Source organism: Apus apus, chromosome 3 (assembly GCF_020740795.1).
Source record: "Apus apus isolate bApuApu2 chromosome 3, bApuApu2.pri.cur, whole genome shotgun sequence".
Lineage (NCBI taxonomy): Eukaryota > Metazoa > Chordata > Aves > Apodiformes > Apodidae > Apus > Apus apus.
Window position 1 is genome coordinate 100,577,510 of NC_067284.1, and position 68,072 is coordinate 100,645,581.

The following is a 68,072-nucleotide window of genomic DNA, read 5'->3' on the forward strand; positions in this document are numbered from 1 at the left end:
AGCACATTGTCACCTCCTGAGGAGAGGGGGCTGGAGCGCCGGCTTCCTCCGAAGCCCTTATGAAGCTCAAAGCGGCCTGGCAGGCTTTGGGGCACCTCTCTAACCCGGGGAAACCAGCTGAGGCCACCGCGGCACTCTGCCCACCCGGAGCCGCAGCCCAGGCCCCGGCAGGGCCGGAGGGCGGTGGCTCCTGCGGGGCGGGGAGAGCCCGCGCCCGCCCCGCGCCCGCCCCGCCGGTGCCCCTGACGGGCCCGCCACCCGCCCCCGGCCCGGAGAAGCCTGCCCCGGGCAGCCGCCGCCATGCCGGGCCCGCCCGGCCCCGCCGCGCTGCTGCTGCCGCTGCTGCTGCTGCTGCCGCTGCTGCTGCCGGCGCTGCCCGGGCTCCTGCCGGCGCGGCCTCCGGGCGGCGGCGGGCGGCCCCGCTACGAGCCCAGCTGGGACTCGCTGGACGCCCGGCCGCTGCCCGCCTGGTTCGACGAGGCGAAGTTCGGCGTCTTCATCCACTGGGGCGTGTTCTCGGTGCCCAGCTTCGGCAGCGAGTGGTTCTGGTGAGCTGCCCGGCCTAGGCCCGGCCCTGGCCCGGCCCGGCCCCCGGGCCTCCCCGGCGCCCCTGCCCCGCAGTCCCTCGGTCCCCGCGGCCCCGGGTGTGGCGGCACCGAGATCGCTGCTCCTCCGGGTGGGCCTGAGGGCTCGCTCGGGGGGCAGCTCTCCGGACAGTCGGGGTTTGGCGCGGGGTGTGTGTGTGTGTGTCCCGTGCAGTGATGGTGACAGCCCCTCTGATCGCTGTGCTGCCTGAGGCCGGTCAGTGAGACCACGGACCTTCTGGTGCCGTTTCCGAAGGAGGCGGAGTTCGATGTGATCCTGGTGTGTTTTCCCAGCTGTCTGCCCAGCCCTGAAACTCTGGGATGTGTTGGCTAATGTTAACCGAGTTAACCAAAGAGCTTGTCGAGCTGCGAGATGTACTTGCCTCAGCCCTGGTGAGAGAGGCAGGTGGCTGAGCGGCAGAGGAAGAGCTCTCCAGCAGATCTCATGAAGAGATGGGGAACAGCTCTCCTCAGGCCAGGCACGGGGGCTCAGCCAGCCTGCAGAGAAGCCCTGCACAGCTCTCCCTGGAGCTCTGTGCACTGTCCGTGGGGAGCACAGGAGTCCATCAGTCCCTCCATTGTTGCCCTTGCTTGGCAAACTGCCTGCAGGTTTCTTGTGCACATTTTATGCTGTTTATTGTTTTCTTTTTTCCTTATTACTTTTATTAAATAGTACTTTCCATCAAAAGGAACTTCAAGTTCCGATCCTTCAAATAATTCTAATTCAAAGGCTGAATAAAGCCTTTGGTTTATGAGTGTTCACTGGCTGTAAGCATTTTTTTGCTGTCTTCATTCCATGCTCTAACAAATGCTTCCTGTATGACTTCAAGTGAGTCACATTATCATTTATAATATGAAGATAACAGCAGCTTTGTGGCAGAGCTATGGTAAACTTTAAATGCAGTATTTGTAAACCAAACCAACATAGATACAAACAAACCACTGTGTTCTCACAATAGTTGGTCTGTTAATTTCAGATTAATGTTCAATGGTTTCAGCAGTTTTTTAATGTGTGCTCCGTTTACTAATAACTTTCCTGGGGAGGTAGAAACTAGCTTTGGCTTCAAGCCTTACTCAGAGTAAGTGCTCTGATAGTGGTACACACTCTGATTCAGGATCAAGCATTTGATTCTTGTTGTTGTTATAAGAAGACCTCTAAACACTCTAATGTAATTGATGACTTTTTTATATTTCTGTAACCCCCTGTCATTTGGCACATGTGGATTTGAAGCTGCTCTCCAGGACCTTCTGGCAGCATGTGCAGTCAGATGATTGAGGTCCTGTGTTAGCAGCTTCAAATGGAAGGTCATAAACTCTGACATCATCCAGCTTGTTGTCCTTCCCTTGGAGCTGCACAGCCTTGGTCAAGAGGTTTCTAGACTCTAGTCATGTCAGAGTAGAAGTGCTCATGTTACCAAACCATGTGACAAAGAGAAGTAAGGATGTTACCTGTTTCTTATGCAATTGCAAACTTTAAAATCAGAGTTGTTGAGGTTTTTCCAGGTTCTTTCATGGAGGAAGGCTGTCTCAGGGTCTTTCTTCTAGGGTTTTTTTTGTCCCTGTTGGCTGCCAGAAATTGTGGGGTTTTTTAATCTAAAGCGTGTTCAGGGAGGTTACAATATCCACTGGTTATTGTGATCTTAAATACATTTCAAATGTTCAGATTCTGGCCTATTTTATTTTTTCAATTTATTTTCATTTGTGTCTAGATCTGTCAGTAGGGTTTTTGCTGCTTGTCTTCATTCAAAGAAAGGTGAATGCTTTCAGATCCTTTTCTGTAACTGTTGGCAGTCACAATGTATGTTGTTGTTCGAAGGTCTCCAGCAATAAGGCTGTTTAGGCTGTAAAGGCTGTTTCTGGAGCTCCTCTTTCATTGCAAGTGTAGGAAGGATTGAAGCAGGTTGAAAATAACAGTGCTTTCTTGGTGATTTATGATCTCTGCCCATGATGAGGGTGAGAGACCACCCTTAGACCACAGAGTGGATCTCCAACCCTCGTTGTGGACTAGACCAGTTGGAATAGTGACAATACTGGTCCCTGTCATGGGGAAGCACAGGATAGAAACTGTCCCTAACTTCGCCAGGTGACATGCAAAAGGTGATCATCAGCTTAATTTTCCTTCTAGTACCTAAATTTCTGTGCACTGCTGCAGTGGCATGAGCTAGATGTGTGCCTGCGTGCTAGAGCCTGTGATGGAGGTGAATTTGAAAGTGTGTGGGGTTCTTGCAGAGACAGGTTGTTGTTGGAGGACATTCCTTCTAGTAGGGTGCCTTTCCTTCAGAGCCTCATGTGCTCTGGGGCCGTGAGCATCTGCTCACGCATCAGGTCACTCAGCTGCACTTGGCATAGAGGACTCTGGACCAGCAGAGAGGTAAAGCTGCTGGCCTGCATGCTTGTGGGTTGCAGGAGCTGCAGTGTAAGGGGCAGAGCAGAGGTGCCAGGTGGCTGATGTGTGAGAGTTGAGGGTGAGTCATGTTAGTCCAGAAAAAGTGCATTCCTTGTGCCATCTGAGCTGCTTACATGGACTGTGTACCTGTGCTCTCTAGCATGGTTTTGGGATTTGGGTACTGAACAAGACTGTCATTTTTCTATTCTAAAAGTGTAGCTGCTTTCATTTCTCCATATGAAATCCTAGGACCTTTCCAAAGTGGAGTTTGAAAAATGTAGAGCATGGGGAAAGAGGACAGAGAAAAGGAAACATTTGATAAACAATACTGTTCTGGAGCAATTTTGTCTTACTGTGAGTGTCAGGTATGCCCAGTGCATGTGCCTCTCAGTGAGAATGCAAATACAAGTTGATAATTTTAATTCTCTTTTCTTTGCCTAAATCATGTTTTCCTCTATGTTTTTAGGTGGTACTGGCAGAAGGAAAAGAGAGAGCCCTATGTGAAATTTATGGAGGCCAATTACCCACCTGGGTTCACTTATGAGGATTTTGGGTCACTGTTTACAGCAGAGTTCTTTGATCCCAACCAGTGGGCAGATATTCTGAAGGCTTCAGGTGCAAAATATGTTGTCTTAACTTCAAAACATCACGAAGGTAAGTGGAAGGTTTGTGAATGTTAGTAATTGTTGTTTTTCTGTCAACAGAAGAAAAATCCAGGTGACCTTCCAGCCTGCTAAGAGAGATAGAGAAAGCCAGGCAGCCTTACCTGCCCCAGCCCAGCCAAACAGGGAACAAACTACTCCAGGAATGTGTGCATTTTGCGGTCTTTTACACAAAAGCTGTGTCCATGGAGTGTGTGTAGGAGGAAAAATAGATTGTACCATTGTTGTTTTGCTGTAGGTAAGCCAGTCTGAAGGCGTGCAGGCAGCTGTGCTTCCTGAAGTAGCCATGGTTTATTTTTTAATTGTGCAATTTATTGCTTAAGAAACTACAAAGATGAATTCTGCCCTGTTGAACATATGGAGAGCTGCTGTGTACAAGCAGTTAATAAGCTCTGTAGATTTCTCTAAGGCATTTAGGAATATGTTCCAGGAGTCAACTTCAGAATTAGAAACGTACACAGGGTATACTACCTAACGCAGTGCGCAGGAGCCAAAACCTTGAACCAGGCCTATAGCTTTACAAGCACATTTGGTTTTGGGCACTGTAGTTGTAACATGCTTTGCAGAGAAAAGTAAAGAAAAATAAAGTGGTTGGAAGGAAATATGAAAGTATAAATACTAAGATGCATTATGACAGTATATCTAGTGAGTGTTGTTTGTGGAGATGAAGGTTCAAGATTAGTAACTTGTGAATTTTAATCTCAGCTCTGACACAGATAAAATCTTGAATTTGACAATGCCCATGCCGTCATTGCCAGTGACTTCAAAAGAACCATGATTCATTTAATCTGTCCTGCAGCCTTGGGCATGAATTTTTATCTTGTTTGTCTAGTTGATACAATTGCATGTATCCAGTTCACGAAAACATTTCAAGATTTATTAGGCAATGAGTATAAAGCAGTTCGAAGGTGAGAGTGGAGCTCCTCTGGCAGTGGTCTAAGTCTGCAGTGCAACAGGGCTTGGAAGCACTTGTGCTGGATTGCTAGGTGTCTGAAACATCATTTAACATTTAAACTGATATTTAACACTGATATTTTAAAAGCTGTTTCAGGAGTTTCTGTACTCTGCTTAAATACGTGCACTGAGCTGTTATAAATGTCAAGATAAATGAAAAGTGAACATTTGCATAAGATGTAAACAGAAAGGGGAAGAGTCTTTGAATGTAAACTATAACTCGTGCATTCTGCAACCAAGAAGACGTTTTATCTTCCAGTTGTTGAATGTGTCTTCAGAGTTCACATTTGATACATTCAGTGAAAATGTAGGTGCCTACAAAGCTGCTATATTTTTGGTTAATTTAAGTGGGACATCTGAGTGGAATGAACAATTAAGGAGGGAGGAGTAATTAGCCTGAGCAATGCAGAATTGGAAAATATTAATGCATATGTGTATGTATACATAAATGTACCTGGCATGTATCTGGTGTTGTGCCTGCTGTCATCATGCACAAACAGATTGCATGCATGCTTTATCCCATTACAACAATATTATTACATATATGATTTTTAGTATTTTATTTTTTTGCAACACACTTGCAAACTACTTTCCAGAAAGAGAGTAGTTCTGCTTCCCTTTCTTATCCTTCAGTTTTCTTCTTTTCAGGCTTTACTTTGTGGGGGTCCAAATATTCTTGGAACTGGAATGCTGTTGATGTGGGACCGAAACGAGATCTTGTGGCTGAACTGGCACTGTCTGTTAGAAACAGGACTGACTTGCGTTTTGGGTTATATCATTCCCTGTTTGAATGGTTTAATCCTCTCTTCCTTGAGGATGCCACCAATGTCTTCAAGACAAGAAAGTTCCCAACCAGTAAATCATTACCAGAGCTCTATGAAATTGTGATGAAATACCAACCAGAAATAATTTGGTCTGATGGGAATGGAAATGCGCCAGATACTTACTGGAACAGCACTGGTTTCTTGGCTTGGCTGTATAATGACAGGTACATAATGATGTTGGTTTCACTCCTTATCTGAAATTCTGCTGTGTCTATTTTGTCTCATTTTCTGTATATTTTTTGGAACCTGTAACCTCTGCTTACAAGGATGTAGCTAAATACTAATTTTCCTGAACTACAAAATCCAGGTCTTCCATAGGACTATCAAGGCTTGTGTTAGAAAAATACGGTTTCATATTTTTTAGCAACGTTTGCAAATTAATCAGTTAAGATGGTATTGGCTCATCTGTCTAATCATGTTCTTCCTTAAGTATCATCTACTGTGCAGACAAAGGGATAGCAGGATAATTTGAGAAGCTGGATACATTGTGGTCATCACAGACTGAACATCTGGCAGTGGATATGAAGTGCAGGGTGATTTCTGGCAGACCTCCTGTCAAAGTCTGGAGCAGATTTCCCTAAGAAATGCCAATCTGGACCTTTCAATAGCAAAGGATGAGAATAGGATTCCTGAAATTGCACTTCATCTGATCGTAATAAATTAGTAGTACAGAAGTTGTCTTAAACATTAGTTTCTGGGTGTGCAGGGGCAGGGTGACTGGCTGTAACAGTGTTTTATAGAATGCAAATCACAACATTTCTCTGTTTGCAGTCCAGTCCGGGACACAGTGGTGACCAATGACCGCTGGGGAGCTGGCAGCATCTGTACACATGGCGGCTTCTACACCTGTAGTGACCGGTATAACCCCGGACACCTCCTGCCTCACAAGTGGGAGAACTGTATGACTATTGACAGGGGCTCGTGGGGCTACAGGAGGGACGCACGGCTTGACGACTACCTGACTATCCAGGACTTGGTGAAGGTACAGTGGGACAAAGGAGTTGCCTGCAGCCTCTGATTCTCCCGCAGATTATTACAGTATATAACATTTCCAAACTATCTATTTGTAGAAAAATTATTATTTTAATAGAGAAAAAAGGAATCAGTGAAATTATAAATAATTTTGTTAATTTGGTGCCTCACACTCGCAGGATGGAATAGTTCTTGTCCATTTTATAGAAAATACTAAGAGAAAAATTATCTAGAAAAAATTCCATCAGTTTTGTAGGAGACTGATCTGGATAGACTCGTAATTACCTTTTCCACCAAATTTTTCTTATAACTTCACCTCTAAGTTGATGAGCAGCAAACGAGCAGTTTCACAGTTCCTGTCTAGGAACAGGCTACATCTTTTCCCCTTTCTATCTAGAAACAATTTATAACTCTTAATAGACTTTTTGCTTTGTAGCAAGAAACGTTCCTTTCATCCCATTTCTTTTAAGGAAAAGAACCAGCACAGGCATTACAGACATAAACACTTGCAGATGCAGCTGAACAATGTTAATAGAACATTGATTCCCTTTGCTAGTCTAAGGTATTAAAGATTTGAAGCCCAGGCAAACTGAATGAAAGGAAGATTTGCCTTTCAGATACAATGCATTTAATTGCAAAATTCAGGTAGTGAGGGGATGGTTGTTTATTCTTGTTGTTTAATCCACATCTTAGTACTATCCTTGCAAAAGAGTTTCAAATTGAAGTAACCTCTTCACAGAGGCAGAAAGTTTTAATTCAGTAGCTTGTCTCCAGCTGTCTGTTCTTCAGACTTGTGCATCTCAATCTGTGATCTCTGGAGAGCAGTGGGGATGTGAACACAAATATTTATGGACTCTGTACAGGGTTTCTTACTAGAAATTTACAGATGTCTCTTTAAAATAGGGAGAGCATAAAAGACAGTAAGAATTTGCTTTCCTCAGCTTCAGTAGAAGTGAATTGGCATCCATTAGCTTTATTCTCCAATGGTCTGTTATCCATTCTGTTGGTAAAAAACCTCATTAAATTCCTGCAGAAGTCAAAATACTAAAAACTTCTGGGGTTCAGTCAGGCATATTGGTGCACAAGTGTATTTTGGGCAGTTTTCATCCATAAAAATTGACAGCAAAACTTTTTTTAATGGAAGCTTAAATTTTGTATTTACTGTTGGGGATTATCCCCAAAGTCTAAAGATGCAATAGTAACAAAACTGGTTCAATTCCTCATTCTGAAGTAGCATGCCTGGCTTTAGATAGAACTTCAACTATATGATTTAATTAGTGTATATGTTTAAAAACATTTCAGCAACTTGTAGAAACGGTGTCTTGTGGAGGAAATCTCTTGATGAACATCGGGCCCACTCACGACGGTCGCGTCGCTGTGATATTTGAGGAACGCCTGAGGCAGATGGGTGCCTGGCTGAAGGTCAATGGAGAAGCCATCTATGGAACGAAGCCGTGGAGAGCACAGAATGACACGGTCACACCAGAAGTGTGGTAAGGCTACTGGATCAAAGCGTGGGCTGCATAAAGCAGCAGCAGTGGTGCACGTGAAATTTTGAAATTCTTGATGCTACAGAAATCGCCATCTAGCTTTGCATGCTGTGAAGAAATTAACCCTTTTGTCAGTTTAAGTAACTGCACATGGAAGGGTAGGTAGAGGATGGGTGTCAGAGAGCATAGTTTCAGGATGATGCCGAGGCTGAAGGGAAGGTTGCCTGTTTCCTTAGTTATCTTGTGCTTCTTAGTGTAGCTGGAAACGGAAACTACTAAAAAAAATTCCAGAAATATAAAACTGCTATGAAGTGTTTATCTGTACAAAGGAATGCTGGATGTTGCTGTTTAATGAGAAAGAAACTAAATCAGTCTAGCATATTCTGCATTTTTAAGGTAAAAATGCAATTGTTTGGTCATTAAATTCAGCCCATCTCTGGACTCTCCTCTGCACCTTATAGCTGCTGTAAGGCAGCTGTAGCTCCTCTGCTTATCCATCAGTGGTTTTGTTTTGACCCTCTTCACTGCCTCAGTGGGCCTTTTTACTCCTCTTCGCAGTAGGATTTGGCTGAACCGTTGACTGTTTAATAAAACCACTTGCAAGAGCAATAAAAAATTATAACTAAATGAAGGAAGGAAAGAGGAATTCTTCAGGTGTATGCCATAAAATTTCCAAGGACATACTGTAGATAACATCTGCTGAATTTAAGTTTTTAAAAAAGCAGCTATGTGAGGTGGAATCTTTATTGTCACACATGCTCTTACTAAGTGTTTTTAGTGGAATGTCTCTATGTTTGTGTATTGATGTGAATTACCATATTTTTCTGAATATAATCCACAAGTATCTGTTAATGATTCCCCTTGCCCTGCAAGTACCTCCTTCCTACATGGCTGAGCACTACAGTGAGCAGTATGCTTGCTAAAGTTACTACAGATGTTTACCTCTAAATTCAATTCTTTAATAGTCTCAATTACCTCTAGTTTGTTGGAACATATTTTCAAGGAACAGTATTTTATTAAAGAGCATAAATTGTCTGAAAAGATAGTTATGTGTGTGAAAAAGTAATTAATAGATTAATAGAATTACAGAGTGGTTTGGGTTGGAAAGGACCTTAAAGATCATTTAGTTCCAACTCCCCTGCATGGGTAGGGACACCTCCCACTAGACCAGGTTGCTCAAAGCCCCATCCAACCTGCCCTTGAACACTTCCAGGGAGGGGACATCCACAACTTCCCTGGGCAGCCTGTTCCAATGCTGACTTTCTAAATCTGCTTTTCCAGTCTTGAAAGCACTCTGTATCACTCCAGAAAATGTAAAAGGAAGAACTGACATGCACCTCTGTTCCCTGTTTGCAACCAGGTACACTTTCAGCCCTAAAGAAGGCAAAGTCAATGCTATCTTCCTGAACTGGCCAGTCTCTGGGACTCTGGAACTTGGTGAGCCACAGGCTAAGCTTGGAGAAACACAGGTAAAAGACACACACCCCACACCCTTCTGCTTTCCCCCCTCCCCCTTTAGAACAGTGAGGCTTTTAATGCACAGTGCAAGACATGAATGTACTCTGAAGCAAAACACCTCTAGGATTTTTCATGTTCCATCAGTGTTTATTTTAGTTTCTGACATCTTTGGGAATCCATAGCTTTTAGAACTGAGTACATTGGAAGAGATCCAGCAAAATGTTTGTTTTCATTCTGGGACCTCCTTGTCACAGTCTTCCCACTGGGATGTTTCTTCTCCAACAAAGTTAGACTGAATTATTGCTGGGATATGTTTTAGCTTGCAAGCTAATGATCAGAAAAAGAGGCCAAGGAGCATGAAAAAAACCTGTGCTCCTATTGTTTCCTGTGTAGACTATCAACTCAGCATGACCCTTCTTTGCAAATATCCATCCTCATGCCTTTGGCAATATTGTGATTTCTGGAAAAGTGCAGTAGTGTCAAGTCAGAGCCTTGGGGAAAGTGCACGGAGGTTTCCATTGCCCAGGGATGCTAAACAGTAAATCAGTGCAGCCCTAGATGTGTGTCTCAGAGCAAGCAGTGGTCAGATATTGAGGACACCAATGCCACACATACACTAGCAAGTACCATAACCCAATGGAAGCAGATTTGTAGAGGAGAACAGCTGGTGCTCAGGACTCAACACTGTGCATTTAAGGCAGGGATTCACTTTGGCTTAGCTCTGTCCTGGTCTCATCATGCATTGGATATCCATTAGCTGTATTAAATGTATTCTGGATTTTTGCTTCTGGTCTAGTTCCATATGAAAAGAATCTAATTAGTGCCACTACAGCTCTGTGAAAAGCAAGGATGAGTAATTTCAGAAATGACGTAGATGCATCTTGAATTTTGTAGAGGCATCTAGACTATACAAGCACTAGAGAGTGATGTTCCCCAGGGGCAGATCCTGCTCCTTTAGCTACTCCACTGTTTTCTGCATTTCACCACCTGGCATAAGTGTCTCACCATAAAGCCCATTTCTGTATTTTTAGTGGAGATGTTCTTAAGGGCAGCTTTGTTCTGAGATAGCTGGCTGCACTGTAAGAAACTGCTCGCTCAAGCCTACAGGTTCCATCGTGGGAAACAGGCATTTCAGAACAAGGTGCTACAAAGCTGCATACTGTGATACCTGGATCCCTGCTTAGACCTGAATCCCATCCCAAACACTTCTAGAAAGTGTTTACAGGCCTTTCACAGTATTTCTCAAGACCAAACATTAGAAGCTTCATTACTTACACATCTACTTCGCAAGTGTTTTTCTAGTTACTACCTTTAATCATTGTTTTATCATTGATTGGGTTGGTAAGTGGCATTTAAGGATAATTGGATAGTCAAGTGCCTAAGGAATACCATTATTTTTGTCACTTTTGCACTCATATGCACTTTGAAAAGGCACTGTTCTAATTATAGTCTATGTTTCTATCTCAGGTAAAACTGGCTGGCTACACAGAGCTGCTGAAATGGGTTGCACTGGGAGAAAAGGGAATTGCAATAGCTCTACCTCAATTGACTCCTAAGCAACTGCCATGTCAGTGGGGCTGGACTTTGCAGCTGACTGACATAAACTGAGCCATACACTGCTGGAGCCTTGGCTAGTAGGCAGTCCTGAAGTTTGTTTCTCATCACTGGTTTCTAACTCCTTGCTTGAGAAACATCAATTATTTCACTTTGTTATTAAAGGTAGGCTGGAATACAATGAACCTGACATCCAGCAGGAGACGTCTGGATCTCTGCATAGACTTTATTTCGAACTTGTATGAAAACTGAGCATCTACCTTGACCTCTCCACTTTTTTTTTTTAGTCAGTTTCTTGCCAAGTAATGTGAAGAAGGGGGAGAAAAACAGGTACTAGATTTGTAAAACTGAGGACAAAACTAGCTCAAGCCAGGATTCAACAGAGCGAGCAGCAAATGCACAGAAGCCAGTTGTAGGCCTTCTTTAATGCAAGAAGAAGCTAACTGCCACAAAACTATACAGTAAAAACTATCAGCTTTAAGACACTCTGTCCAGTTGTGTGTGTTTCAGCTGAGTAGGGTAACATGTGCAAGAACAGTCCTATAAACGGTTAGAAATTCATCACAAACGGATGGAGGCAATGCATTTGCACATCTTGATTTTTCATTAATTGTACAAGTTCTTGCTGTTGGTAATTGTATGTGTTATTGGGTCAAGTGGGAGGGATTTTTTTGCTGTTTTGTATAATTTTACATGGTTAAAACTGATTCTTGTTTACATTGTTTTTACAGTTACTAGGGTGCCTTCTGTGGACTATTAAACAAAACCTATCTTCAATGACTAGTTTTTTTAAAAAAGAGAAATAATCAAGAGTTGCCAGGGATCCCCAGCTCTGACAGAAACAGCATTTTAAACAGAGGGTTGACTATATCCAACTAGAAAAATTCCCAAGCTCAACCTATCCCACTTGCAGGGACAGAGCTGCAGTTTGAAGCTTGCAAAGAGGGGAAGGTGTGGGACAACAAAAAGTGTGAATTGTTTCAGTATGGACACCAAAGGTTTATTCTTCCTGAGTAATGTAAGTGCAAAACTCCTCCTGTATAAATTGAATTTACTGTTTCAACTATGTCAAGGTTTTAAGTGATGGGCCAAAATAGGTTACTGCCTTTCCTGCTAGTAATGTTAATACACGCACAAATTTTACATTAAAATATTTTATTAAAATACAATTGGGCTCAAAATTAATACAAATTAAGATAAAATATTTACAGGTTAATGTGTACAGTGCAGCTGTTTGAACAGCATCAACAAGAGAACTTGTAAAAATCCACGTTCCTTTAGTACTAAGTGCCAGAGAGCACATCCCTCCTCAGCTTGTTCAAGAGGAATGTGCAGCAGTTGGCAACAGATTTCTGAAGAGTGAGAGACTCTTTGGAGTATCATTGGTAAAGGTAAGGAAAAAAATAACTTTCCTTTATAAAAACAAGAAATTGACAGAAGAAAGAAGCCTTATTACTTCTGCTGCTCTGTGCTATTCTTGGATCACTATCATTAGTTTTTTCCCCAAAACTTAGGCACCCCAGGCAAACAAATGCATTTGTTAGTAACTTGTAATACTGCCACCAGATGCCTTTCAGATGCAAGAAATGAATCATAGAAGAGTTTAACCACTTTTTTAATAGAAAAGTCTTTACATACAACGATTCTTTCAACAATATTTTTAATGGGCGTTTGAAGCAGAATTCTATTAGAACAAATATGGGCTCACTCCCACTTTTTTCAGAATGTTCTTTCTGCTGGTCTACCACTCCTACACCATTATAAAATTAACCCAAGTCTCACCAGTAGTCACAAGGGGTTTGTTATAAATACACCACCTATTCCTATAAATGTGCTGTTCATTTCTCTAGTTGCTGAGGGGTACTAAAAGCTTCATAAACATTAGCAGCAAAATCTTTCACTTGTTCCATCATCAACAGGTCCTGAAAGAAATTTAAAGAATATATTTGCTTAATAAAACACATCTATTCTGGTTTTGCTGCAGTACATCATGATGAGAAAAGCACCTGGCACTCCCACACAGATGTAACTCAAATTTGTCACTTTAGAAAGCTTTATGGGCAGAAATGCAAGCAGAACCAAGTCCAGAGACCCTTTCATGGTTCTGCACAGTTTAGCAGAAGAAAGATGTTCAAGAAAAACAGCGTATTTGTCGAAGATACAAATTTACAAAAATGTTTAACCTATTCCAATTGTTTCGACTTTTTTAAACATAGAAATTAAACAGAATTAGCTGTGTTATAAAACAAAATACACAGCACTCTTCAAAATTTTACTTGGATATTTTAAATAAGCAAGATTCTTACCTGAACAAAGTGGCTGGGTGTTTCACTGCATACTGAATGGATTTGTCCATTTATTATTGGAATTATCTTGGCTAAAGGAAGACTGACACTGGAAAGACTAGAAAAGAATTAAAAATATTGACCTAGACCTGCTCTGACATTGAAGTCACTGAACTGTGATTATTACAATTCTAAGTAATTACTCCTTCAAAATTAGGAGTTGAAAGACTGCAAACTAAAATACACAGATTAAGTTTTTTTTTTCCCCCCATCATGGCCTTCTTTTAATATAGAGAAGCACCAAAGCAAATTCCATTTTGTGTTCCTGCAACACACAGTTTCACACTTGCTTCTCATGCAAGAGAAATACGGTTTAACCAGAGTCATGTGTGTACATAAACAGCTGCTGGAAGTGCCAGTCTGTAATCTCACGCTGTTTCAAACTCTAAAATAGGCTTAGGACAGAACCAAACCACAGCCTTTGGCATATTTTAAGTGATGTAAATAGTATCTATTGAAAAAAATATTAATACTTGAGGGCCATCAGTTTATTAAAATTAAAACCTTAAATAACAACTGGGTTTATGTATGTTTATTTTAATATTTTAGAAATAAAACTTCAAGGACCTGAACTCAGCTTTTGGATTTGTAACACTCCACTGTTAAAAACCAAGGTTAGCTTCAGAATAAAAGCTATATTTACACAACCTTCTAAGAAAGAAGCAGAAGGTCCTGAATGTTATTACCTTTCATTCAGCATGCCAGCGAAGAACCTAAAGCTGTGTAGGTGCTTCAGCTACGTGTATCTGGAGAATCATGGTAACACCATGAGAACTATGTGGGGGCTGTACAGAGCTTGGATGCTGACTGTAGGGGGCCACTATCCTCTTCACAGCCTCACAGGGGATGTACTGCTCAGTACATCTTTTACAAGTCGCCCCCAGTGGGTAAATCCCACTTGGCAAGAAAGGCTGGCTGCTTGCACAGCATTGGCAAGAAGGAAGCCATAGGTCTTCTGGCTTCTACTTCTAGATCTGCAAGTAATGGTGGGAAAGATCCCTCCCCTAAGTTCTAGTGATTTCACAGGTGGGAAGAAGCATGCAATACTCCTAGCTGTCTACTTGACTAAAGTAAGGAGAGTGGATTTATTCTTCAAAAGCAAGAAGCATGAGAACATCAAGTAGGCAGGAAAATCCATTAGCCTGTTTTTGGAATTCACTATGAACCCAAAGCATTCACATGAGAACCACAACAAAAGAAAACATGTACCTATTTACAGAGCCATTCTTCGAGATGTCCTGTTCACTAGGTCTAAAAAACTCTGCCATATTGTCCAGCAGTTGACTGAATCCTCTATTTAAACACGTGCTCAAAACTGTGCTGAAGTCTGGACTGAAAAAAAAAAAAAAGTTTGATTCCTCAGATTTATATTTTCAAACCAAAAAACTCAGCAACTATTCAGTGCTATAGCTGTCCCTCCCATAAGGGTCAATGTGTGACTCAGACAAGAGGCCATTAGCACAGCTACCTCAAGACAGATGAGCTCCCCAATCACTCCACAGCAAAGAAATCAATGACCTGCACTCTACCATAAGATTACTAAACCCCAGAAAAATCTAAAGCATTCTTACTAAGTAATACATAGAAGACACTTATCATTAAAATGCTCCAGATGAATGGTAGAAATAGTCTGACATTTGGCTCAAGTCCCTCATATTTAATATTTATTATAGAAGCTTCAATTTCTATCACTTTGCAGTAGAAAGATGCAGATAAAACCACTCTCAAAAGCATGCATTAAAAATAATTTCTGATAAGCCAAAACTGGTGTTCTTTTTATCAAAGCACGTAAATCCAATAAAATAACTCTCAATTAACCCTGCTTTAGCAGAAAAGGAGTACCTTCGGAGCTCTTAAATTTTGAAAATCCCAGCCTACAATTAAGGAATATAAAAACTCAGTGCAGCAGAGTGGTCACATTTCTCAAATGGAAGTTGACAGCTTTTTCTAGGAAAGTAATTCTTACATAAACAATAGTTGTAAGGAAAAGTGTAATATGAATACAGGATACTTCTCTATACCTTTCTAGCATATCTCTAGTTTCATTAAGTAATTTAATTGTAGCAATGTCTCTTTCTGTGAGTCCACAGGCCTAGAAAAAGCAAAAACAATTTAGTAAGAAATCCATTTGCAACCATAAGAATAAGAGTAGAAATATAAGAGCTTGGTACAATGGAATTAATTCAAGATGTGTAAGTCAAATCTGTTTAAAAGAAAAGTTTTATTGTTGTAAATCAGATTCCTTATAATTTCCCTTTTAAACTGTCCCTATAGGATTTTTTTTTTAAACTAAAACCAGTAATAGCAGGAAACACTGAGACTAATGTAGCAATGTGTTTTTTCCACTTCCAACCTCCAAAACTGAAATAAACACTGCATATCACCTTAAGTTAAAGGGGTAAGTGCACGTAGTCACACATTGAAGCGTAAGTTTCTTCTTTATGTTGCTATAAGTTAAGAATGAGCTTTCTCCAACTTGTGGTGTGGATGGAGACAAACACTTTAGAAAATGTAGGAGATTATTTTTACGTTACAACTGAGATTAGATACACCTTTCTCTTGACTACTGTTCATTCTCCATCCCAAAGCAACAAAGGACTCCAGCACACCATCGGCTTCTTGTGCATCAGCCAAGATGCTCCATCTATCCATGATCTTTGCTAGTACACAAGCACAAGGTCATACAGTTCAGCTTAGGGCTGAGTTAAGCTGTAGTGCTACAGCACACATCACAGGCTGAAAAGAGTGGTCAGGCTGTTTCTGAGCTCAGAGCTGACATTCTGAAGATAACACTTATTTTCAATCAAATCTGAAGAAAGTATAACTTTGCCTAGATGAAAGAGATAAGGACACTTGATTTATGATGGAAGAACCATTGCCATTTAATAAAGGCACAGATACCATGGTACAACTATAGGACTTATGCTCCCCAAAAGAAAACACCTAGAATGAAAAAAGGTAGATGAAAGAAACTAACACACGTACCTGGGTAGCCAAGGGGTTTTCTTCATCTGGCATCAGATAATGGCATAAGGGAGAGTAAGATGCAATCTGATCTGAATCTTTCTGTTCCACTATTTTCCTGATATCTTTAAGTTTCTGTTCCAGCTCCAGAAGAGATAAGGTGTGCTTAAGGGAAATACTGGAAAGGAAAAAAAGGCTACAGTGTTGATTGCAAAATGAATAATAATGCTTTGTTCTCCTACAAATAACATTTTCACAAGCAACAGGATCTCAATCTGCTGTATTGGTTTGCACTGGCAGATGTAGGCTGCTATAATAAAAGCATTATTTTGGAAAAAGTCATAGAATTATAGAATATAGAATATAGAATATGCTGAGCTGGAAGGGACCCATCAGGATCAAGTCCAACTCCATCCAAGAATCACACTATGTGCCTAAGAGCATCATCCAAACACTTCCTGAACTCAGGCAGGCTTGGTGCTGTCTTGGCAACAGTTATCACAATAAAGATTCAAAGCTAACCACAAAGAAATACAGACTCTTACCTTCCAAAAACTTTATGCACAGCTTGTTTGACAATAGTTATTAACTCAGTCAGTCCTAAAACAAGAAAAATGTCAAAATTATTTTAATGATTTGCTCAAGAAAAAAGTAGCTTTTTGTAGGTGCAGTTAACTTCTAAGGTATCATACCATCTCCTAAAAGGTGCTGAATACTTGATAAATATTGCTGCTGAACTTCAGGGGGAGCTAGTGGTGTCTGTGGAGAAAAACAATATACAGTTCTGTGACATGTCAACAGTAGAGAACAATGCACAAATAATTTCAAACCTGTTGCAAACAATTTCCTTAACCCTTATAATACCCTGCAGTGGATGGATTCCCCCATTCTCACACAACTGTAGCTTCTGACTCTCTTCTTGTCATCAACCCATGGATCTTCCACAACTCCTTTGAATTCTTCTCTTCAATGCTATACAGAGCAATTTGATCATCAGTGGCACAGAACAATCTCTTCCTCCATAAATAGGGAAGTCTCTTAAAAAAACTGCACTGCAGGTAAAACTAGACCCTCCACCCCCGCAAAAATTTAACTTAGTGGGATAGGATATTTATGCTCAACCCTAACAAAAGCTTATCTGATAGAAAAACAGCTTTCAGGAACCAAGACATGATTCCAATTTGCCCCAGCAGAATGCCTCAGAGTTGGCCCTGACAACCCACTTCTCTACTGGAAAAATAACAGAGGAAACACATTTCTAGTGCAAACTCATCTTGCCCTTTTAGAAAAAGCTTGTTCAAGTTATACAAAACAAAGCATGACCTTCATCAACCCCGGCTTCCCTAATGAAAGCTTTTCTCAAATGTGCCTTGACATGTTGTTCCTTGACTCTCAGCAGGAGCCATCACAGGACACATGAGAACTAATCAAAGTTTGTATCCATTATTTTTAAATGAGCCATCCAATAATCTGCAGATCTTACTCTCTCCAGTGGCTACTTGCTTTCTGTGGCACTGATCTATTTTTATTGTGCAGTGATAGATACGCTATATAAACAAAACTCAAGTCTTCTACCTTGCTTGGTCCTCACCTACAGACATTTAGGTAGATGGCCTTCTGGAGTTAAACAAAACAGTAAAATTTCAATTTCTTCTGTAATCCTAGGGAAATTTAACTTGGGGAAATTAATGTATGTGCTAGGAAGACCTAAGCATTTATATAAATTTGCATACATATCTTGGATCATTCACACAGTATTACTATTTCACAAACTACAATGAAAGCAAATAAATTATGTTGGTGTTTTGATATGAAGTAACCTTTAAGCAATAAAAATGTGGACAAAAATGTACTCTTCAACCTTGCTAGTATTTTGTTAAGCAAGAGTATCACCAAATCATCCAAACTCAGAGGCTGTTAAAACACAGCGATATATCTTGCTTCCACTAATGCTTCCACATCTCCCACTCTTATAAAAATTCTTATTTTCATTCTAATGCTGCTAAGCCATCTCCTTCTTACTTTGCAGTAGATAATCCTTTCACTTCCAAGAAAGAGGAAGTTCTACCTTTGAAAGAGAACAGGAAACTTACTGTGCCATTTTTGCAGAGTGCAGCATTATCTAGGTAGATGTAACCGCCAATAATATTCAACTGGACTCGCAAAAGAACTACTAGCATACAGGTGCTATATACAGCTACAATGCTTCTTGTGAAACCTGGAAAAGAGACAACAAAATAAGGTCAAAGTCAAAGACATAAGGATGAGTCAAGGAGGGAGAGTGCCATCCCAGACTCAAAAAGGGTTGATTTTTAAATACACAGTCACATTTCTCTCATGGGTTGTCGTAACACACATTTTCACAACACATACCCAAGATGGTCATGGGTCTAATGTGCTGGAGCTGCATCTAAAGTGTCCCATTTAATATAATTTTAAATGTTACACAAGTTATTTTGGAAGACAAGAATTATACAGGTTGCTCCACAGGGAACATGGATGTACTGTCAAATCATCTTCCTTCACTAGGCCAGGAAATACACACAGTATGTTAGCCCTCCTCATGCAGTTAAGACACAGAACGCATAACAGCAGCTCGGGGAAAAAGTTACCTAAGGCAGGAGCAGCTAATATCTAAAGAAAAAAAAATTCAAATGAGCATCAGCTACCAGCCACTAAGCAACTGAGATGTGGAAGAAGTGATGTGAATAAATATGGACGAATGCTGAGTAGCAAGGACACACGAAGAAAGGAGCTGATCAGAAGTAGGATCTTATACAGGTATGAAAAGGAGAAACAAAAACAAAAGGAAGGCAAGACAAAACTAGGGAGGTTGTAGGGATAACAAATGGTATCAAGGAATCAAAGGTAGTAAAAAAAGCTCAGTACTATTCACTACATAATTCTCTGACTTCACTCTTCTTCCTTCCCTTCCACTGCTCCCATCAGCCAATAAATAACAAGATGAATCAAGGGGTTCGTAACTTCTGCTATGGTGGTGCTCTCAAACGGGCTTGAGAAGAGGAAATTTCTGGCCATGTAAGGGCTGGCCTACCACTCTGACTGATGTTTTCTGTTAGGTTCAGCATAGAATTTTCTAAAAAAATAGTCTGATTTTTCTGTGATGGCACACAAAGTTCTCACGACAGTGAGATGGAACAGAAAGTTCTCACAAAGTTTTGAGCAGAGTAACATCAGGACCAACACAAATCTTTGTCTCTGAGCTTCTAACTTCCCTCAGGGTTATGAAAAATTCCTTCATGAGGAGCTCTAGCCAGGAGGGGCAGGCAGGAGGTTTGCCACATGCTGTATTACACTGTCTTCAAGTCTACTGAAACAACAACCCTGTGTAAAGTGTGCATTTTAAAGGCTGTGAAAGACACTTTAAATTTTATGCTAAATATTATGCAGACACAATCTTTCATTTCCACTTACTTATTATCTTTAAATCCTCCCATATTTCTAATTTGTTTGCTGGCCTGTAGGAAACATAAATGGAAATATTAAACATTAAAAAGTATATTTTCCTTGGAAATGAATAAATATGTTAAATTAAATATTAGTGCTCTAAGGTGAGCTCATTTAGCTACTCTAATTATTCAGATCAAATTCAAGTCCATATTGATTTGCTTCATTCAAGAAAGCAGTATAGAAACAATACACTATGAAGTCAGAAAATATACTAAAACTTTAATGCATAAAAGTAGTATTTAGTGATGTCAGTTATACACTTCTTACCAATTTTGAATTACTACACTAAGCAGTCACAAAGAGCCCACTGATGATACAAAGTGATCTTTTCTGGGGTCTTAATCCTCTACATATTTAATGTAGACCTCAGTTCAGTACGGCCTCCTGTCTCCACCTGTGCATAGTAAGTGCAGGATTGGAATTTCTTTATCTTACTTTTTTGTAAGATTTACCATTGCCTGGTTTTAAAGTTTGGATTTAATCACCAAAACCTGAAGAGATCAGGACCATCTGTGGAAAAGAAATCTTATGCCATCCACACAACCACAAATTGGTCTTTCTTCTTTTCTTGAGTTATGTTTAGTTTTTTTTGATGTGGCCAATTCCTAAAACATTATGTATTCTGCAGCCAAGAGAGCAGGACTGTAAATTGCATAGATAAACCTGAACTGCCTAAGGTACATTGCAAATTTATAACTACTATCCAGAGGTACTGTTAGTAATATAGAAGCATGAGTAGAGGTAAGAGCAAGCAAACAGTCCAAAAATGTTTCTTCAGCCATTCTTGCCTGTTAAGTGCTGCCAGTAAAGCATGACTACTGTGAGTCTATTGTGGAACACATGGTTTGTTATAGTCACTTAGAGAAACATTTGGTCATTTCTTAGGATCAGAATCAACACAAATATTTAGCACAGATAGTTCAGGTTAATACAGACTTTACAATAACCTAGTTTATAAAACAAACAAACAAAACACTTTTCAACAGAAATAATTTCTCTTTATAGGCACAACATATGCACTTTGGCATTAGTTTGACCATTGTATCACAGACACAATTTCTAAGCTCACTGCTATCAAATAATGCAAATGAACTGATACAATAAACTAAGCCTACAACTCCAAAAAGTAAAGAGACAGATTAAAGAAAGTATAGCTGGAAAAGATACAAGAATCCATGGCAAATGCAAAAACAGTTTACATACTTCCCTTTTTGCAAGCTAAATAAACAGCTTTAAAAGCTATTCTAAAGCAAAACAAAGGAAAGACTCTTAAAAAATACAGTAATATTTATATAGATAAAACACGTCACAGGACTTAAAATGTCATTTGTTACTTATGAGGGGTAAGCTTCCCATGCCAACTGAAGAGTGAAAGATACGCCATCGTCAGCCAATTAGATTTGGACATACTCTGTAAAAATATATTCTAGAGCTCATCCTTACGAAGCTTCATGCAGAAGCCAGGTAACAGTGTAAGTCTGCAAGTATTAAGCCTAACAGTGGAAATGGATTTTTCAGTCTTTGCTGCAACTTACTATGACTCAGCTGCTCAAAACTCAACATTCATTTCAAATTGATTTATTTGGAAAACCATTACCTGCTATGTAAGCAAAAAGCAATGCAAACAAAAAAAACCCAGAGATTTGGAATGAAGCTAAGTGCTGAATAGGGGAGAGATATGCAACATCTGCAAGGCTACAGCAGCAGGTACTTCACCGCATCTCACTCAATCACATTGCTTTGAGAAGAGAACAACAGACATCTGCAGTCTTGCTGCTCCCTCTTTAAACGAAGAGGGAAGACTGAAGACTTCAGTCCACTTATATCCCCAAGCTACCACTTGCTGTCCCAAATTACTAAAACAATGTAAAAAGGTTTTGAATTTAAGGACTTGAACAGATTTTAAGTTAAAGGACTTTAACTAAGGGATAACATGATCAGTAACACCGAAAAAGAACACATCTTCAGGGGCATGAAGAAAGGTAAATCTCCACATGTCCTCTTTTCTATATACTACAACAATGGCACTCAAAGGTCCAGAGCCATTTGACTTATATTCTCAAGTCAAAGTAGAAAGAAAATTAATCTATACCTCTCTGTGTAGCACAAGAATGCAGAGCTTCTTCATGGACTCAGTTCAAAGTGGAATGAGGCCTGATGGCTCAATCCATGACCTGTGCCCTCCCAACCCCTATTCTACCTTTTCAGTTCAAAAAGTTTCAAGCATCTAGTTAAAACGTCTTCAGCGTAAGCAAAAAAGGGAAACATTAAGACACAAACTCCACTGTAAGATACACTCCAAATGGACAGCTGAGCTTCCAGGATATTGCATGTAACCAGCACTTTAAATTTTTTTTTCAGCTATGCATAACAATAACATCAAAAAGTCTCATCTCTATTTTCATGGGTATTACTGGAATTCAGAAGTGTGTCACCACACCCGCAAACTGTTTCAACTAGTCAAAACAAGTTAGAGATACCAGATGTATTTTGATAAAAGAACACATACTACAGAGAACAATCTAAGGCATTATATGTCTTCACCATCAAACACAGGATTGCAGATGTCTGCAGACTATTTTGCTGTACAGTCCAGAAGACAAATCTGGTGATCCACAATATCTCCTGTTCATTCAGGCTAATTTTTTTATTGAGTAAAACTCTTATCATTACAAATACATTAAATATTCGCTAAAATTAACTTTTCCTAATCTGTTATTGTTTGGGGCAAACAACATTCAAATAGATTTGCAAATTCTCAGATAATCTGTTATAAAAACATCATTTGGGCTGTAATTCCCACTTTAACTATCATGTTCTGTTGCCTTGCTGTGGGAGTTTTTGACTGAAAAAAGACAATGACTGGATAAGTAATCCATTAAATGCTGGGCAGCTGAAGTTACAGCTATATAAATAAGCTAGTGGGAGGTAAACGAGAAAGGCAGTCTAGAGTGAGTCAGAAACCATGTGTTAACTGCCTACCTAGCACTTATACTCTGTGCCAAGTATCAAGCAGTTTACTGTACTTCTAAGTTATGCTCTTATGCAACTTACAGATGCTATTTGTTCCTGCAGTTGTAAAGAAACCAAGAGTGTTTTCTGACAGGGAAGCATTCCTCCTAATGTATGACATGTCCCTATTTTTTTTATTCTACTTCAAGAAGAAAAAGAAATTACTTCTCATAGCTTATATCCATTTGCAGTCTCATCTTGGATACTTTCCACTAGTATTCAAGTCTGACCTTGATAAGATGACATAAATATTTTTACAAACACAACATCAACAATTCAGTCAAGCTACTAAGTCCTGTTTAAGAGAGGACTAGCCCCTGTAAGTGCTTTATCAGCCTATCTTATAAGCAGTTCAACAAAAACCTTGGCTCTCATTGCAGCACCTTGAAGGATCTATTATTCCTTGTAATTTTGGAAAACGCCAGCCATACCTATTCAAATGCATCTAACAGGACAAAATATTTATGTGGTGATTTCAAAATACTTTACAACTGTGACTCAATAGAACCCAGAACCAAAATCCTATATATGAATATATAATTTGAAAAAAATTATCTTGTGATCAAAACAAGCTATCTTTAACAAAATCAACAAAACAGTCTTACCTATTTTTAAGAAGAGATGTGAGACTCTCAGAATTTAATTGATGCATTAAGGCATCCCTCAATGTTGGAAGCATTGACAGCACTGTTATTAGAAGAAGAAAAAACATGAAGTATTTGTCAACATAAAAAAAAAAAAAATCATAAACCTATCCCCAGCTCTTACTCAATAGCTGCTATACAATGTAAATCCCACTGCTGAACAGGCAAAGCTGGGAGGACAAACAAAATAAGGAAACCCTGGGGGTATTGTGAAGTGCAATTACCTGGGTGCCTATTATGAGCTTGTGCACAATGCTGCCCTTACCTGGCAGCACGTCTTGGCTGCAGATGTGCACCCACAGCCCACATATCTGCACATACATGTCTGCAACTCCTCCCCAGAAGAACATCTGGTGAGAATCTACACTGTTGCTTTGTTGGGGGTATTTTTCTCCCCCAACAAGAGAACCAGGGAAAGGCATGTTTTAAACAAAAGAGAGCTGGTGGGGAAAAATCCTTTCCTTTGGGAATATTGAATGTCCAATCTAATGTTATATGATGGGGACAGGAAGAGCACAGCAAGCATGCACAGAATGTAATAAGTAATACAAACAAAATATGAAAAATCTCAATAAGAATGCAGACAGAGGTACTTTGTAAAACAAAGGGCAGAGAAAAATTTCGTGCTTGTAGCAAAATCAATCCTAGTACTACAAAATGGAAAAGATGAAAATGAAATACCAGGGTTGCTTCATGTCAGGGTAAGCAGTGCAAATAAAGCATTTGCAGCCACCCACGAAGCCCCTACAAATTTCAACAGGAGAAGAACATGCTGCCCAATTTGTTGAATAGAAATAGTTTTGAAAGATCTGTATTTACAAGAATGACAAGGATTTTCTTAAACTTGACCCTACCATGTCTTCTCCAAAAATCCAAAGACCAGTGCTGTAATATAAACATTTTCATCTATTGCTCCCCAGCTAGTCAGTTACCTTTTAACTGTTAAAAGTGCAGGGAACTAATAGGCTGATGTGCTTCTTATTTGTAAATACAAATTTCTTACCAAACCTTCTGTGTAGCTTACTAACAATGGACTATAATGCATAAAACAATCCTGCTGTAAATTCAGTATTGTTTGAATTCGAGTGCTGTTTCACACCTTGATACCACATGCAGTTTAAGACCCACAAAGGGTCTTGCAGTGGCAAAAATCTGTAACCTGCATGTATATTTGTTTGCATGACAGATGGATCAATTCAGACCAAGGGTTAAGATGACCCCTAGAAATCTCTTCAATCCTCTGTTCTTCAGATTTTGTTTTTATTATGCAAAATTATGTTATTTATGCACTAGTATTTAATTAAGATTTTGAATTCACCTACACTTCATATTCTTTTTCTATCCTGTTAATATGTAGTATAAATCCCCAAATAATTTCACCTGCCAAGAATGGCAGCTATTTCCTTATCTTACCTGTCATATTGCATGTCCTCTGATTACTTTCAAAATGATACTGCCTTCGTGCTTGGGCGATGTATTCAGCTGCCTCTCGTTCTTGGATTTCTCTGATTTTCTTCTGTCCATATTTTCCCAGTAAATAGACTCCTACGGAGAGATTTTCGTATTACAAGCTGCTTTAAAAATATGAGGAAGGCCTCTTCAGCCCCTTGCTTTGATTTTATACCATAAGCATGCATAGTGTATTGTCAGATATATGTGGGTTGTGAGTATTTTAATACTGACTGACAAAGTAATACTCAGAAATAACAGTTTCAAAATTTATGCCAAGGGTAATGACTTGAATCAATGTAAGAAACCTTCCTGAGAAGAGCTATCTGGCCTTTCAAAGAAGGTATTTTTGGTACTACTGTGAACAAATAGTACTGAAGAGATTGAAGCAAACACTGAGAAGAGAAAAAAAGTATGGCAACAAGAACAAAGAAAAGAAACTGAGATGCACAGGTCTGGAGATGGACAAAAATTACATTTTTAAAAAGGATATATTTCTAAATTTAGCAGAAGTTAGAGATAAAACTCAAGTCTTAAAAAAATCACATAAAAGAAAAAAGTTACAGGCTAACACTTCCTTTGTTTGGTCCTGAAACTTGTCTGTGGCCCTCATTTCTTACCCATGTCTGGCTCCAGCCATATTCATCTCCCTTGAGGATCTGCTCATCCCTCACCACCCTTACTATGAATCTCCATTTCACAGAGACCCACCAAACATTTTTGTTCTACATTTCCTCCAGTCCCAACAAATATCCTTCTGAAGTTTGTCCCAATTGCTCTTCCCACACCATCAGGGATTCAGAGATCTCTCCAGGCTGCCCACAGACCTCTTCTCATCTTTCCTCATCTCCATCCCCCTTTCTAGGCCATCCCTTAAGATACCACTACATCTTCTATACTTATCCTCAGCACCTTTGCCCACTGCAATCTGCTGTGCCCGAATTTCTCCCCCTCCACCCAGGACTTCTCATAACACCTCCTGTATGCACTGGTAGCAGCAGTTACCTATTTAGGTGCATTAACAAGCTCTTCCCGTGGTCTCTCATGAAAGAATTGTCAGGGATGGGTGCTGGGCAGCAAAGAGACAAAGGAGGAACAAATCCAAGCAGAAAATACAATTGGACAAAAGTTGATAAGTCTGTCCACTGGGGAGCAATCCCCTAAGTACTGAAACTCGTGTCAGCTCCAACTATCAAGTCAACAGTGGCACACAGAAGAAATATGAGTCTCAAATCTTCTTTTATTTTTTCCCCTAAACACTTTCAAGTCATAAACACAGAGCTACGAAGATTTCTTGAAGTTTAACTGTCATATTTCAAAGTTAATATCTAAATGAATTAGGCATTTAACAGCTGACAAATGCTGAGTTTTAAAGCTATTTTTATAAACCAAATTCCCAAAACCTTAAAAACCAAACTCCTTGATATTTTTAATTCTACTAAATTTTTTTGGCCATTAAAATGTTTCAATACATCCTCCAAACTATCATCAGTATTTCAAGTTTTGTCAACTTTGTGCCCCAATATTTACGATTGCAAAAAAAATCCGGCAATTCATATTGACATTATATTTCCTAATAGACAACTACAGGCCAGACCAGTTTGGAACAACCACAGTCACTTCCATTTATCTCCCAAAAGCCACATAAAATAAAAATGGAGAAGTCATTCACTCTTGCTTCAGCCTTTAGGCAGACTGACCATTTGCCATGTGGAAGATTCACCCCATTAGATCCAAACCTTAATATTTGCATAACATGCAATTCTACCATTAAAAATTGTTAATAAAAAAGGAAACTTCATAAGTTACATATTATTTTTCTCTAAAAATAATAAATTATTGCCAAGAGTATGTATTCAGAAACACAACTGTCAGCGTACTGATTTTTTTTTTCTTTGCAGTTAAGATACTGAAACTGCAACAATATTTTTAGTATTAGAAAATAATTTTGAACACAAAGTTTTTCTAATAATTTTATCCCACCGCATTTTTCACAATACATTCACACAGTTATCTGGCCAAATCACTTTTGTTTATTCCCCTCTCCCTCAAATAAATCCTAACTCCAGGTTTTGTTGCGGAAAAGTATAAAAAATACTCTTAATGAATGTACACAAGACACAGGTAGACATGCAAACAAGTAAAGAAGAATCATGTGCATGTCCTTGAGTGATATGCTGGGGCAGCACTTTCATAATTAAGATTGAGACAGCTAATTGCTTAATTCTCGATGGTTAAAGCTATGTGATTACTCTGTACTAAGAATGGCTGTGCCTCCTGAGGGTCCCAAGTTGCACTAGCAGTCATCCAGGTCTTACAAGGAGTTCCCAAAAAAAACATTTGTCTAAAATAATGCAACACCAGCTACTCCTACTCTTATTGCTTCCCCTCCCCCCTAGACTAAGCCATAACTTTGACCCATCACTAGTGAGTGTTATTTACTCCAGTATCATATTAATCTTTGGGAAAGCAAACATTAGAAGTTACACCAACCACACAGGGTGAGTAAAACCAACAAACACCAAAAAAAGTTTGAATGCCAGCAACACACTGCCTCTGTTACCAACTGCATGGCTTCTTGTTGCTGTCATCGACTTTGTGACAATTACTTTCTGTGTCAATTCATTTCAGTCATGTGTGCCTGAACGCAGCATGGGAGCCTCTGCAAGTCTCCAGCTAATAGGGCATTTCAAGGATCCACCAGCCTGGGAGTTACTCGGCAGGTGTGGTCACATTTCACTTTAGAACTCCCTTGAATATCTGTATTGATACATGCAAAATTAATTCAGAAGACTTGAAAATAACACAGACTTCTAAGCAGTCCAGGCTGAATGCATCATATGAAAACTGTGTCACTTGGAGTTGGAAGCAGGACCAGAGAAAGCCACATCCCAAGAAATGCTGTCAAGTCAGCTTACTTATCCGTAAGAAACTTAACTGACATTTTGAAAATCCCTGCTGTTATAAAACAGGAAAGTGAACACCAACTTTTTACCATAGCTAATATAACTTGATTTTATCTCAGTGTGGGATAGGAGGTCTGCAAAAGGTGACAGCAGCAACATTTTACTTGTGTCTAATTAGCTAACCTGTTGTGTAGGCAGAACTTCATACTGAATCTTTCCCATATGTTCCATACAAAACCAGGAATCAGGAAAATTCAGCAATAATGAGACTGCCCAAAAGATAATTGCTACGTAAACCTTTTTCTGCCTTCATTAAAATGTGAACTGTACAAACAGCTATAGTCCCAACACTCTTGATTCACTGATGGTTCAGAAACAGCTGAGTGGTACAAACTAGGGCTGTATCACCTGATGCCAGAACCTTCAAGTACAGGAATTTCAGTAAGGATCTCAAACTACAATGCATAGTGTTTTAAAATTGATCGACAAACTGAAATGTATTTACATTTGTATTGGCTGCCTGTGCTGGTTTTGGCTGGGATAGAGTTCATTTTCTTCACAGTAGCTAGCATGGGCCTAAGCTTTTGATTTGTGCTAGCAACAGTGTTGATAACACAGGTATGTTTCAGTTACTGATGAGCAGTGCTTACACAGTGCCAAGGTCTTCTCTGCTTCTCACACCACCCCACCACCAGCAAGTAGGCGGGAGGTGCAGATAACACTGGGAGGGGACACAGCTAGGACAGCTGACCCCAACTGACCAAAGGGATATTCCACACCGTATGATGTCATGCTCAGTAACAAAACTAGGAGGGAAGTTATGGGGGTATGCTCAAGGACTGGCTGGGCATTGATCAGTTGGTTGTAAGCAACTGTTTTCATCACTTGTCTTTCCTGGGTTTTATTTCGCTTTCTCTTTGTTTTTTTTTCCACCACCACCACCCCCCCCAACATAACATAAGTTATGGCACACCTCTCCCTCAGCCTCTTCCTTTCTTCACAGGGAAAATGAAGAGGAGAAAAAGGGTGGGATTGGTAACTAGGAGGCATCAAGTTTTCAGGAAAGCTCTTTACAGCCCTATGTAACCTTTAACCTCACTGCCACACTTCCTTCAGAAAAAAAAAAAGGCAAAAAAAAAAAAGCACCACCACCAAAAAAAGACTACAGGAAAACTTTCAGTTTTAAGAATTTCATATTGTAGAAATTGCACCCACACACACACACACCTGCAGCCGTCCAGAACATCAATACCTTAATAAGTTGTGGTTTGTCCTAATGTACAAGCAAGCTGTGCTTCAACTGACATACAATTATCCAATTATAGATGAAAATCATATTTAAAATCAGGTGGCACTAAAGCCTTATTCTCTTGGCACCACTGAGTCCCACCAAAACCTATTTAATGTGCCTGCATTCACTCACAAATCAAGAAAAGCTTCTTTGCTAAGCAGACAGACTACTGAATGGAAATGTTCTTTCTGCAAGCTGAAGGTTGCAACAGATGAAACTGAGCAATAATTCATTCACTACTGAAATCAGAACCATACATTGCAGACACACCCTGAACTTGCTCTTCTACCGCAACAAGGGAATTTCGACAGTGAATAATTTTGTAATACCCATTGAAATCTGCCTTGAATGCTGAGAATTGAGAAAGAAAGTTAAATCTACCTATCCAATAAGAACAAGAGAACATAACACATCCTTGCAGATCCACCATATTAGCTTTCTTTCTATTTTAAGTATTTCTAGTAGGTTTGACCCCAGAGCACTAGATTTTGCTTGAAGAGATTGAAGTCTTTTTAGTATGCAATTTACTTTTATTGCTAAAGGAACAAACTTCTGAAGAAAGGGTTTGTGTAAGGTCTTTGTCAAGTTCTTGATCCTGCTCTATGGTTAAGGGAAAATTACACCCATTTCAGTTGCTTTTCCCTTGAGCTCTTACAAGTTTTGTATCTTCGTAAGCAGGAAGATCTGTTGCAGTGTTGAGATCCACAGAAATCACACCAAGAATGGCAGCCACTGATACCATACAAGGAATACAACTCAGTAAACAGGAGAAAAGGCTACCAACCAACTAAGATTTTGGTGCATTAATGCTTTGGTAACACAACACACTACAACATTGTATCACTAACAATATAGAGACTCTTCTGTACTGTTTAACGAATCATTAAGTATTAATCTCTGACCATGTGCCAGTTAAAGACTTAAAATCACTAAACCCTGTGAAGTTCCATTTTCCTTGTACCATCCTCCTTCCCAGAAAATGCACCTAACAGCTCAAAAAAAACCCCCCAACAAACCCAAACAAACACCTGAGAGATGTAGATTCCAGTCTCTGATATTCAATCAGCAGATTTGGATGCTCTTTTTAAATCATTCTACCAGTTCCAAGTATTCTGTCTTCAAATCAAAGCAGTGATGTAAAGTTGCATTCTACCCTCCAATGTTACACAGTATTTTTTGGAGAATCCGTTGTGGATCTCAGAGTTCTGATTCATTGGTGTTGGCATTCCCATGGCTCTTGGAGTTATTTTAAGGTCTGATCCGTAACTAATAGGTAGATGGCCAAAGCACTCACGATTCACCTGCTGAACAACCGTAGTGCAGCACTCTGCAGCAAATCCTGCCATCTCCCCAGCTGCCCTAAATACCACAGTGCAAGATGCAGCTGGTGGCAGCTAATGAGGTTCTCTGGCTTGCAGGTACCCTGATTAACTACGGGGTCTCAAATACAAAAAAGCAATTTACTACCAAGTCCTCAAATACAACATGGCCCCAGGAAACAAGTACTTTATCCATGCTGCAGGCAATGGCAGCACAGGTCAGTATTTTTTCAGTCACAAGCTGAAATGCTTGTTGAAAGAGGAGCATCTTGGGGGGGTTTTTTGATTGATCACTCTTTAAATTACTTGATTTTAGTCCCTGATTATTTTTTTAAGTGTACTTCGGGCAGTCAGTAGCTTTTTAGTGAAAGTGACACTGAACTGTAAATAAACAGCACTAATCATAAGAAAAACCTGCAAATTCAGTGATACCAGAATGGTTTGCAGGCTGACAGAGGGCTGTTAAAACATGATGGATTTTGGATTTCAGGCTATGAGGACTACCAAGAGCCACATGCTCCCCAGTATGTGCTTTCCATGTTTATTAACTGAAACTGGGATAACTGATGTTTTTACTACTCCCATTTGTCTGTCCACCACTCTCACAAGCACAGCTGAAGGGGAGGAAGAACACCTTGCAGGTCACAGCCTGGTAAATTAAAGTACACCTGTTTACTTAATATGGTGGGTTGCGTGGTGGCTCAGAAACTGGTAAACATTACGTTCCACTGTACTTGCAGTGTCAGAAAATCTGCAGGTGAAGGGGTGAACTGGAGAAGCAAGTCTGGCAAGCACTTCAGGAATCATAATCTTATCTATAAACATATATTAATCAGCACTCTTTGGAAAACGCAGAGGGAATTCATGCTGAAAGGATGCAGAGGGCACACCAACCAAGGCAAGTCAGAAGTATATACAATTCACCTTCTCAAGAGACCTCACCTGAATACGAGACAAAAGGTACTGCAAAAAACTTGTAGCCTTCAGAATATTTAACTGTTCAGGTAAAAGTTTCAGTGGGTGTAAACAACTACAAGCTTTCCTAAGCAAATCTGTAACATTTAATTCTGTCATTTGCATAAGATATAACTAGATCTGATGACTGAGCATGCAAAGACATAGCTGTACCTTTTGAGGGGTGTCTAATCTCCAGCTGCACAGATATGCACTTGATTACTAAACAAAGAGACAGATTCAAGGCATTCTTTTAAATCTAGCTCCAATTAAAAATAACCCTATAATAATTCCAAGGCAAGGAAGAGCCTACCAGACCATAACCACCCCACAGGCTAGACAAGAACGTTAAGGGAGACGGGAAGGCTTGAATTATTAACGTAAGTCTTCTTCTCCAGTTTTGTTTCTGCAGCTAGTTTGTATTGGACAAAGCACCTCAACGCACAAGTCACTTTCAAAAGAACAGGCTTTCAGCCTCCATCCTAAAATTAATACAAACGTCACCCAGGCTTTACACGGTTAAAACGCTGTTTCAAACCAACACAAACACCTGCCGTACGAGCACCCACGCAACGCGAGTCCTCATGTTCCAGTCCTTACGGGAAGACGCACAACCTCCCTCCCTCGCCATGAGAACAACCCTCCTGCCGCCCCAGCTCCCCCGAAGACGGTCGGCGGGTGGGTCTCTGTGTCCCCAGGAAGGCGAGGGGCTGCTCCAGGCCCTGCGCAGCCCCGGGCGGCAGCAGCAGCAGCAGCATCGCACCGCGGCCGGGAGGGCCGGGCCGGGCCGGGCCGGGGGGCTCGGCCGGGCGATCGGCGCGGAGCGGCGGGCAGAGCAGGGCTGCTTTCGGCGAAGAACCCGCCTGCCCAGCGGGGCTCACCGGGCTCAGCGCCGCCTCCCGAGGAAGCCTCCCCAGCGAGGGCCGGGAGCCCCGCAGCAGCGCGGAGGCCCCGGGGCAGCTCCCCGGGGCAGCTCCGCGCCGAGCTCCTCCGATCGCCCGGCTCGGCCCGGCCCGGCCCGGCTGCCAGGCACTCACCGCCCAGGAAGGTGCCGAGGACGAGGCATTTCTTCTTGTGCCGCCTGAGGAAACTCCAGAGCGAGCGCAGCATCCTGCGCGCCCGGGCCGGCCCGCCCGGCAGCCCCTGGCCTGGGCGGAAGGGGCGGGGACCGCGGCGCCGCCCCCGGCGCTTCCCCGCCCGGCCCCCCGGAAACAGCCCCGCGCCCGCCGGGGCCGCCATGGCGGAGCAGGAGGCGGCGGCCGTGGCCTGGATGGACCAGGCCCTGGAAGCGGTCAGTGCGGGCGGGGATGGAGGCCTTCCCGCCGGCCGCCCCGCCTCCAGGCGTGCGGGCGGGCCCCGCGCTCCCGCTGCGGGGAGGCCCGAGGGGGAGCGGCGGGCCGGGGCCTGCCCCGCGGCCGGGGAGCGGGAGGTGGCTGCAGCCCGGCGGGTGCCTCCCGCGGGGCCCGGCCTCCTGAGCCGTGCGTGTGTCTGTGTCCGTCTGTCCGGCAGGCGAGAGAGGCGCTGGAGAGGGGGGAGGTCCCGGTCGGCTGCCTGCTGGTGTACGAGGGCCAGGTCCTGGGGAGGGGCGGCAACGAGGTCAACGAGACGAAGAACGTGAGTCCGGGCGAGGGGCCGGGCCCGGGCGGGGGGTGTGAATGTTGCACGTCGTGCTTGAAATTGTAGCCGTCAGACTGGATCTTGGGCGTGCGGGGAGGCCCTGAGAGCCCACGGGGGCTTGGTGCAACTGGAGGTCTTGTGTAAATGGTCTGATGGCGGGACCTGGCTGCAACTTACTGTTGATGTCTCCAATCTGAAAAGATAACAAACGGTGAAGATTGAGCCTTATAAGCTCGAAACTTAACAGTAAAAATGAATCCTTATGCTAGCCTGTGCTACAGGACAATGCATATTGTATTAAAATAATTCTAGTACAACTCAAGGAAGTCAGCTGACAGAGAAGCCTGGCACCTCGAGTTAAGCCAGTGTAAGTCTATGGGGAGCAGACACTTCCTGAGAACATTGTGCCAGAGATATTCGTGCTGTGTAAAAATCACATGGGCAGAACATAACTGACAAGACAGATAACAAAATCAGAATCGACCTTAAAATATTAAGGAAGCTTTCAGACTTTTTTTTTTTTTTGCATTAACATCGGGGTTGCCAGAAGGTATATCCTTAAATCCAAGCAACCTGGTGACAAAAATTCGTCCTCATCTTGGAAACACTAAGCTGTTAGTATCTTTGAAAACAAATCCATTCTTTCAGTTTCTGTTTAGTTCAAATGTCAACTCTTTTGTGGCTTAGTTTTCATAAATCCTTTTATTACAGTGATTGGAAATGCTGGGTACTCTAAATTTTGTGCTTTTAATTTTTATTTCAAATACTTAATTGCTCCATATAGTCTAAAAGAAAATGTGAGGTTGAAAGAGGCGCTTGCTGGAAAACGTAAATGCAGGAAATTGTTTTCACTTTTCTCCCAATGATTCCTGGCATTGTTTAGGAAAAATACTGGGAAAGAAAACCCCTCTTGAGCCATTGAGGCAGTTCCAGCAGACACCATAAATTTGTCAAGGTCCGTTTTGAAACTAATTTCTTGTCCAGCCTCACACTGGAAGACTTCTCCAGAATATCATTTCTCAGATGCCTAGAAAACCATCTGATTTCCAGTTTTAAACTTTTCATGGTCCATGTCTATCTCTCTGTTCTTGTGCCAGCATCATCCTTTATTTTACATAGGTTGGAGGTATTTGGCTTTTGTTTTTTCCCTGATTCCTTCAAGCCAGCTGTTTATTCTTCTCTCAGAAAATAGACCCTTTTTGTACATTCATTCTAATAATACTTGTATACATCCATTCCAACTTTAGATTAATCTTTCTTGAATTGATTTAACCAGAAATATATACTTTATTCCAGATAGACTTTCTCTTGTGCCTTGTTTGGTAGCACAAATACTTCCTACTCTTCCTGGAAATAAGTCCACCCATCTTTTCTGGAGCTGCCTTGGTCTTTAATGCTGGTTTTTTATTCTTTGTTTTTAGGGTTTGGGGTTTTTTTTTACTCCCATCTGTAAGATCATCCACTTCTTGAGTGATACTCTGACCTTGTCTCTTCTGATGTCATTCATCACATGAAAGATTGTTAGTTATTTTCTATAGGTATTTCTCCAGTTAATGCCAATGTCACAACTGAAAACATCTAAGCAAAATTATCTTTGAATATCTTTGCTGATTAGTCCCCTCTGGTTAAGTATTTCCACTTTCAGTGCAACTTCTTTACTTATATTTCCTGTGCTATCCTGTTTTCCCCAGACTGACAATAATTTCACATATTGTGCTGTGCCGGGTGCTTTGTAGAAGTTCAGAGAGATGAGATTGAGATTTGCGAAGGAAGTTACAAGGTTAATTTAGTGTCAGCTATCTTATGTAAATCCATGTTCTGTTTTATTTCCCTTTCATAGACTAGCCCTTATAGTATTACCTTCAAAGTTTGTTATGTTGCTTGTTTTGCTGTTGAGACTATCCCAGATCTGTAGATGTCAGGATTGTATATCCTTCCTATTTTTCATTACAGTGACTCTGTCTGCTCTGAGAAGTTTCAGTCATGGGGTCCTCTCCCTGGATACCTCAAAAGCAGTGCTGTGGGGTTGGTAGTTGCTTGCACTAGTTCCTTAGTATTTTTCTGATGGAGATGATCTATCAACTTGAGATTTTACCCCTTATCCCTCTTCCATACCCTAGGCAATTTAACAGTTTTAACGTTGTAATTCTGTATCCCATACACTATAATCTCTACTTCCATATTCTTATTCTGGCTTTTGACCACATTCTTGGCACCATTTTTATTGAAAAATTGTAGTTTTGTTTTGCAAGGTTGATGTTTGGCTATTCTTCCTTTAGCCTTTGCTGTTGGCTTTTTTCACTCATTGCAAACTTGCTTTCCACTTTCAAGAAAGGATCATTTATCCAGTTAGATGTGCATACCTTCCCTACAATTTTGTCCTTGCTCAGGAGTCAACTTTCCACTAGGTCTTCTCCTTAAGTAAGTCCCTACATCCTGTGATCTAACTGGCTGGAGGGAGGAGCAGGTAGTCTTTTCTTTATGCCTGCTTTCATTCTGTTCCTAAACTGTTCAGTTTGGCAAAAAAGATTCAGCTGCTGAAAACTCTCTGATTTTTTTCAGGCTGTCTCCTGTCACCCTGCATACTTTGTTTCTGCCCTGTGTGTCCATAGCAGAACATGTTCATGTCACAGATACTGCCACTTACTCTGTGGAAGTTATTTGCAAAATTACTGACCGTCATCACATTATTCTGGAAAAAGTTGCTGTTGGAAGAAGGGAGTTTATATACAGCTGTGTTTGTTTTATTTTTTTAGGAGCGTGGCTGTGGCATCAGCATTTCAAAATGGTTGGCCATGTCATTACTTGTATTCGTTGGGCAATAATGCAACAAATGTCTGTATAAGACTAGTTTTAAAAAGCCTGGCAATACAGTCAGGGGCTTATGCCAGTCCTGTATTCCCTCTGGCAGCTCCCACACTTGCTTCTTTACAGTCTTGTTCAGACACCAACCTGAAAATTTTCTTCCGTATAACATACGTAACCCTTCCCAACTAGAACTGTTTTTTTTAGTTTTTTTTCAGCATCTTGTGATGCAATCATTGGCCTTGCACTAAAATGCTGTCCGTCCTGTGTCCTTTGTTGATACATGCAGACTTTTCCTCTGTTGTCTTCTGTTGGGTCATTGTAGCATGTGTTCTTGCCCAGATGATCCTGCAAGTACAGGACACAGTGACTGACAATGAAGCATTGTTTGCACTCTTAAATTACTAACAAAGCTACAAGATAATACAGAACTTTGGGCTTTGCCCCCCTTTACTCTAACTTGTTAATTCTTGTCTAAGATTTAGAAGGTAAGCTTTTGGTGGCAGTGATGGTATCTTTATTTGACTATAAAACATTTCCCATAGTTTTGGGCACTATTTTAAGGCTTTGTCAAGGCTTTTTCCCCACTGACATCAGCTTCACCTAATTTCTCCTTGGAGTGCCATTTGCCACTCTTTAACATTTAACACTCTTTTAACACTCTTTTCCCCTTGCTACTCATACCTGCTTTTGTTTTCTTGGCTTTAAAATAACATACAAGATTTGGGAAGATAAAAACCAGTAGGAGCTTATAGAAGCTTGAGTTGAGTCAATGAGTAAAATAAGAATCACCTTTTTGTGTTATTTTACACACAGCAAGTCAATAAAAAAGACTATCTAGTCAAAGTGCAATACAAAATGAAATCTTAAGACAGACCTGGAAGGTCAGTTTTTCACCCATATCTTGTCTTTAAGAGGGACTTTTAGCAGATGCCTAAGGAAGGAGCTGGAGAAACAAGACAGCAGTGGTGTAAACCTTTCTGCTTCTGAAAATGAGTAGCTTAAGGACTTACAGAACCCAAGTCTGTATCTGGATCATTGTTTTTGATAGCTGTCTGAGCACACATCCTCCGTGAATTTCTCTAAACCTTTTTTGAACTCGTGTATGTTTTTGGCTTCCATAGCATCCTGTGGCAATGAGTTCCACAATTTCATTATGTGCTTTGTGAAAGAATACTTCCTTTTGTTTGTTTTAAATCTGCAGCTTGATAATTTCATTGGGTGCCTGCTTGTTATGAGAAATAATAAATAACAATCTACTGTTTGCTTTTTCACATTTTTCTTCATTTTTTAAAGTCTCCACCATAGCCATCTTAACTTGGAAAACTAATGACTGTGTCTGGCAAGGTAAGAACTGTGCTCTAGTTAGTCTCTATACAGAGCCTGTTCTGTTCCTTTCTCACCCTGTGGGGAATTTCTTTTGGTGTTCCCATGTCTTCATGAGGTGAGATGACCAAACTGGTCTGTATTACTAAAGATGTGGATACACTGGAGTAATACTCTATATTAGCATAACCTCTTTTCTGTAGCTGTCTTCTGTTACTGCAGAAGCTGGTATGACTTCCAGCAGCTGCATGTTTTTTCTTATCTTGTACTCCCAAGATCAGCAGAGGCCTAAAAGCCACTTGGTGTGCTCAGTATAACCCAGGGTCACAGGTTAGAGGCACATTTTCATATGGTAATGAAGGCTTATTGCTTATATGCTTTCAGTTCGTGGTCAGGAGTTGAAAAGCCAGTATGGTATTCATGTCCCTTCTGGTCTGAGGGGCACATAATCAGAATTGCCACAACTTACACTTAATGGTAGCTGTAGTAGTAGTAGTTCTGAGGCATCTTTCTGCTGGAGAGCATCATGCTTTGTGTCTCCATAAGACAAGTGCACTGAAGCTTCAGCTGGTGTGATCTCATTTATTCAACTAGGGAACCTTCATGGCAACATTTCAGTAGTAGGTCTGGAGGAATCATGTCTGCATATTGATTCTGATCCATGTTTTTCTTCCAAGTGGGTTCATTACTATGTTAGTTCAGATCACAGGTGCACTTGTGGAACAAATGTCTTGATTTTGTCTGCTTGCCACGCTTTGGTTTGTGTCTCAGAGATGGCAAACTGTCTTCCTTTCAGATGAAACTACACGGAAAAGATGCTCTCAGGGAGCATACCTAATGCTCTCCAGTAGCTGCTGGGAGTAGACCATCTCTGGGACTAAACTGGAGCTAGGCCAGCATGAGCTCCCCTGAATTGGTGTTAAGTCCTCAGCCCTGTTTTGCTCTACAGATACACTCCTCTTGCACTGAACTATTTGCTAGCATAGGCATTGGCAGCACAGATCTCTGTAGGAGTTTTAAAACATTTTTAAACAGTATTAAAATTACCACTGATTTATTTATACATTAGTCTTTTGCCATATATTTTAGAGCATCTCACAGTTAGCACCACAGATCTTCACAGTGCTAAAATATTAACCCAAGTTCATGCATTGAGAGGAAGTTATCTAGGGCCACATTAAGACATATGTAGCAGGGGTACAAGTATAATTCAAAGTGATTAAGTCTCAGTCTAATACCTGTGTCAAAACCATCCTTTTTCCAAAACAGATTAAGAAGGAAAATACTAACAGCCTTAATTCAAATAATGATTGTTTTGTCTCTCTGCAATTCAAGCCAACACTTCTTTTCTCTTTGTTTTTTTTGTGCCATACCTGTTGCTGTGACCTCCAAGATACTAATAATTCTGTCGCCTTGGATTAAATAAAAGATAAATCTTGTCTTGTCTTACTATGCTGGCACAACAGAGAGAGAGCTTTTAACCAGTCTCCTGTGCTTATGAACAGGTAGAAGAATATAACAGTTTGCACTCATGGATCTTTTGTGTGCTGCATATGAGATGGAGGCTGAATACTTTCTTTCTTGGGTTGAGTATTTCTTCTGCAGTTATGGCTGCATGAAATTTCTTCTGCAGTTAGCAAAGAGGTGTACTAAAATGAAACTTCTCAAGAAAGCATTACATTGCTTCTTTAACAGAAGCAAAAATAATTGAATTGTTAACAACTTAGATGTCAGGCCATTGTACCTTTGTCTTGAAAGAATCATTTGTGACATTGCATTTTATGTCATTTGTATCTCTGTAAGTGAGAAGCTTAAAGCTGTGAATCAATGCAAACTTTTAAGAAAATGTTCTTTTTATCTCCTAGGCTACTCGACACGCAGAAATGGTGGTGATTGATCAGGTTCTTGACTGGTGCAAGGAACACAACAGAGATTATACAGAAGTGTTTGCAAACTCAATACTGTATGTAACTGTAGAGCCTTGTATCATGTGCGCAGCTGCCGTGCGCTTCATGAGTATCCTTTCATGCTTATTCATGCTGGGGAACCATGTGTCAAAATGGTACTGTTTTGGCACTGAGCATGCAGAAAAGAGCTTGCCACTGTCAGGCAAAGTCAGCAGGCAATGGCACACCGTCCAGTGACTTGAGAGTCTGCAGCCACCTCCATTTAAACTGCATGGTAAACAGTGAGAGGCTCAGGAATGAGAGAGAAATGGTGCCATTATGACAAATAAGGATCTATCTTAGGGATGTAAAAAGAAATTAATTTAGAGATACCTGTTATTAAGTAAAATGAGCTAATTTCAGCTCAAGTGTTCAGTTTTGAATGTTGTAACAAGGGGTAAATCATGGCTTTGTATGGCTCTGCTTTGGGATTCATGCTTTTCTGAGGAAGGCTGGATGCGCATCTTCAGCAAAACATCTTGCATTACTCAGAACTAAGTTCTGATTTTATGAGGGAGGAATTGTAGTGCAAACTAATTTAGTTTGAAAACTACAAGCACGCTTTGGTGAAATTTAATGACTACTTAAATCAGGCTACTTCACTTCTTGCTTGCTTTTCACTTTTAAGTTAATACCTTAACTCATTCACATAAATTCCACGGGTTGTATATGGCTGTCGAAATGAGCGATTTGGAGGCTGTGGCTCAGTTCTGAGCATCTCATCTGATGATCTGGTAAACACAGGAGACCCATTTGAAGTAAGCTATAAAATATTTTCCTTTGATTTTCAGCTAGGGTACCGTGCCAAGCTTTGTTACTATGCTTTGAGAATGTTATGCATCAGCTTAGGAGAACTCACATGAAGGATGATCACCAGCCAAGTAAACTTGATGTCACAGGGAAATAATGTAAAAAAATTAAGTCCTTAAATTAAAGAAAATTGAGGAAATTGACTGATTGCAGTCTTCAAAGATTTAAAAGGATGCATCAAAGAGGAAAGGAAAGAATTACACTCCTGGAATGAGGAAGTGAATAAATGTATCTAAAAGATGTGTAGTATGTAGAACAGTAAGTGTATGCTGCAGGAAGAAATAAGGGAAAAATTATTTTAAACTGCACAATGCACAAACATCAATAAATCAAGCAACAGCAACTTACTAAGTTGCTGGAAATTATTGTGTCTTTGCTCCCAGCCTATCCATATATGAGGCAAAACACATTCACTTAGATTTATGTAATACATAGAGTTTGTAAATAGGGACTTTAAGAGTAGCAGAGGAGATTTTGTTTAGATATTGGGGAAGCTTTCTGAACAGTAAGGATACTGAAGGACTGGAACAGAGTGTTTGAGGAGATTGAGGCATTTTTGTCATTTAGAAAAGGCTGGACAAGCATTCAGTAGAGCTATAGTAAACATAAATTGTGATTTACAGCATTTTACTAGTCTACCTTGATACCTATACGTACATATAGATAGAGAGTATCACTAGCCTTTTATGTATTGCATTATACGCAGTTGTAGATGATCCTGTCTTAACAAGGATACTGATTAGGGTTCTTGGAGTTCTTTTCTGCAAGTAACACTTATGACGTAATGAATGTAAAAAATAAGTAATATAAAGGCTCCAGGCTCAGAAAGAATTATAGACAGCAAGTCCACTGTAAACATACTAAGCATCTTTCTCTCATGTTTTGTGAAACTAGGATCGGAATTGATTTGTATCGTCAGTACTGGAAGAGTGTTAATTTGCTAATATTGGCATGTGTTACTTAATTTTTCTGTATGTTCAGAAGAAATAAAGGACAAGATTCTTGCTACTACAAATCCTTCTGTTTTTTCTGTAGGCAGCTGAAGTGGGATGTATAGGGTTAATTCATTATTTTCTGGTGTGGATGGTGATTAATTTAGTGTTAGTGACATTTAAATGCTTTGTCATTAATGTTAATGACCTGGACAAATATCTTGGAAAGACCAAAAAGGTCTGAGAGGTGACTGTTAGGACTAAGGAGTTAGGTGTGTGGACATACATTGTCTGGTAGGAATCTTATCTACAAATACCTAGGTTTATGTCTCTTACCTTTCCAAGTCCTTAAACAATATATGAAGTAAGTTGAGAACAAACATTAAGAAGAAAAAAAATTTACATAAGTTACTAAGAAAGTTTGCTTTGCCTTGCTTTAAGTTATTAGGGAAATAATTTACTCTGTTAAGCCTCAACATAGTATTTTTCAAATGTACAAGATATTCAAGCTGAAAAGGAGATTTTTCTGACCTCCAAATAGTTAAAGGTACATGGTAAATTAGTAGAATAGGCAGTACAGTTGTTTACAATTATTCTGTGCTTAAGGCATTCTTGTGAAACGTAGAATATGTTATTGTCAGATGCACTGATCATCATTCTAATTTGAACAGTGCACGTCTGGCTATCGTGCCAAAGAAGCAGTGGAACTGTTGCAAGCTTTCTACAGACAAGAAAATCCCAATGGTAGGTTTCAGGTTAATGAATCCATTTTGATCCCATTTTGAATGGAATTTAAAAGAATGCTGGCTCTGGTATTAGTATTACGCTGGTATTAGTGTAATTCACTTCTGATGTTTTTTCTCCCTTTCTGTTTCTTCTTGGCAGCACCAAAATCAAAAGTACGGAAGAAGGACCATCGTAAGTAGCCCTGTGAGGATGGGAGACAGAAACTTACCAAAACAACACATGAAGGTTTCTTTAGTGTCCTTTTTTAAAAAGTACAGTCCAGTTGAACTTTCTCTAATATTCTGTACAGACCTTTTAATAACAGTACTTCCTACCTGTTCCTGCATTTTTATGTATGTGATTTCTTTTTATCATATGTGACTAAGCAGAAGAATAAGTGGTTGTTTTTAGAAATAAGGAAATGGTTCGATTATAATTGTTCTCAGCCAAATGGATCCATTAAAATTATGGCATTCTGTACAGCACGTTCTAGAATATTTTCTTTTCTGTCTGTGGAGAAGCATCTTTTTTTTCAATAGTGTTTGCTGAGGCAAAGCCAAGTCAGTCTCTTGGAAGGTTACATTTTTAAGACCTTTACAATCGTTGTGTGTATATTTAATCAAAATGCATATAAGGAATTGAACAGTCCTCGAAGATTTGAGGTAGGACTATTGTAGTGGTTCTTCATTAGGTTTTTACACTCCCTCTAGCATAAGCCAGATTTTCAAACATAACTTCTGGAAGTCCCATCCCTATGTACACAGGTGTATATGCAGAATCACGTCTCAGTTGGTGTGCGCTATTGCTAATTAGCGTAAGCGTCATGTGGCTGTTCAGCATCTTCATACAAACTTGTGGAGAAAACTCTCCACAACTGTCTTTAGACTGTCTTCTCCTCTTGTGAAGATTGACATAAGGAAGACTTCATTGGTAAGAATCCTCTAAGAAGCTGAACTTGTTCTAGGCTACTAAATTCTAGTGAGTGAGATGGGCAGATCCAGGTGAAGACCAGGAAATGAAATTGGTAATAGTATGAACAAAATATCTTTGAGACCTTCATCTTTTCGTAGCATTGGTTGGCTTTGCCATTGACATGCCCTGTGCTTCCCATGCAGTAATTTACAGTCCAGAAGAGGGCCTTACAGCTCCACTAATGAATTAAGAATACAAGTACAGTTCAATCTTGATTATTATGTACATCTCAGTGGAAAATCTTCTGAAGCATAAAACTGTAGTTTATTTGGCTGATATTCAGAAATTTGAGAAATGCCTTAACTTTTTTAATGTAAAAGAGTTGTTAGAATTCCACGTCTACAAAAACAGAACAAATTAAGGCTTTTAGGTATTTCAAATAAATACCTTCAAAAGTGTATTTGAAAAGTGTCTTACAAGCATAACATTGTCACCATTGCTCCTCATAGCTTAGAATTCATATTTTGTGTGTTTACTTATTGTTTACAAAGTGATGTGGGAGAGAAGCCTATTTACCACAATAGCTACTTTCAGAGTTTATAAATAGTATTCCTGTAACTTACGCCCTTTAACTGGTGCCTCTGACCTATCCTATTCTCCTGACTGTTACAGTACCCTCTGAGTCCTTTCCATAACCAAAATAAATGTCTAGGTTTCATCAGATTTGGAGCTGAGAGGGCTTATGAACCAGAGAGCTAAGCTGGAAAAGCTGTTTAGGCAAAGACCATTTTTAATGACTACAGTGGCTTTATTGGAAAGAAGTGGTGACACTTATGGTTATAGTATTTGGCTGTTTATCCATACTGATACATACATTCAGTTCTCAGCTGGACTATAATTTTCTTACCTTGAAGAAGCCAGTGAAGTCCAAATTAAAGGACTTCTGGCTTGTCACTGACATCAGTGACAGCAGGAATTGGAGCCTACATATTGGTTTGGACCAGGACCTAGATCTCTCAGTACCTGTTTTGCTGTAGGGTGGCTTAAGAACACTCCTTCCCTACTGCCTTGTTTCAAAGAAGAATGTTGTTAGCGTTTGGATAGTGGGACTCTAGGAGCCATGTAAATAAGTAGAAAGATTACTGATAGTAGAACAAAACACACTTTAACTGCTGTGTCAAATTCTGCAGTCCTTAAAGATGGAACAGAAATATTTAGTAACGACTGTCAGTGGTAACCTGTCTCTTAAAAATTATTTTAAGTCCCACTCAAAGCTAAGGGAAACTGAAGAGGGTGACAAAAATAATTTATCTTAAGAGTTTATCTGTTACTTCTGGGAGTAAGAACAAATGCAGATGCACAGGTACTTTTATAAAAGCAAGAAATTAACTCACATTTGAAGACAAGCCACTCATCAGTGCCAAGGCAAGACATCTGGACAGCCAGCATGTGTGCAGCCACCTCCTCTCTCCCCCAGGCAGTGCTGTTCTCCTTCCCTGCAAATGGCCAGGCTCCCACTACTGTAGCAACATCTCTGGCAGCAGGAGCCCACGGAGGTTGGTCCTGTTGCCTCTCCTTGTCCCTGCCCTCAGAGGTCTGCCTGGGGCAGTTGTCACTGTCAGATGTGCTGCTGCAGCTCTCTCTAATCATGAGTTTGGAGTTTGTTGCTGCCGTTCAGAGTCAGCTTCACAAACTTGAGTGCTCCACAAGAAGTTGTGGAGATCTTGGGCAGAAGGCTCTAGGTTCAGGCTCAGAGAAGCACCTCCATAGCTAAGCTCAGGACGGGTTGGAAGAAGGCAGGAGGCAGCCATGATAAGCTGACCATGTCAGTGCTTCAGATCAGAAAATGAACTTTGTAAGAAAGACAACTGGAGAATATATACAGAAGAATGTCAGAAATGGAATTGATCTGGGCTTGGGAGTACTTATTCGGTGAGAAGGAAACAGTTGCAGATGACTGTGGAAGCATAGGCTTGGTTTGTAACTGTTACTACCAAAAAAAGTCTTCGGCAAACCAGGGCAAAGACGCCCTGGGAATGAAGAGCTGAGGGGTTGCACGGCCTGGAAGAAGTGTTGCTGCCTGCTTGCTGGGGACCTAGGGCCCAGGCTTTGGCTCTAGCCCTAAAAGAGTATCAAAAGCAACAAATTTAATTGTTACTGCCACCTGTAAAACTCTGAGCAGCAACTTATAAATTATGCTATTCATTTTCTCAATGCTTTTACTTATTTTTATCTATTTGTGTCTGTGTTGCCACATAGCAGGCCTCAAGAGCAGCAGTGAATATATTCAATTGGTTTATTTAGTGGAGTTTAAATGCCTCACATCACCATTTTTCCCTTGCTGCTTGATAAATAAATGTGTAGGCTCCAGAGTTACATTTACCTTGGACTGCATTTTTGCCACTTCATCACAAGCAAACATTTTAATTCAGCCTTTGGTTTGCTTGTCAATAATCTGACATCAAAATATATTGAACCAGCTAGGAGGGCAAGGAAGCAAAACAACATGGCTTTGTCTCTGCTAAACTGATTACAATTGACAGTCCAAGGCTGTAATAAATACGTCTTGTGACTTGCACACTAGAGGAGAGCCTGCATTTAAATTACAGCTTTGGGTTTTGAAATGCTCACTGATCCATTCTATTCCCATTAAGGGCACCTTCCGCTCTGCAAAATTAAGTGATATCTTTACATGACAGTTTAATTTAATTAATGTATTTTTCGATATGTACATTTATGGGATTTCTCCATTAAGCTTTTGAAATGTCTGTAGGTCCTGTGCATTATTGTAAATGCGCTATGGCCCATAATTACCTTTGGCAGGCTTAGGGCACTGATAAAAAGATTATATTTTTTAAAAACTAAAGTCTTCAAACTTCCCCAGTGCTTGGCAGGAAATCTATTTCTATGTTTTATTTGGAGCAGGGCTGGTGAGCCTGCAGCCAACAGCTCCAGTGTAGGCAGTAACTCTTATGTTTTAGAAGAAAATACGTTTGACACTGAATGAGAGAAGGGGAGAGGAAGACAATTAGTGCGAAAGTACTAGAAGCAGCTGTTTATTTGTTTTGCCTTGTGGCTGCCAATATATACTCTTATCATAGAGGTGCATCTAGAAACAAGGCATTTCTATTAAATTACTTTGCAAAACATGGATCTTTGTCTTTTTAAGGGGCTGCCCCAAAGTGTGTTTATCTTCCTTTCTCACAATAGCTCAGCGCTAGCCAAGAATGCCGGATTCTCCCCTTGCCTCCTCCTTTCTAAAAATGAACTTTTCAGGGAAATAAGGTATTCAGAGAAGTTTCAGGGAGAGCAGATGGCCAACAGTGATCCAATAGGATGTAAAAGTTCAGTTAGGTAGTTGCTTGGCAGGCAAGTACAAATGAGCCCGTGATGTTTCCATAGTGATGTTTCCACATGGTGCCTTCCTTTTGTCTTAAAAAAATCTAAGTGAATAATAAATAAAAGGGGGGTATGGGGTGTGGGGGGTGTGGTGTGGAGTGTGTGTGGTGGAAATAAAATTAAGGGCTCTGTTGACCTGAACTTTTAGCTTGGTGTAATTAACTCTGTCCTTCCCAGGGGTGGGAAGGGCAACTTGAGCTTGTTGCTTCTTTCTGGCTGAAGAGTGGTGCACTGACCTCAGCTATGGTCACACTCACCAGCCTCAGCTGCTGTGACCCTTATGGGGGCTGCCCATGTTGTTGGATAAAACAGGGACAGCTTCTGAAATTAAGAAGTGAATCAAGACTGTGGTGCTCTTGGAGGGGAGATTGCCTGGCCACTGATCTTAATGCTGTCAAGATTTCACATTTAAGTATGGGGGAAGATTTGTTGTGGCACTTCTCTAACCTTCAGAGCTTTCTCCATGTGCCAGCAGGCATTGTAATAAAAATTGATGCTGCCTTCGGCTTCGATTCCTACTTTCTCTTTTGAAGTCTGAGAGGTAGCCATTACAGTCACATTAATTTGTGAGGATATAAACAACTGCCATTATCTGTGCAGCCATATTGTGCAAGAGAAACAAGATTTGCAGGGAGAGGCAATATCTTTTATTAAGCCAAATGATAGTCAGAAAAAAACAGGCAAGCTTTCAACAACCAGCTGTAGGGACACTGAGTTCAAAAACTTACCAGCTTTTTCCACACACTTAATGGAAGTAAACAAAAAATAAGTAAGTACATGTTTGTACATACCATCTCTCTGCAAACCTTGCTTTTCTTGAAAAAAACCAACAAAACCAAACAAAAACCTTGACAAATCTGAGCAGGAAAAGAGGTTGTAGGGAACTGGATTCATTGTAAACTCCCCTCATAACTTCCCAGCAGATCCCCTCTGCTGTGGCTGCACAGACACCTTGGTGCATGTGCCAGCACTCTGTGAGGACCCAAACCAATTTTCCCTTCCCTGCAGCCTCCCAGCAAGGTGCTGGCTGAATGTGGCACCTCATTTACTGAGCCCCTCACCCTCAGGCAGGGAGACTTTCCTGAGGAGAAGCAGCTTCCTAGCATGCGTGCTGTGGGATAGAGGGAGAGTTGTTCAGGTTACCTGTGGTTTACAAATAACAGTATGAACTCCCCTGGATGCCATGGTACAAGCAAATGAAAGTCTGTTTAGCCTGGAAACAAAATTAACTAGTTGTCCTCACTTTGTGCTCCCTGGCAAGGAAACCCTCTGCTTGTGTAGTGACCAGCCTGGTAACACAGAACCTGACCCCAGAGACAGCAAATACTTGATTTTTAAAATAAATTAATTTTCTTGCCTTCTGCAACTTCTTTCCAGTCATGCTGTGTGGCACTTGTTCTGGCAGGACCAGCCTGAATGAATAATTCAAAACTATACCTGTTTAGTGCACTTTTTAGCATTTAAATGTGCTTATCCCATCGGGGAGCTCCATCAGGATGCTTGAGCTGCCAGTGACAATGGGGAGGGCTGAAAGCTCTTAGCCATTGTCTCAACAAAACCTTGATTACTCACAATGTAGGGCACTTCAGTAGCGTTTCCTTCACAGGAAAGCGCTGGAAACCTCGGTGTGGGCAGTTGCAGCTTGAGGAGGTTCAACCTGTGGACTTGGAGAGCCCTGGCAGTGCTGCAGTGCCACAGAGGGCAGTGAGGGAATGAATGGCATTGTGATGGCTTGGAGCTGGGCCAAGTGGAGTAGCTCAGACTTGTCCCTTTTGCATCTTTACCTTAACCTTGTGCCATGGCTGTTTCCTCAGTCCTCACTCAATTAATTGTGTTGTACTGACAGTTTATTCAGTTTGTTCCTGCAGGTCTTAGTCAAGTTAGGGTGAATCCTTAATCCTCCTTTATACCCTGTGGCAGGGCACTCCCATTTAGGGAGTCCTGTCCCTTACAGATTTCCAGCCATCAGGCAGTGCAATTCAGCAGCCACCAGCTCTTGCCTGTGCACTGAGGCTGGAGTTACAATCCTAACTCTAGATATCTTTGTGTCTGTTGCCATGCTGATCTCAAACCAGCTGTACCGAGGAACATGCCTCCCTATTGATCTTGTCCAGAATTGTTTTCATTTTGTGCCCTCTTTTCTCTCCTGCCTCCCCCTGAAAGCAGGAAGGAGCAGCACCGGGTGGCTGAGGAGCAGCAGCAGTGAGGAGCCTCTGACTCCTGCCTTTCTGCTGCTCCAGGTGGAATAATGCCAGCTACCAAGAAGGAATAACCCACAAGGAGCCTAATGAAACAGCAATCTGGCATTAAGATGTGTATATAGTTGCCATTTGTTAAATTGACAGATGACATTTGGAGCATGCAGCCCTTATTCATTTTTTAAAGCTAAATACTCTCTTGAAATGAAGTCTTTGCCATTAGTTTTTAAGCTGACTTCCACCAGGGCCAGACAGGGCCAGCTGTGCTTTTACACATTTTTTGGGCACGAGGTCAGATTCCTAGCAGCTGTAAGATTCTTTTTTTTTTTTTGCAAGGAGCTGGACAAAATGAACAATAAAAAATTATCTGCCTCACAGGTTACCTTGGACTTTACCTTTATTTCCCACACACACTACCTTTCCACATAGAATTCTTTATACAGAAAAAAAAACACAAAGGGTTTTGACAAACAGTTTTAAATCTATTCCATCATCTGCCACCTAGTCCCACTTGCCTACACTTTTATGTATGTACAAAAAGAAGGTGCCAAAGAGAAGCTCCGAACACCTTCATTGATGTTTAAAAGTTATTAATGAGCAAGAAAGACTCAACTTTCTTAGAGACAAATACCTCAGACATTGTATTTTAGGAACAGAGTGTGAAGAGACTCATCCAACTCAGAAGTGTAGAAATCAGGTAAAGATGCAATATTCCTTTACACCTTCAAATTGCTGTCAACACTTTCAATAGCGTAACTTCCAGCTCCAGAAATACTCATCAGAAACAGGCGCCGAACTTTATTGAAGTCGTACTCTTAGTTCTTCCAAATAACTCATCTGACTTGTTTATTTGATATCTCTTCAAAGTCATGCTATTTTAACACTAGGATATAATTTCACTACTGCTAAGCTGCCAATTCAGCAGCATGTAAAATAGGTATTTTTGCATGTAAAAGACCACAGGTTAAGCCTTCCAATATGCAGAGAAGTTGCTGACTAGGTGGCTACTATTGACTAAGGAGAGCAAAAGCACCTTTCATGGGTTTACACCAGGCACAAGCACGTAGAAGATAGCATAATCTCACATCCTTTTAATGACTAAACCAAGGTTGGTGAAAAGGTAAAGTCTCTTGACAGACGCTTTCTCCAGCAGCTCTTTCTCCAGTGTGGCCAGCAGCCCTCTCATTCTGCATCAGATTGTCAAGAGTCACAGCCACACAGGAGCCACAAGAGGAGCAAGAGCCTGCAGAATGTTTGAGTCACAGGGACGCTTTCTTTCTCAAAGTTAAAAAAAAAAAATCTTAAATTATTTACATATGAATTGCTTCTAATGAGGACACACAAGCTCAGTTTTCCAGCAGACTTTTAACAAGGCCAAAATTAAGGATACAATTACATGGCAGAATACTAGACTGAGATCTTCATGGTTTTTATGTCAACAGTGAAGTCAGGCACTGCTGGTGGGTGGGAAGCAGCTCTCTTTAGGGATGTTGAGCTGGTTGATTTTCTGATTACTTCAGAGAATTTTAAAAATAGCAAATTATAATAACAGGCCTATAAACTCTGAAGCAGCTTTCTGATTAATGTGAACTTCAAGATATATGCTAAGCTCTTGTCCATAAGGTCTGTTCAGACATTTTCTAGATGCTATTTTAACCTGTGTCTTCTGAGTCACATTAGTCAAAAGAATTGGCCTGTAATTTAATTATTGCAAATGGTGCATCAGTGAGTTATTTCCTAGGAAAGAGAGCTAAGAAAACCCAACACTGCAATTAATGCTGAAATGGAACCCTTTTGCTTTGGCCTTTTGAAATTTTTTCCGTATGACAGGAGCCAAGTGAGACTGAAAGAGTTTAGAAAATTCTATTACAAAGTCGTCTTCACCCAGAGCTTTCCCAGAGACCAGAGGTTTTATGACTCCTTTTTATTTCTTCCTCTGCTATGGGACTACCTAACTGTTCTTTAATTTCCTCAGAATTATAGGTATTTCCAATTTACTTAAGAGACCTGGAGTCTGTTCAGCTGTACAAATGACTCAGATTAGTTACAGGATTTTAGAACTCAAAAGAGACGTGCTTAATGTCTACAGGGTTTGTATCTTGTACAACAGATGCCCATACACAGGAATTGCATGACACACTGTGTTTTCCTTCCTGATCTGTACTGCCAGCAGTCCCAGACATTTCCTCATGGCTCTTAATTTCTGTTTTTCCACCATTTTGTAAGCAAAGGATTCTCCATTTTTGCTTCCCATAGAAATGTTAAGTACGATGCACTCATGCACTCAAGACCCATTAAGCAAGAGGCCCTCAACTATGTTGTTTCTTCATAACCACCCACCTTGATAATTTAGAACAGTAACATTCGGGACCTAAGCAAATTAATCAACAAATTCATTGGTATAAATTATTCTCAGTAGAATACAGAGACTCTCCCAAACTGAGGCAAGGAATCTGGAAAGGTTTTTAAGCCCTGTTATATCCAAAAGCACCCTGAGGTGAAGAGCATAGCAAGTTCCGTGATCCACCCCTCCAGCCTTCCTTCTGTACCATCATCTTTTAACTCCACTGTGTATGTTGTAGGTACTTTGGGCCATCCACACTCTACAGATGAAGAATAGGCCTTGCTGCACATGCAAGTGGGCTGAAATATAGTTTGCCCTTGCCTGTCTCATCCAGAGATCACCTTGGGCACACATTAAGGTAGTGACTGTGCCTGGACTTCTCCCTTCAAACATCTCCAGAACATAGCTTATGGCCATGCAGTAAAGGTGTCATAAGCTGTGTGGATGGCACACAAGGTTCGAAATCATGACTGAGCCAAAGACCCCTCTTACAGACCATTGAGCTATACTGTGTGTGAGGACCCTATCCCTTCAAATCTTGGCTGAACTAGGCTACCATCACCTTAACACTTCCAAAGTAGCACCCTTCAGGGGTAGCGTTTACGGCAATCTATGAAAAAGCCAAATGATATTACCATTTGGCCTACAGAGTATGCCTATCTTCTTCTTGACAAAAGATCAGAAATGGAGGGGAATTGGGAAAAACATGGCACAGAAAGAAAAAATTCAGATAAACACAAAAGATACTGCAAGACACAGTGCCACAAATGCAGAATGCTATTATGCAACATCATGAAAGCCTTGATTCTGTGAAATGTGTAGGGCACACAGGGGGCTTGTTTTGCTTACAAGGAAAGAAAACAGTCATATTTCCAGTATATTTATATTCCAACTTCCTTTTGCTAAAAACACTTTTGTTTTTAAATTAATTAGTTTGGGAAAAGGCAAGAGAAATGGGAGCGGTGGAGTTGGAGGAAAAGAAATACTGTTGGTTTGAACCAATTAAAAACATGACCCGTGCACACATGGAACATGTGGAGACCAGCTTTCTGCTTTTCAGCTATTTCTGGAGGCTGAAGGAGAAAAAATGGACTGAGCTGGTTCTACCCTCCACAGCAAGTTGCACCGGAACACCTTGCCCTTCAAGGCAGAAAGCAAGACACAAAAGAGATGTAATCAAAATGAGCTACACAATCTACATCCTCCAAGTTTCTGACGATCTTTGCAGTAATTGATCTTTAATACATGCTGTAATTGGGCAAGTCTGGCATGCCAACGCTTGGGACTGGACTGGATGCCATCTTTTTGCCATGGGACAGTTAGCTATTAAAAAACTATTTCCAGTAGACTGCTCTCCACTACTTCTAGCCACTTTCTAGAAGCTGGTGAACTGATGCTCATGTTGGCAGGTGGCTTCACTACTCCAGGGAAACTCATAGTGGGAAACCCTACCAGCTGTAAAAATTACTTTTCTGTACCACCCTTCCCTCTCCCCATATAAGTCCTGCTGGCTCAGTGTATCTATATGCTATTGGAGCCAGACTGTATTTATCTGGCTGCGCACCCCTGCTCCCTACAGTGAATGTACAGCAACCAAGCTGGGCTTCAGTGATCATGCCCTGCTTGACCTGCCCCTTATACATGACCTTAGTCTCAAAGGTCCTCTCCACTGCAGGATGCATAAGTTAATACATCATGCATGCATTTAGCTTTTAAGAGCAATTCAGACTCATGCTCAACTGATAGAGCAGATCTACCCTTTGTTCCCAAGATACATATTTTCAGTCTGTCCTAACTGGCCAGTTTCCAGATTCTGAGACTGCTTCTGTGTTGCAGGGTAATAAACGAAGGCAGATGATCCAGTTCTCAGTGTCTTTGCCTGAAGAGATATAAATCACATTGTAGGCAGGATTTCTTCATATGTTGTCTCATTTGATGAGCAACTAAGCGTGCCCTACTGAAGGATTAATAAGTGAGCCAAGGCTACAGGACATAATGCAACTTTACACCAAGAGATGACAATGCAATTCTTTAATATTGCAATATTATTTCATCAGCTGATAAAACCAGATGATGTAAAATCAATTCCATTCCAAATTGTGTTTTCCCTTTCAGTCCTTTTAAACTTTAACAATTGGGGAAAAAAAATGGGAAAGATACTAACAGCTCATAAATAATCTGTAAATAATGTGTTACAGACTGATGGTAAGTGGCACTCTCAAAATTCCCATATTCATATTTTAAAAAACTCATAGGTGTACATTACATAGACTATCAACTATAACAGCTGAAAGGAAAATAAAGGTGATCTACTTTACTCTCCATCACATCTCATCTTTGTGAGAAAATGCTATTTTTATTCCAAGCTATATAATTGCTAAAGTTAACACAAACAAACTATATGGTTTAGCCATATCAAAATCTAAATATTTACATCCAAGACACATGCAATTACACATAAATGTATTACGAACTATACCTAAATGAATGATAAATGACTAGTTTTTAATAGAACTCCACAAAGAAAGAGCTATCACAGATGCTTTGGCAGGTGAATGAATACATTCATGCTCACAAAATTGCACTTTTTTCAGTAAACACAACTCTGGGATGTGATTCTGGACTGTATCACCTTAATATAGGACAGCTCAACACTAAGACTTCTGGGGCCCAGGGTGGGTCAAAAAGCAGCCAGCCAGTTCAAAGGTTTTCCCTTTTGGCCATTTCTTTGAGAGCCACCTGAGGGGCAGAGGGAGCTGGTCCCATCCCAGCTCCCAAGACACTATCACAAAAAAAACCTGTTTCTGTGGCAAGCATTGGCTCTGGCAGCTGTCACTTGAGAGAGCTGAACAAAACCATCCTCCCTTCCTGGTGGAGTGTGTTGATCACTTGCCCTGTGGAAAACACTCAGCTGTTGCTAGTACAGCAATTACGTGGTGGGAAAATCCACTAGCAAAGAACTTAGCCTTTATTTACTAAAAAAATCCAACATGTAAAAAGCTAAAAGGAGAAGGATAATGAGATATTGGAATGGGAATTATTTCACAGTGATAAAATACTTTGCATGCTGCTAAGAGCATAACATCATGCACAGGCCCACAGACACTCCTTCAGAGCGAGCTTTCCTGAGAACCCTGCACCTCTCTACAAAACCTGGTAGTGGAAAAGCTGCTGCCTGACCCACCATGCTAAGAAAGCAGGGTACAAGTTAGTTGAAAAGACCAGGCATAGCATGGGCACTTGGGGAAAGTGAGCAAGTGGAGAAAACCAGCAAATGCCCTTTCTTTCAGTGTTAGTTTTACATGTGAGGCTTTTAATAATATTTTTTGAACCTAAGGTCAAAACTATTTAATATTCCAGCTCTGTGATCCCACTTCATATCTAGTTCACAAAGTTTCCAGTGCTCTTCTCACCCAAGTGCAAAGTTTCTGATTTGGTTGCTTTTGAGTTAGAATAATTCAAAACATAGAATATGTATATATAAATAAGCTAAACTGAGATATGCCCTACTGAGTAACTGGCAAATGGCTCTGGAGAGTAAGAGCACTTGCCAAGTTGATCCAGGAGCATGGATCAGGCTCCTAGTAATAGAGACTTCTGCTGTTCATCGTGATAACACATATGAAAGGACTGATGCAATACACAGCTCAAGGCTTCACGTCTTGCCTCTGCCACTGACCTGTGCAGACAGGGTGAGAACTGTTCAGTGTCTCCATTTGCTACTCTAAATTACAGAGCACTCAGTAATACATCAGCTGGGGAGTTTGAGGCTAAACTCCTGTAAACCAATTTTGATTCCTTCCATCATGTCTCTCATTAAGTGTAAAGCGCCTCCAGGGAAAGGCAGCTGATTAAACAGATTCTTCTGTGACATAATGAATTTTAAAAACCCTTCCAGTTTTGCTGGGGGTGTTTAGGGAAATATATCTTCAGCCACCGAGGGAAGTCTACTCCTTTGCCTTGGGGCCTGACAAACCTTCCCCACCTGCCCTGGGAGGCTGAGATGGGAGCCCTGATGAACACCAGGAGAGAAAGAAGGAGCAGGGACACAGCCATCCCTCCATCCATGGCACCAGCACAGCATCCCACTGCACTCACACTGAAGCACGCAGGTCACAGCCACCTGGCTTCCCTTTGCAGTCCCAGCCCAGCCCCACCAACTTCCCCAAGGCAGCTCTTGTGCTACAGCCCAAAGCAAAGCTCTCTGGGGCAAGCTCTGCACACAGAAAGGTATTTCCTCTCAGTGCAGGAAAGAAGTATGAGGCTTTTTCCAGCGTGCAGATCCTGTGTTTAATGTGACTTAACTCTGCAGAGACCATAAGGATGACACGGGCTGTGCTTTATTAGCAGTTAGGTTAATATTTTGAAATAAAAACGACTGATGGCTTTATCTGTTTAATGATTTGGTGCTGCCAAGAGCAACCATAAGCACAGCTCAATGGTGCATGAAGAGAGTACAGACTGACATTCATTTCCCACCACTGAAATCCCAACATCAGCTTACAAGATGTGCAGTAGGCTGGCAGGGGCAGGCAGCCCAGAGCGCAGCTACTGGAGTGACTCAACAATCATAATTTTTCTTCACAGAGAATTTCAACCTCCCTGCAATGGAAGGAAATGGGGATGATTGAGGTGGGCTAATTTCAAAGTTTGGCAGTTCATTTGCATTTTCCCAGCTTTCCTTTGCCCTCAGCTGAACTAGGCTACAAAGCAGAGGACTGAAATGCTCCTTTGTTTTTTCCTCAATATTATTGCACCCATGTGAGTGTTTTTCCCCACCCCTTCTTCCTTAAATCTCTTCTCAGGTACATTCTTCAGAAAGCAGTAGCTGCAATGCAGATTCACCACATGTAACCAGGCAGTGCTACCAACCTGCCATATGCAGCCAGCAGCAGATACAGCGATTTATCACTGAAAAGCAATCGGATGGCTAGATCACGCAGTCAGCTGGCACCCAGACAACGCTGGATGTGGCAGATGCCATCAGTGCAAAGAGCAGAATAAGAGCCAACAGGAGCCAACAGATGCAAGGATGTTGTCTTAACAGATTGTAGCTACCACAGCTAGTGTTTATCAGCATTTATCACTGAGTAAATGCAGCTCATAGACTTACAGATCCTTTGAAACAGGAGTAGAGCAGAGTTTGGTGATTTTTGGCTGAGTCATGTAGAACACCTTCTGTACACTAAGCTCAAGGGGATAGAAGCCACTGAAATAATCACATTGGAGTTGCACTCCAAGCAAAGCTTCCTTAGACATGCAAACACATGCCTTACCCACTTCTGGGAAGGCGCGTGGCTGTACACGTAATGGTCCAGCTGGCCCAACAATTCCAATGAGTAAATATTATGCTGTTGTAAGAGTGCTGCAGAGCTTATAACCAGCCACATAAAATGTGTTTTGTAAAAGCTTCTTAGCAGCTACACAGGTGGGCTGTCACATAGGGAATTGGCTAGCCACATGAAATGAGACAGAGCTTCTACAGGGCTAGCAGACCTGAAACAAGACCCTTAAAGCTTCCACAACTGTCCTGCACTTGATTTCTTTCTCCTGTTTTTATTCTCTTGGTATCTACTCTTTCCAGTCAGAAGGGCAGTAGCAGCAACCCATGTTCTCAACCACCTTCTCATACATCTGTGACATTTCTAAGAGGGAAAATGCTGTCAGGAGCTGCCCATGCCTTTAACATGTCAGCTCAACACTTCAAATCCTTTTTTCCCTGCCAGAGCTATGCTGTTTGCTAGCACAAAAATAAGCAGAGTCTGAGCTCTGCCTACCCCGCCTGCCTTTCCTCATACGCTTACCAGAAAAATAGTTGGAGTACAACTCCTACACATTGCACAAGATCCAGACTCACACAGCCCTAAACCAGGCTTTTTCCTGCCCCAAATCTATGCTAAAACTAGTCAAAATTTAACACTTGCAAGATTATAACATCTTTAGAGCAGGGGGAATAGGGAATTCAGATGAACCTGACCACAACCAAAATGTGCTGCCACTTCCATGACCAACAATCCCACAATGTTAAGCTAAAATAAAAATTAAAAAAATCTTACCACCACCTCTTTAACCCCAACCTCAAGGCCACCTCTACTGCACAGCTACATAGTTTCCCTCCAGCTTCACATTTTCAGCCTCACCATCCTAATGAAAAACCTTTGCCAGCTGGATACAGCTCCCAAAGCAATCTCCATAATGAGGGCAGGCACCTGGGGAACTACCTGCCTGGCTCAGGAGGAGAATTTGGTTTGTTTTTCCAATCCCCCGTCCTGCAGAGTCCTTTGAGGCCCTGATAAGGGAATGCCAGACCACCTGGCAGCAAGAGCAGATGAAGAGGGAGGGGACTGACAAAGAGCTGAGCTGTGGGTGGTAGCCAGGGTGAGAGGAATGGGTTAACCAGAGCCCTTGGATATGAGCATGCAGGTTTGATCCCAAGCCTGAGAAAAGGTGCTGGATGCTGGCAAAACTGCCTTTTTTATAGTTTTGTTTGCTTTATTATGCCTTTTTTTTCCCCTGTTTTGTTTGCTGTATTTCAGTCACAGCTAGTTGGGAAAAGCAAGCTTCACTTTTTTATGAAGTTACTGTTCAGTCAAAGACCAACTTTAAAAATATATTTTCTAAATATGCACTATTCATTCTTGCCCTCAGTAATTTGATTGGCAGAAATAAGAGCTGCAAAAGCAGAACTTGTCAGTCATTCTTAAGCCTTCTTTAATACGGAAACAATCACCATTTAAAGAGTACTTTTAAAGGGGCACAGTGTGCTTAATAAGATGCACACACCTGGAGTACCAACCTATCTTCATTTTCTGGTAAAAACTTATTTGTGGGGATTGCAGACATGCATAGGCAAGATAAGAGATCCTTCCAGGTGGCCTCTGAAAACCCATCCAGGCCTATTTTCTGTAATTTTCTGTATATGCACTGTGTATAGTGTGCATCTGCATGTACTTTCCATCCTGCAGACACCCACTGGCACAGCTTCGAGATTCTGCATCACGGAATCCAAAGGACGAGCATGTGCTCGTGCTCAGGGGAGGCACCATCCAGCACCCTGGGGCTGTGGGAAGGGGAAGGCACAGGCGTTTGCTCTGCAACAGGTCACATGGGCTCTGTGGCACAAGGTGGGCCCAATATGCTGGGTTTTGGCTAAGCTTTTCTTTCTTTAGGAAGCACAGCAGAGGATTAGAATCTATTCACGCATGGTCATTGGTGGCCTGCTGTGGACACAGCAGCACCCCCTCATTTCAGACCTGTCTGTCAGAAGCAGTGAGTACCTGTGGTGCTGGCTGTACTCTCAGGAGTCACAAAGACACTCGGCAACTTTAAAAGAAGGCTAAGGAAGCCTGATGGTGGGGTCCCAAATCATGTTTGTAGAATGGTTCCATAACAAGCAAAACATTTACTTTTAATGAAAAGAATTCCTAAGAATTAAACTGGAATTATTCTATGGTAAATTTAGCTACAGTGTTTCTGGGACAGGACATCCAGAGAACAAGCATCCCTCATCATCAGAATGTCTCAGTCCTGAAACACAAATTTGGTGCCAGGTGTAGTACTGTGTTTGTGGCTGTGCCAGCCAGCAAAGGAATGTGCTGGTTTATGGCACACAAGTAAAAAGCACAGAGCTAAGTTCAGCTGCATTTGCCTTTGCTGGGAAAGGAAATAATTATTCTATTTGTTTTGCTTCCAAGGTAGGAAAAACAAATGTCTTTCTCACCTCACTGAGAGGAAAAAATCACACCCAGTATGATTAAGGGGCTCCCCTTTTTACTGAGCAGTGTGACAACCTTGCAATTTGAACATTTTTAATTTTTTTTTGCTCCTGCCTTCTGTAGGGTTTTTTCTTTTTCTTGTTGATGTGGTTTATCCTTGAGAGGTGCCTCATGCATGAACATCTTGGGTTGTTTCCTACAAGATGGCAGAGCTCATAAATAAATGGAATGGGTACAGCAGAAGTGAAGCTCATTTCAAACATGCTTTTAGAGGAGCTGAAAAAACTGCAGTCTGGAAGCAAATATTTGGCCATCAAGTATCATCAAAAAAAACAAACCCATCACAAAATGATGTCTGTCACCAGGAGTGAGCAGGTTGGTCCTCCCTTGGGGTGTGTGATGATTCTTCTCTAGGAGGACGTGAGCTGTGATACTGCTCAGGCAGCTGCTTATGTTTGTTTGCTTTTGCAGTGAACACGCTGCAGCTGAGATCACCTTTTCCAAAGCTCAGATGGACCTTCTGGAAAGCCAATGGCCAGATGAGCATTTTGGTGTTTGTATCCTATGACCACAAGGTCCTTCCTTTGGGAGGAAAACAGGAGGATGGCAGATGTTTGGACTCGGATTCCCCTCAGCACTGCTGCTTTTTGACCACTGCATGACCCTGCTGGGGACTGTCCATTTTTCAGCCACTGGATGCTGTGACACAAATTTTGTGATGTGCAGCACAGATCCCTACGAGCAAAGGCCCCATGAAAGAGGAGCCCTTCGGCACAGCTCATGCAGGATTTCCCCTCCTCCCCTCAGCTCTAGTGACAGCCACCTATGTCCCCATGTTCCTTCTTGGCCTCTGTCACCTTGCAGTAAGTCAATCCACAAAGTGAACATTAGAAGGTGTTTTCTGAGCCAAGGATTTTCCCTGAGAGGTTTCAGGAAGGCCCATCTGCCTCTCCCAGGGCTGGTGTTGCCTCCAGGCTGCCTGCACAGCTGAGCACTGTCCCCGGCAGGAGCTGGCACCCGCTGCCTGGCTGCATTTCATTCTGGCTTCAGTACTTTGATCAATCAAAGCAAATCAAGGGCAGGTCGAAGCCAGGCATGACATGGATTTGCTCATCCAGCTCATGTCTCACTGCAGACTACATGTTGGATAAACTCCTCCTCAGCCTGCATTGCTTTCTTAGCAGTTTTTGCTCTGACCATGGTGATGCTGGTGACAGGGGAGGAAATCCTGCCCTGTAAGTAGAGATGCACAGAAAAGAGCTACAATACTCTTAAGTCCCAGACATCTGACCAAAGAAGGACTCCATGGCAGAAAGATGGGTCGCTGCTGCCAGGGTGGGTGGGACCACAGTCAGGGTGCAGCCCTTTTTCCCTCCTGGAAGTGGGGAGGGGAGCACAGTTTGGCCAGGGCCCTGGCAGCGGGTCCAGTCCACCACCTGAGCTGCTGGACCAGGCACGTGGTGGGTGAGTTAAGGACATACTTTCAGCCCTAATTCTGTTTCCTAGGTTTTGTCAGTTTAAGCCAGATCCCTAATGTTATTTTAATGCAGTTGTTTTGTGTGTGAATAATATGCTTTCTATGCCAAACCACAAGCCCTGGAAATAATATCTCATAAAAATGCCTAGAGTCCAAAGCTAATAGCTGTTATTCAGCTGATCGAGTGATGCCTAAAAAGTTACAGATTAGTGCTGTTCCCCAGGGGAAGGTAAAATTAAGCTTGATTTCTGATGGGGCTGGGTGCTTTTTTGCACAGTGCCTGAGTCTGGGCTTGGGGGTGCAGCTCAGTGTAGCCCTGGGTAGCCCACGGCAGGGCTCAATGCCATGAACATGTGAAGCAAGTGCCATCCAGGTCCTACCTGGAGTCCTGGTGGACACAGGTAGGGCAAGTGGGGCTTTTTCATCAATTTTCCCTTAAAAAAAGCCCCTGCCCTTCCAGAAACACCCCACCCAGTGATGGGTCACTACAGCTCATCCTCACCCAGCCCTGCTGCTGTGGGCAGTGATTCAGGGAATGCCAAAAAAGAGGAGGGGCAAGGGATGATGGATACAATCACTCGGTCCCCAGGATGGCAGTGTCTGTGGCTGTAGTGACATCAGGTCTTGTGTCCACCAGCCTGGCACAATGGGCAGGAGCTAGCAAGGGGGCTGGTTCCCTTTCTCCTGCCAGAGGGTTTAGATGGGCATCAGTGACCCACAGGGAGCAGAGGGGGGATGTGGAGGGGACAGGCAGCAGGACTGAAGCTGTCCCTTTGTGTTCCTTCCGGGCGGGGAAATCGAGCCACAGGATGTCAGTGCAGCCTGTGTGAACACCCCGGCTGCCACAAGAAATGACTGGCTCCTCTCAAGAGCACACAGGAAGATCTCTTTCCCAGAAGAACTTCTTATTTAGGAAACTCACATCACAGCAGCAAAACAGAATGTTTATTTGGGAAAAAGAGAATGAGATGTGGCCCCAAGTCGGTGCTTGCGTTTAGGCACAGCAGCAGAAAGTCTGAGGACACACCAGAGGCAGCTGCTGGCTCACAGTAACAAAGGCTGAGCTGGATGGGCTGGAGGCCTGGCCAGCTGGTGTTTGCTGCCTGCAACCTCCGATACTGGCTGCAGAGCTGTAAGGGATCGATTATTTTCCTGTTACAACACAAAGGGATTAGCTAGATTAGCTTCTGCAGAGGTGAGAAAGAAATGTGTACTGTAGACTTATTTTGCTCTAATTGGATTCACACCCTCTCTCTGAATAAATCTCATTTTCCTCCAGCTCCTGTGTTTTTTCATGGCCATGCAAGCTAAGGAGCTCTTCCAGGGACCATCAAGTGATTCTCATCTTTGGTGGGGAAAGCAAAGGGGTCGTGCTGCAGTCACTAGAGGCTGGCAGCCTGCAAACAGCATGGCCAAGGAAGCTCTCATGGTCATGTCCCAGGTGATGCTTCATGATTGTATACAGCTTTTGGCAGGTAAAAGTCATTCTTTGAACAGAGAAATCCTAAGCTTCTCAGTCCATCCAATGTGACACCCACACCTGCTTTAGGTAACTGCAGCAAAACATTGTGACCTGAAGGCTTGGCAATGTTGCCCATCAGAAAGCAACATGCACTGTTCTCACTTCAGCAGGCCAAGCTGCGATATATGCTAAAAATGTCAGTGAATTTTCTGCTGCAGTTCATAATCTTTCCTAGCTGGTGCAAAACACTGTAGGAAAATGATCTTCATCTGCTGTTTTTCTTGGCCCGCTCACCCAGAAACACAGAAAGTACCTGCAGCAGGGGTGGCTTCTCAAGTTTGTCCTTTAAATCTCTGGAAACAAAAAGAGCTCAGATGGAAAAGAAAGAAGAAAGAGCATAGTTTAAGAATACTAGGTCTGGTTGGCTGAATACTGCTAAGCTTCTTCTCTGTGTTAATCCTGCTGAACAAGTAAATGCTTTTCACTTCTGTGTGCTTTACACTGTGGAAACTTTTGATCTCTCTGTACTGGCCACTGTGGTTTGAAGCTCTGCCTCTGAGTCAGATGGGTATGAAAAAACTCAGACCAGCTGGACTGAGTGATGCTCTCTTGATAAGCACTGTAGAAACCAGACACAAAATAATTAAGTCAATGAGACTGGGGAGAGGGGGGGCAAATTACCCCTGCATACACATTTCAAAATTAAGTCTTAAATTTGAAATTCTTCCATTTGTTTCATGTTCCTACAGGGAATAAATTAATGCTGCATCAGGAGGGCACATTTCTCTGGAGAGCACCTGCTCCTCCAGGTTCCCAAAGGTGTCCTCTATTTGTGGATGCCTCTTCATCTACACCAATATGTGACTTGTCTGAGAGAGTTTGGTAGGTCTTATTGGAATTTGTACTGGCATTAATATTGACATAAAATTTCTCTTTTATTGTTGTCTTGGTCATGCTTGTCCCCATGACAGATTATTTTACTTTGTTACTCTATAACTGGACACTAAAGTATCAAATCCATATGCTGGGTACATCCTCTGTTTGAGGTGGGTATTGGAGCGATTTGATATATACACTGCCATAATTTTCAGTGATACCTTTTGCCTTGGTCATTCGCTCTTGCAGAACTCATTTGTCTTAGTACTTTTAGATACCATGGGAGGTGCTAAATAAACATTTCAAACTACAAAAATAGTTTCTGGCCAACTGCGCAGTGGTAAAATTAAGTAACTTACCCAGCATCACACAACTAAGAAGAGCATCCAGTTCTGCAAAGCAACTTTCATATTCTCTCTTGTTCTCTTCCTCTGCTGTCCTGTCTCATTTACAGCACATCAGATGAGGCTTTTACATCCACCTTCCCTGCACAGTTCCCTAGAGCAGTATCCATCCTGACCAAAAAAATAAAAATGCCCAAAATAAAACCAATGTGACTGATTAATTTGAAGGAACCCTTTAAAATATGGACAATACAGTCTATTTTTCCTTCATTCTTGGAGTGCCTGAACTGTCTTAGAAAATTTTGCCAGCCTACAAAATGAAAGGTAAAAGGAAAATAACTGAAACCAGAGCCTGCTACCAGAAAATATGATAGAATGGGCAATGGGAAACACAGTAATACAGAAACCACTGCATATACTGAAGTTTGGCACCTCTGCAATGGAGCTGCCTGTTGCTTTGGTTCCACAAAGCAGTGCTACATAGATTTTTAGGGCAGAAAGGAAAACTGAGTATTATTTCAAAGGGAAAGCAAAGGTGCAATTAGGAGAGCCAGTGGTAAAGCCATCCCTTTCCCATCACAGTGCCCACACAGCACAGTGGGAAAGGCTCAATTCTACAAGTAGGGACTTGATGGGCTCTAAGGGTCACCCATCTAAAAAGCTGGCAGGGGGAGCAACAAGCTTCCAGTCCCTCCCTTTCTCATTGTCGTGCTAGGGGGAAATGGAAATGAGAACAGGCTACTTCTCTGCAGGTGAAAAGTAAGGATTTATGGATTGCCTGGTCCAGAACTTTATAAAACAGCAAGATGACTTGGAAATGCAGAAAGACCTGTCTGTTGTCTTCTTAGCAAGATGGAAATTGAAGGACACTGTATAAGATGAGGGAAAACCCCAACAGTCTCAGCACAGAATTCAGTTAAATCTCTGCCTTCAGTAGCTTCCAAATCATGTAAGCCTTGGGAATGCAGGAGGAATGGGGCATGGGGCCTTAAGAGACCATGGCAGAAAATTATGTTGTCTCCTTTCAAGGGAAACTATAAATAATATTTAGCATCTCAAGCATGCAAGTTCATAAGTGAGCTTGCCTGATTGTGGACTGGCTTCTTTGTCAACTTAGTATTCAGGAAAGGAGAGAATTGCCATAGCAACATTCCTCTCTTCCGACATGTATCATGCAGATCATGTAGTCAAGGCAGCACAGCACTCTCACACATGTGCTCTGTGAACTTTTGTATTCCTGACAATATTAAATAGAGAAATACATCTCATGATTGACACACTTGCCTGTGTGGCTTTATGAGTCCTTAAACAAAATATGGAAATGCTTCCCTTCCCCCATCCTCCTCCTTTGAACTGTTTTCTCTTCTCCATCCCACTGAAATGATGAGAACAGCTCATGCCCCAGATCTGCAGATGTATGTTCCTGACAGTAGTCCTACGCTATGCAAATGTGTAAGCTGCAAAATGTAGAGGGTTTAAAAAAATTAAGTATATCCAGCAGAATCTAAATTCTGAGTAAAAGTGCTGAAAGGAATTAGAAATCTTCCAGTATCTGCATAATTAGTGTTTATTAAACAAAGTCTTACATATATTTTTTTTTTTTTTCCTTTGTGTTAGTCTGAAATCTCCAGACACACACACCAACTGTCCCCATGGCACATGTCAGTACATCTGGTGCCCTGTGTGGGAGCCGAGTTCACAAGCAGAGCAGAGCAGAGCAGAGCAGAGCAGAATACATGTTTGCAGCCAAGGTCCCTCCAAACCCCAGGATGGTTTGGGCTATGTAGACTTCCCACTGAAGGAGAAGTACTGCACATTACACAGGGCTAAGCTGTGGGCCTCTACAAATGGGATGCTGCAACATTGCAGTAAAACCACTTTTGCAACACTGTGCAGTGAAATCTCCTTTGCAAAGCTGACAGCAGTGGCAGCCAGGCATTTAATTTTACAAGTGTTATTGATTTAATTGTATTCAGGTCATCCAGTGGACCTCTTTCTAAGCTTACTGCCTATTCAGTACTGTGGCTCCCTTCAAAACTCTGTAAAACTAGACCACGTTGGAATATAATCACACCACTATATATATATATGCCTCTAACTGTGCCTACCCCACCAATGGTTCTGATATTAAAACCATCCCAATAGACTGTCACATACCTATGTATTTTTTCCTCAGACCTGTGCTATCCTTGGCAGTATGGCTATGGCACCATTTCTACATAAGGGTAGAAGCTACATCTCAGTAGCTTCTTCTTCAAGGAATGGGCTCAAAATTCTGCTAACTCCATGGCCTCAGCAGAGAGAGACCAAAACCCACTTTGACTGAGTGCTTCTCTCTGGGCTGGAGATGCATCTGTGGGCTACACCTCAATGAGGTGACTTTTCTAACTAGGTTAGTTAATCTTCTCTTGGTCTTCTTTCTCAGACAGCTCCCTAGAGCTGTCTCATGAGAGCTCACTGCAAAATGTTCCTGTAGGGTGGCAGAAGCTCCCATTGTCTGTGTCAAGGGAGCTCCTTTTTAAAAAGTTGTGCTGAGGGCAAGTCACCTTCTGATGGTGCCAACTTTTTATATCTTTTCCCCTACCTGTATTCCTGTCCTCCCCACCACTCCTCTCCAAGTTTCAGGGTCACTGTACAAAGCTTTGGTACCTTACCTTCCCCAGGGAGGGTGAATATAATTATGTCGTGGTCAGTAACACTTAATGGTTCAGCTGGGATTATGCCTTCAATGAGCTCCTGAGCTTCACCCAGGTTTGAGAGCCCTCCCTGTTCCTGTGTACTCCACAACTTCTTGTTCCAAGAAATAACCATTCAAGAAATTCCTTTACAACTTGTCCTGTGGTGACTCTTGGTCAGACTGTGTACAGGTAGTTGAAGTCCCACATGATAATAGTTTTTGCTGCCTCTCTAAGTATTGAGCACTTAATTGCCTCTTCCTGCTCCTCGACTAATACTCCTGTTCTGTTAAGCCACCTCTAAAGAAAATGGTTTGAAGCTTAATACCAGTAAGAGGGTGACCTCTGTCTCTTTTAACCCATTACATCTGTCAGGTGTAAATTTAGAAGCCAAATTGGAAACCATTATTATAGAAGAAAAACTTACTTTGTTTTACACAGTAAATAAGCTAAGATTATTGCATACAGAAAGCTGGCCAGGCACTGCTCTGCCTGCAAAACTAAGCAACCAGAACTGCAATGTACTGCAGCCACACATTGTCCCTATTGCTATGGACAGGATGGCCAGCAGCTCAGCAGCCTTACTCCCAGGGGAGAAGCTGGAGCACAGGAAGCTGACAGCTTGGAGTCATGATGAAATTACTGCCTGTGTCAAGAATGGTACCTTCCACCTTCTGATTTCTTTCCATAGTAAGCAAGTAATGGCCTTTTAACATCTGTCATTTTTTTTCTACAGAAGATCATGTGTGTCTGTATGTACACATATATGCACGTGTGGATATATGTAGATATGTGTCTGTACACAATACACATAGTGTTGACTATCATTGGCATAATAAAAAAGCAAAGAGATATTATGTCCTAGTACAGACTGTACCACAGCAACCTCTATATTTAGAATGCACACTGCAGAGATACTTCTCCAGCCTAATGGTAGATGCTTACTTCTTAATACACAAGCTATATATAACTTGAACACCATGACTAGCTACAAGATGAACTATATGAAAAGGTGCTATTTTACTTACATCTTGTTTTACACAGCTCTAAGGAACAGCAGATACTTCCTCCAGTAGGCCATGAAGTCTGTGGTCTACCTTTCAAGTTTCCATACTGGCATTTATTGTGTTGAGGTTCAAATCCCTTTACAGCTGTGGTCTGAACAAGAAAGGGGCACTCAATGGAGTAAGACTATAACTTGATCTTCTGGGTTACATTAAAATCCATTGATTTCCATCTGTTATTTGAACAAACAAACAGTGCATTTTTGATAAAAATAAAATTGCTTAATTTGGGAAGTATACACTAAATACATTTGATGTTTATGGTCTTTAAATTGGACAGTTAAGAGTTAATATGAGCAAGAGGAAGTCACTATGCGCAAACGACCTGTTTTTCACCCTAATTGCAAAAAACCTCTTTAATTGCAGCATGAGAAGCACTACAGAAAGCATCCCACCTGCAAGTCCACTTGCCTCCTCCTTCAGCAAAGCCCCTGTGCTGAAAGGCATCTGTGCATGTGCTTTGAGTTAAGTACGTGCTTAAGTACTTTTCTAAACAGGTGTCTGCAGCTAGATCGCACTGAAAGACATTTGCACTTTTACAACACATATGAACACGGTGGGCCCAATATAATGACCCAAATATGTAACAGAACTCCGAGGTTTCTTTCCTTCCCTGCAATATCTATGGCCCCAGTTGAAGCAGTTGGCTACAGCAGCAGGTGAAGCTTTGAACACCAGGAGCAGTGCAGAGCAGCTGGGATATCCTAGCCGGGATGACCTCATCTCCTAGTATGCATAACACTTTGAGTAGGTGCTTCCCCTTGCTGCTGCAGATGGACAACATCTGTCACCAACATTTGCTGCTGTTCACACAAATACAGGAGTGTTAAAAGACAGGATTAGTAGCATAACATCTCCACGGCTGCATTCAGAGGCAACCTCACTTAAACATGTCCTACTGCTTGCTCCTTTACTTCCAAGGCATGAACACCAAACCCAGCTCAGTGATGCTAATCTAAGATTGATGGACTTCAGGACTATGCTTGAACTCAGCTTTTAGATTATAATTCCTCTCAGTGTTCAGTCTAATGGTACCTGAGTCTTCAAAGGCTACCAGAGGCTATCAGAGCCCTGCAGACTGACCAATCTTCATAGAAAATAACGGGCAAAGAAGAAGTTATTATTAGGATTTGAAATAGTCTTTGAATAGCAAATCCAGTAGGAAAAACTAAGAAGCAAGTGCCTTCTGCACGGTGATTAAAAACTGCCATGTGGGAGCCTGTAGAACGGTTAGCCATTTGTCAGTCCAGTCCCAGTGTTCAAGTGGCTTTGACATGTACTGGTAGTAATTAAGCTAATATTACTCATGTGGGCAGAGAAGCAAAGAATCAAGTTAAAGTCAGGGAAAATATTTGTCATATTTCTTTAAAAAGGGCAATGGCTGCTATTAAGAGACAGCAAATTACAGTTTTATCACACACGCGCTAAACCGTAGACTAAAATAATTTAATTTTGAAAATGTGGGAAGTTTGCAAATTATGGCAACCTCTTTGTAACAGAGTGGTATGGGAACTGTGTGTATATGTTTTGGGGTGGCTAAATGCATACATAAAGTGAGGAAGAGCATCCTAAAGCCCAATAGGAGATACAGTCATACCAAAATTCATGGCAACTCCTAGGCTAGACTTCCTAACCAGTCTTTAAAAAAATATTTTAAAATCCCCATTTTGTGTTCTATACTAAGTCAAGGGATTATTATTAAGATTGCTAAGTCAGGCACTCAAGAGTGAGGTAATGTCAGCACTAAAGCTGGCTGTTCAACCTTAATTTGGCCCCTTTTAATATGAATGATGATATCGCCTTTAATTAGATGATCACACAATATTTTTTCCTGTGTCTCATTCATAACACATGATAGATGGTGCTCACTGAGTGATGAAACTGTATTTTGTTTTTTCCTTGTGGTTCTAGGTGTGGCAGCCTGTCTTATTTACTGCATGCTATATTCTTCTCCGACAACAAAACTAATGATTCCTCTACAGAGTTTTCTATGTGGTTTATCATTACAGCTATGACATACCCAAAAAACATTACTAATTTAATTTTATTGCAGTTCTCAAGGGAAAGGCTAGTGTTTTTTCACCTGGCCAACTCCCACCACTCTACAACCTCCTTTCAGGTAGTTGTAGAGAGCAATGGGGTCTCCCCTCAGCCTCCTCTTCTTCAAACTAAACAATCCCAGTAGGCAGCTTACATGGGAATCAA

General features: G+C 41.4%; 3 protein-coding genes across 3 annotated transcripts; 2 read left to right on the top strand and 1 right to left on the bottom strand.

Moving 5' to 3' along the window:
* Positions 1-278: 278 nt before the first annotated feature.
* Positions 279-11,661, top strand: FUCA2 (alpha-L-fucosidase 2). The gene is made up of 7 exons (XM_051613351.1): positions 279-548; positions 3,437-3,624; positions 5,235-5,574; positions 6,182-6,392; positions 7,685-7,875; positions 9,233-9,341; positions 10,798-11,661. Exons 1-7 carry the CDS (start codon positions 301-303, stop codon positions 10,936-10,938), a joined length of 1,428 nt encoding a protein of 475 aa, XP_051469311.1. The 5' UTR covers positions 279-300; the 3' UTR covers positions 10,939-11,661.
* An 819-nt stretch (positions 11,662-12,480) lies between these two features.
* On the bottom strand, positions 12,481-32,397 carry PEX3 (peroxisomal biogenesis factor 3). The gene is made up of 12 exons (XM_051613352.1): positions 32,277-32,397; positions 24,734-24,865; positions 23,282-23,363; positions 19,629-19,672; positions 18,287-18,411; positions 16,886-16,952; positions 16,739-16,793; positions 16,215-16,371; positions 15,251-15,321; positions 14,439-14,561; positions 13,191-13,287; positions 12,481-12,806 (listed from the first exon to the last, which is right to left on the bottom strand). The coding sequence occupies exons 1-12, from the start codon at positions 32,347-32,349 to the stop codon at positions 12,723-12,725; spliced, it is 1,110 nt and encodes a 369-aa protein (XP_051469312.1). The 5' UTR covers positions 32,350-32,397; the 3' UTR covers positions 12,481-12,722.
* A 17-nt stretch (positions 32,398-32,414) lies between these two features.
* On the top strand, positions 32,415-41,886 carry ADAT2 (adenosine deaminase tRNA specific 2). Its single transcript, XM_051613353.1, has 6 exons — positions 32,415-32,530; positions 32,749-32,853; positions 38,853-39,003; positions 39,585-39,691; positions 41,347-41,419; positions 41,561-41,886. Exons 1-6 carry the CDS (start codon positions 32,477-32,479, stop codon positions 41,599-41,601), a joined length of 531 nt encoding a protein of 176 aa, XP_051469313.1. The 5' UTR covers positions 32,415-32,476; the 3' UTR covers positions 41,602-41,886.
* Positions 41,887-68,072: the final 26,186 nt, after the last annotated feature.

Coding starts and splice junctions, on each gene's coding strand:
- FUCA2 (XM_051613351.1), top strand. CDS start 301: ATGCCGGGCCCGCCCGGCCCCGCCGCGCTGCTGCTGCCGCTGCTGCTG. Junction 3,625..5,234: donor AACTTCAAAACATCACGAAG/GTAAGTGGAAGG, acceptor TCTTCTTTTCAG/GCTTTACTTTGTGGGGGTCC. Junction 6,393..7,684: donor CTATCCAGGACTTGGTGAAG/GTACAGTGGGAC, acceptor AAAACATTTCAG/CAACTTGTAGAAACGGTGTC.
- PEX3 (XM_051613352.1), bottom strand. CDS start 32,349: ATGCTGCGCTCGCTCTGGAGTTTCCTCAGGCGGCACAAGAAGAAATGC. Junction 19,673..23,281: donor ACATCTCTTCTTAAAAATAG/GTAAGACTGTTT, acceptor TGTTTCCTACAG/GCCAGCAAACAAATTAGAAA. Junction 16,953..18,286: donor CACTCTGCAAAAATGGCACA/GTAAGTTTCCTG, acceptor TTTTCTCCACAG/ACACCACTAGCTCCCCCTGA.
- ADAT2 (XM_051613353.1), top strand. CDS start 32,477: ATGGCGGAGCAGGAGGCGGCGGCCGTGGCCTGGATGGACCAGGCCCTG. Junction 32,854..38,852: donor AGGTCAACGAGACGAAGAAC/GTGAGTCCGGGC, acceptor TTTATCTCCTAG/GCTACTCGACACGCAGAAAT. Junction 39,692..41,346: donor ACACAGGAGACCCATTTGAA/GTAAGCTATAAA, acceptor TAATTTGAACAG/TGCACGTCTGGCTATCGTGC.